General features: G+C 39.2%; 1 long non-coding RNA gene across 1 annotated transcript; it reads right to left on the reverse strand.

Annotated features, from left to right (window-relative positions):
• Nucleotides 1-21072: 21072 nt before the first annotated feature.
• Nucleotides 21073-35428, reverse strand: LOC121132900. Its single transcript, XR_005869601.1, has 2 exons — nucleotides 35351-35428; nucleotides 21073-21474 (listed from the first exon to the last, which is right to left on the reverse strand). It is a non-coding gene; the product is annotated as an uncharacterized LOC121132900 (long non-coding RNA).
• Between the last annotated feature and the right edge of the window lie 36661 nt (nucleotides 35429-72089).

A 72089-nucleotide genomic window follows, 5' to 3' on the forward strand; every position in this document is an offset into this window, starting at 1 on the left:
GGTGCCCTGCAGGGATAAGTAGGCTACAACTATCTATAGTATAGATACATATACTGAGAACAACACCACTGTCAAGAGCTGCACGTGTGTATGTGTCAGTGGGAAACATGGAAGCTGGCTCACTGCAGCACTTTTGTAACAGTCCAAGATCAGCTACAACCAAAATGACCAACCCTAGAACACAGGTTACACAAATTAGATCATAATCCAGTCAATAAAAATGCAGCTGTAATAGATATAGTTGATTCTCACAGGTTCATTTTACACACTATTAAATTTTCATTATGTACCTAAAGAAAATATGGCTCACTTCGGTTATGGATATCAAATCTATGCAGACTCTCATGTGAAATAAGGACAATTAAGGCATCTGATCGTCTTAAAATAGCAAGTAATCCATGTTACTTGCCTTGCCTTTTTTTATTTCCACAGTTCATGTATGTTAAGTTTTTTTTTAACATTTTAAAAACATTTCTGTGTTTATGTATAAGCATCTGCATGTATGTGTGTACACATGAGTGTGGTGCCATTGGAGTCCAGAAGAGGGCAGTGTATCCCCAGAACTAGAGTTAATAGACAACTGTGTGCTTCCTGACATGGGGACTAGGAACTGAATTCTTGTCCTCTGTAAGAGCAGCAAATGCTCCCAACCATTAAGCCATTTCTCTAAGCCTTAGATTTTTTTATGTAAGTATTTTTTAAGTACACTATTACTATAACACATTGAAGGTGTGTTTATTTACAACACAGTCAACAAATCCTTGTCCCTCCCCTATACGTCCATTATGCCTTTACACCTCAAAGATCATATAAAGGATATAAAGACCAACTAACTACTCTGACAGCTAAATATTATAAGTATTTATAAATTTGACCTAGCATCCAAAACAATAGTTTTATGGGTATTGGGAAGCTGTGAAGAGGACATGGGAGTGACAGAACTGTGTAGAAGGGCTGGGACTCAATGATAGAGCACTTGTCTACCATGCATTGAAGTCCTGGGCTCCCTTGCCAGTACTCACCGACTTCCCCTCACCTCTTAAAAGTCCTCCATCAATACTGAATTGCAAGGGAACAAAACTGAGATGTCAATCAAGAGAGGTAGGGAGGAAAAAAAGAAGAATGAAAGAAAAAACTAAAGAACGGGAGAAATTTAAGGGGTCTTTTCTCTTGAATGTCCCCAGAGGCTATGTGTTGAAGGCTTAGTACCAACTTGGTGCAACTGGGCATGGTTATAACTTTATGAAATGGAAGCCCAGCAAGAGGTCTCTACATCCCTGATCATGCCTTCTGAGAACATTTCTTTACTTGCTTTATCTTCTCATCCTACAGGTTGAGTAGGTTTGTTCTGCTGTGTGTTCCACACCGTTGCCGTTGGCAACCCCCAGGAAAGACCTAAAAGCCTGTCTGGTCCTGAACTAGAAGCTTCTAAAGTCAAAAGGCAAAAGAAACGTATTTTTACTTTTTTCCTTTTTTGTTCAGGGGTGAGGGAGAGGCGTCAGGATTTTATAAGGTCTTCATGCAGCGATAGGAAACTAACACAGAGAACATTAACTACAGATCTTTTGTTTAGAAGCAAGCAAAATGATCTGGACTTAACCGAAAGGAAATATGGACCTAACACTGAAAAGTTTAAAAGATACCTCCACAGGTTAGATCTAAGATCACAAAAGGATGTCATTGCAACTTCAGTCTTCTGGCTGCTTCACACTTCCACTCGCTGTCGCCATTCACTTTCCTCTTACTCCTACATCGCAGCCCGCTTCCTCTAGATTGATTCCGTTCGCCATCTAACTCAACTGCACCTAGATTGATTCCGTTTGCCATCTGACTCAACTGCACCTGAGGGAGCATGAGCCACTCTGTAAATCTAATGTTTCTTCCTACTGCTCATTGTTTGGAAGTGAATTTCCATTACATTTTATCTTGATATCTTGGTGCCACATGCTTGCAGAGAGAAAATAAAACCCAGTGAAATTCTACAAAGCACTGCTACAAGGAAAAGAATATGTTAGGAGAAGATGATTTTTCATTAAAATAAAGTGACAGGGAAGAGGTCACTTTAAAAGCAAAGCTCATTTTTCTCTAGTAAACTTTACAAACTCTCAACTTCCAAATGGCATGCTAGTTCTTACCTTTCTACCTCATCTGTTCAGGGCACCAACTGCCACCAAGAGGAAGGTGGGGGAGAAAAGCAGATGATATGGACTTTGTCAGTTCACAAGAGCATCTCTTTTGGTCTTTCTTTCTATTTTTTCCTTCACTGTGTCAATAAATAAATAAATAAATAGAATTACTAGTCTGGAAGCCAAGTTGGAATACGTGTAGGAAATGAATTCCTACATTATCTTAATTTAAAAGCAAGTAGAAACTATTTATGTATAATGACCTGATTGTGAAAACTTGATGATCCTTCTACTACAGTTATTTACAGTGAATCTTGCCTCCAGTCCCCAGTCTCACTGATCTGTGTATGAATCAAAGTTGGATCTCAGGCAGCTCAGAAGAGATGCTAATTCTCTACAATCTCTGGACAGAGATGAAGAATTCTAGAAGAGAATCATTATAAAATGAAAGGAACAAGATTTCTGGATCCTCCAAAACCCAACTTGCAGTAGATTATGGCATGAACAAGAAAATACTTGTTCTCTCGTTAATGTTTTATCAAAACTTAAGGATTCTGAGACGGGCGGTAGTGAGACACACCTGTAATCCCAGCACTTGGGAGACACAGGCAGGTGAATCTCTCTGAGTTCAAGTCCACCCTGGTTTACAGAGTGAGTTTCAGGACAGCTGTATTTGTTACACAAGAAACCCTGTCTCAAAAAAAAACAAAGAAAAATTGCTCCAATTATGCTGAGCCAACCCTGACCCTCAGGGGCACCAGTATAACTTTCCCTGGACCCTACCTCTCCAGATAGGTCTGAGCACTGGTCCCCAAAGGAAAGACGGCCCCACCCCTCACCACAGGAGTGGAGATACTAAGCAATGAAAATAGAAAAATTGTAAAGGCACTATGCATTTTAACATTTATAACATTTATTACTTTTGTACATAATTTATTAGATTTTATGTGGGTGGAATTTAAATTTTAGCTTAGGTTTAGTATCTATAAGTAAGAACTGGCATCTAACATGCTGCCTAGAAGCTGTGGTGTCCTGTGTTCTACAGTCTGAACTACTCGCTGGGTTTACTACTACGACTTCAATTAGCTATAGTCAACTGCACATTATTCCATTATATTACTCATGGGGTAGGGCACAGGTTGTCACACCCCCACAATAGGAGAAATGAGCTGTGTTGAAACTCTGGAACCTTACACAGATGACTTCACTTTTCCAATCCTTATTTCCTCCACCTTTACAATTGACGTTTAGAGCTAAAATAAAAATAAGTTCACAAAATATTTAAATTAAAATAATTCACAAATAACCTGATACAATGATGATTGCATCCTACAAATTCAGTAAATTTACAAGACGACTCTGCTATGATTCTTACTTCTGCTTCCTGTCCTTCTTGGTCCTCATACTACTTATTGGGGGGGGGCAGGGTAAGTAACCAAGAATCCAATTTCTTTGGAGCCTAATAAAGATCAAGTCTTTGAGCCAAGTAAGCATACCCAGATTGCATCTTTGTGTGTTTTCATCTTTCTTAGCTTTACTGCCACAGAAAGTCACTAGCATGAACCAGACATGAAGCTGGTCAGGACAGTCCCTATTTATGTGACGCAGCCCCAAGTCTGTGGGCAGACAAGAAACAACGTACCTTGAGTCATTTTAAAGGAGTAAGTCTTGAATTTAGGTCAAGGATGTTATGTCTGCATTACAAATATGTATAAGAAGAAAGACCCTTGAAAATGCTAACACTAAAAGAAAACCCAGTGGCTGCCACAGTGACTCAGTGTAGGTAATGGCACTTGCGAATAAGCCTGGTGACCCCACTGCAGTTCCTGTGACCCACATGTTGCAAGGAGAGCACTCTCTCTAGTACACTGTCCTCTAACCTACACACAACACATGCACACACACACACAAAAACACAAACACACACATACATGCACATACATAATGCATGTACATACACATATAATGCACACATACATATACAGTACACAAACATACATACAAACACATTAATATAAACATGCAATACACATATATGTGTACACACTCATAAACACACTTTCATATACACAGAGATGCACACACATATGCACACACACATGCATATACACACATACCTATGCATACACATATGCAACACATACAGGTACACACATAATATATACACATACACACACAATGCACACATATATGTAATATATGTATAATACGCACAGACACACATACATACATATAAACACTCATTCATACACATATACACAGAGATATGCACAAAACATGCATATACATACATATACATATACACAGCACACATGCACAATACACACAGACATACATATACAGATTCATACACACACATTCATATACATATACACAGAGATACACACAAAACATGCATATACATATATATACACATATACAAAGCACACATGCACAATACACACACATATAAATACACATGCACAAACAATACATACGTATCACACATACACACAATATACACATACATATACAGTACACACAGTACATACACACATGCACACACAAGTAAATACAATAAATAATTTTTTAGAAAATGTAATCCAGGACTCAGTCTGAAAAAATCTTTTTCAACCTTCATTAATTTCAAATATGAGATTAATATATACAAATCATGTATTAATTTGTTACAGATTAATTATCCACATATAAAAATTTCTAAGAAAAAATAATGTGAGTGTATGCATTGTATAAAAATAACTATTAATTCATGTTAGCTACCTTATTCTTCATTTTTAAAGAGCAATTTTAAATTAAGTCATTTAGCTAGAATTAAATCAGGAGGGTCATGCATTGACAGCTACTGCACCAACTGCTCAAATATTGTTAAGAATGTCTATTTAAAGAAAACCTCAGATGAGTCAGTTTTACCCTTAGCCACAAAAATGTGGTTAAAGAATGAAAATGCTCTTTACATCTGACAGTTTTGCCTTTCGTTTTCTGTAACCAACTAAATGACATCAACAAGTCCACATCAGGAAGCTACCCGGAAGCATGTTGCAGGCCACTTAGTTCTGTTCATCCTTAAGGATATACAACCTCACAAACCCTAGTACGTAAAAACGGCATTAACCTGAACTAAATGGCCCAAGGGTTATTACTGCTTTTGCTCTGAGCTGAGGCATCATGGTTTCCCCATTGTGTCCTCCAGCTGGGGAACTGAACCATGATCACCCTGGGTATAATAGTGGTTATAGTCAGCACACTAAGCCTAAAAATGTAGCTACATTTCAAACTGGGGATACAGTTCAGTAGCAGAGAACTTGCCTGTCATGACTGAGCTTGCATATGATCATCTGAACTGCAAGGATGAAGGAAAGTATGAAGAGAGCAAAAGGAAGAAGGGAGGGAGCAAAAGAGAAAGAAGGGAGAAGATGAGAGGAGAGCAAAGGAGAAGAGAGGAAGGGAGGGGAGAAAGGGAAGGAGGAAGGGAGATATCCTTACGTTGAGTTGTAAATACAAAAGCCACATCAGACTTAAAGACCTGATGCAGACATTATGTAGAGGGCATCACCAAACCTGTCTATTGGTACATTTTGTTGCTATTAACACAACATCATAGTCTGGATACGTTTAAAGAAAGAAGTTGAATTTGTGCTCACAGATCTGGTTATCTAAGGTTGAACAGTCAAATTTGGTGATGGCTTTCTCACTGCTAGATAGGAAGGTGATCCAAAGGCATTACATGATGAGATACAGGGATTGTATGTATGTGAACTTATAAGGGGTGTGCATGTGTGGTGTGTGTGTGTGTGTGTGTGTGTGTGTGTGTGTGTGTGTGTGTAAGAGGGGATGTGTGTGTTTCTGTGTGTGTGTGTCTGTATCAGAGGGGAAGTGTGTGTCTATGTGTGTGCTCTTTGGTCTTTCCCTCTCTTTTTACAAAGCCACCATCTCCTAGGTATCGGAATAGCATCATAAAGCCTTTTCTTATGTCAATCTCCTCCCATGGGCCTATAAACACTATCCTTGGGTTAATGTCCAGTCTATTACTTGACTATGCAGATTAAATTTCAACATAGGACTTAGAGGGGGCAACTACATTCAAACCATGGTAGCCTCATTGATGATTTATTATAAGTACATGTGTGAATGATAATAAAATATTAAATTAAGCTCACCTGTTCCTTTTTACTTTTAAAAAGTGTTTGCATGAAATTATTAAATTCATAATCATTCCTGGTAGTCTAGTGGTTAGGATTCGGTGCTCTCATAAATTCATATACATTTCTTATTTCTATTGGATAGTGCTGGTGAAGTAAACTTTTCTTAAATGCTGCATTAAACAAAATCTGACAGACAAACTATCCCTCTTCTAATGCAAAATTGTGATATGTCTGTCAAATTAACTGATAATTCCCTTCTGTTGGGTTTTTGAAAGTAGTACTTGTAGTTCACATGAGTATTAAATGACATGTTGGTGTTTCTAGGTGAAAGGACTCAAATTATTAAAATGAATGATAAGAACAAAACCCTGAGAATGACAAATGACAAAATGAGACCAGAAATGGGGGTAAAGCAGGCAGGAAGGAGAAAAGAGATTGAGAAACCAGGGTCTGAGTTCTACCTGCTGCTCTTCGGGCCTTGGTGAGCAATGTCCCCTCTGGCTTCACTGGATTCAGTAACAAAATAGTGACTAAGCTAACCCCACCCAATACCCAAGACTTAGTGCAAAATTTTCATGAAACAAAGAGTGTCACTGGATTCATAAATCACGATGACTCTTGACTATGTGCAAGAGAGAGAATTCTGTAAGGGTTGGGGGTGGATATTTACATGTGCTCCCCAAACAAAAACGTTTTAGGGGAAATAGATCAGGCATCTTAAGGTTGTTATGTGAGTGAAAGGTTGAAATGTGCCTGACTGAGGAATCAAAATTTGCCTTCAAAGTCGGTATTTCTTTATCTCTCAGGTTTTACTCCTCCAGAAAGCTCTGGGCAATCTCCACCAACACATTTTTACAAGAGACAGACGCTACTGCAGCTAGAAGATAGACAGCAGAGAAGCTTCTCAATTAGCAACCCCCACTACACAACCCCTAAGCCTTCACTGGCCAGAATGTCAATGTCATGGCTGAGAAACCTGGCAGCAGGGGATAAGAAGCAAGTCCAGGCTAGTGACTGGGCTGGTGGCTTTTCTTACTTTCTGTCCTCAGCTGTGCGTGTTATCCATGCACCTTAATCAAGAGATCTTAATGATCTGCGCTCTGCTTCCCGACTTTTGCATAGTCCCATGGTTGCAGACATGTTCATTTTAAAGAAACATAATCATTATGGTGCCAAGAAATCTATATAACTCATGTGTTTCAAGTTGATGTTCTAGGAAATTTAGTTAGCCTTGGAAAGAGAACACCAATTACCAGGATGGACCGACCAGTTCTGATACATAGACTGTTAATTTAGAAGTGACCTGAAGGTGAACCCTTATGAAAGTCAAGAATGTGTTTGCACTAATTTGAGATGTTATTTTCAGTTTCTCTCAGAGATGCTGAAATAGTCAGAACCAAAAATTATTCTCATTGAATTTCTACCTGGAATTAAAAGGGATGGAAATGCAGGAGTAATGCCATCTAATTTTTCAAATTCAAGAAAAGAAGTGAAAAGTGAACTATTGTTTTTGGAACTCCAGGAACATATTTGATTTTAACTAAACATGATTTTTCTTTTCTCTTGTGTGAATATTCTGAAAATAGCTAAGACTCTCGAGGAAGACACATCTTGCAGTATTTTGGCTTTCCAAAACTAGACTCAGGGTCCATGAGAAGGCTCAGAGGGTAAACATGTGTGTCATCAATCTGAATGGTTTGAATTCTATCCCTGGTACTTACATGATAGGAAAAAAAGAGAGAACTAACACCTGCCTGCAAGTTATCCTTTCTACACACACACACACACACACACACACACACACACACACACACACACACGTTAAAAGTAGGGTTAACAATGACTAGAATATCAAGAAATAGCCAGGGGTCATATTGCTTAGGTACTAACCAAACTGAATTGTTATCCCCCTACTTCTCTGGCAGCTTCCATGTCTTAATTGATGGACTTTCTATCTATCTAATTGTTCAGCTCACAAATCCTTCTCTGTACTAAAAGAAAACAACCTTATTCTTGCTACCTCACTACCATCCTTTTCACGCTGAAATAACCCTCTTCTCCATCACATTACTGTTACCATGGAAATGGGCTCTGTCTACATCCTCACCTTTGTATCCATCTTCATCCTAGACAGCAGGTTAATCCTTTTAGTCAGGTTAGCTACCAACCCTCCATTTTACTAAAGGTAAAATTTAAAGTCTGTGAAATACCCTTGAATGGCTAACATCAGGAAACTCCAACTTCTTTGTAGATGTTCAAAAAGTAATGTTTTAGGCTTTGTAGGCAACTCTCTGTGTTTCAACTACTTACAGCATCTAACTAAAAAATGTGAATGATCATGGTTGTACCCCATAAACCAAGCTGTGAGCATATGTAGCTACTTGGTCTTTGTTTAACTTGGCCCAATCAGTATCATCAGATATATTGCTTACTACATATTTATTTCATGTCTTCCACCTTTAGGCTATATGCTATGTAAAGGAAGACACAGTGTCTGCTTGGTTTATATAGTATCTCTGTCACATACTGGGCACTTGGTAAATATTTGTTGAATGAAATGATAGGGATAAAGATACATCATGGAGATCTGCTGATGTGCCATCCCATTGGCCATGCTAGCAATTTCTGATACTATCCATTTGTGTACATGGACACATCTACCCTTTACATCGGGAAAACATTTTTTCTTTTTTAATTATATATTTTTAAGTTTAAATTTAGATTAGAAAAAAAGTTGCTTCACAAGTCAGTTCCAGGTCCCTCTCCCTTTCCCTCCCCTCCTCCCATGTCCTCCCCCAACCCCCCCATTATCCCCTCATTTCCCCAGGGAGGGTGAGGTCCTCCATGGGGGTGTCCATAGTCTGTCATTTCATCCAGGGCAGGGCCTAGGCCCTCCCACAAGAGTCCAGGCTGAGACAGCATCCCTCGTTGTGGGATGGGCACTCAAAGTCTATTTGCATGCCAGGAATAAATATTACCCAAGACCCCATAGATTACCTAGGCCTCCTCACTGACACCCACATTCAGAGGTTCTGGGTCAGTCCCATGCTTTCCACACAGCCATCAATCTAGGGTCCAAGAGCTCTCCTTTGTTCAGGTCAACTGTTTCTGTGGGCTAAACAAGCCCAGTCTTACCTCCTTTGATCATCAATTCTCCCTTTCTGTCACTGGATTCCAGGAGTTCAGTTCAGTATTTAGCCGGGGGTGTCTGCCTCTGCTTCCATCAGTCGCTAGATGAAGGTTCTGTTTCCCAGACTCTCTGGCAGTGGTATTGTAGGCTGGCACTCCCCTGATTCATGTCTAAAATCCATTTATGAGTGAGTACATACCATGTTTCTGTTTTTGTGACTGGGTTACCTTGCTCAGGATGGTTTCTTCTAGTGTCATCCATTTGCCTGCAAATCTCAGGATTCCATTGTTTTTTTCTGCTGAATAGTACTCCATTGTGTAAATATACCACATTTTCTCTATCCACTCTTCAGTTGAGGGGCATCTAGGTTGCTTCCAAGTTCTGGCTATTACAAATAATGCTGCTATGAACATAGTGGAACAGACATCCTTGTTGTATGAATGGGAATCTTTTGGATATATGCCTAAGAGTGGAGTTGCTGGGTCTTGTGGTAGGTTTATTCCCATTTTTCTGAGGAATCTCCATACTGATTTCCAAAGTGGCTGAACAAGATGGCACTCCCACCAGCAATGGAGAAGTGTTGCCCTTTCACCACATCCTCTCCAGCATAAACTGTCATTGGTGTTTTTGATTTTAGCCATTCTGACAGGAGTGAGATGGTATCTCAGAGTTGTTTTGATTTGCATTTCCCGGTGGCTAAGGATGTTGAGCATTTTCTCAAGTGCCTCTCAGCCATTTTAGACTCCTCTATTGAAAATTCTCTATTTAGTTCTGCACCCCACTTTTTAATTGGATCCTTTGGTATTTTGGAGACTTGCTTCTTGAATTCTTTGTAAATTTTGGAGATCAACCCTCTGTCAGATGTGGGATTAGTGAATATTTTTCCCATTCATTTCTAAGTACATGCTTTAGACTTTTTTGTCATCAGGGGTAACCATTTACTGGTATAATCTAGTGGAATTTATTGTTTTGGCAACACTCTTTTCCACAGTCACTCTGTACCTATTATCTTATTCCATCATGATAGTAGTCCTATAAGAAACCAGGAAAAGTTATTGATATTTAAAAATTACAAAAGGTAAAATGAAGAGTTTAGAAGACTGTATAAGTGTCTTGAATTACTGAGTCCTTCCCACAGCGAAGTCAGAAAGCCCCTGAGCAATCATTTTGCCCAGTAAGATTTCTCCTCTCTCTCTCTCTCTCTCTCTCTCTCTCTCTCTCTCTCTCTCTCTCTCTCTCTCTCTCTCTCTCTCTCCCTCTCTCTCTCAGTATATTTGATTCTCAGCAGTTAAGGCTTTATGTCTCACAATAAAAGGGGGATATATTCAGGAGGGAATGAGGAGAACTGTGTACCCTGACATACTTTGCAAAGTTGTGGGAGAGAGCAAGGCAATTAAATTCACCCATCCCTGAAAATAATAACTCTCTAGACTTTAATAAGAGAATTATTGGATGCTAAATGACAATTTGCTAGTAAGAATGAAAAATTAAAGCAGTGTTTACTAGGAAGGTAGTAAAACTTTAAAAAATAATCAAACTTTTAAACTTCTATGACCTCAGTTTGTGTAAAGACTTTCCCTTGGGTTTTGGTGAAGTCCATTCACAGCCTGAAAAATTCTTCCACAAATCCTTTCAGCTTCTTTCTTAATCTTAGGTTTAGACCAGTGTCTGTTTTCTTAGTGGCAAGGGGCAGACTTCTGTGCTCCTGCATCTTAGGCCTATCCTATCCTCAGGGATGGCAGTGTGCAGCAGTGGGTGGTTTAACAGTCTGATTCATGGCATGTGGTATACTGTCGCTTTGTTCCCTTTAGAGATAGAATCAACACAGATCCAATACAATTGCTCTCTTCGGATCTTCCAAAGTAACAGCTGAAACATGTTGTCTTTTACCACCTGAAATGTCATTTTCATGGAAAAGTAAGTTTTAACAGCTCCTGGCATCCACGTTTGAGATCTCCCGTCTATTGTTTCCAGATACACAATCGAACAAATCTTTATAACTCACAGTCTACCAGCCAAGACTTTCAATGCTATCTCAGAGAATAAACTCCCGATTTCAAGTGGCTCATCTAAGCAATGGATTGAGGAAAAAAAGAACTCAAAACTGTACCTGAACCCCACAGAAACAAATTAAATGGTGTAATCCTGGAACAGGAAGGAGAGTCACAGAACCATACCTGGCCATTCTTGAAGCTCTGTCGTGTATCCATGATCTTCTTATTCTCAACCCCCACATAGCCTGGCCCTCTAGTGCTATCCAAGACATTGTGGGCTCCCTCTTTTCTAGATGGCTGTTATTAAAATGTAGTCATTCCAGTGGCATGAACCCTGCTTAAGTTCAACCCTCTTTCTGGGCACTCAGCCTCTGTGTTCAATATTCAATGTACACCTTGATTTTTCATCACTTTTACTTTCTGGCACGTTTGTATCCATGTATGACCATCTTTTATTGTTTAACTCCTACAGAAGTTTTAGGATTCAAATTTATTTGACTCTTTCATAGCATATTTCCCATAATGAAGAGCTAAACATACAAGGTACACAAAAGAAGTCACCTGTAACTTCTTCGATGTTTTCACAGTCTTCCTATTCTTTGTGACTGTAGCTGCCAATAAATAAATAAATAAATAAAACCTAAACTTTCATGGTAACATGAAAATCCCTTTTTGTTGTGGATCCCCTTTACCCTTACAGACTCTTTCTGCACTTTTCAACATTGCCTGTACATTTCATTTATACACAAAAAGCATATGCATCTCTGAGGTCAGAGCAATATATCTTGTTTTTACTATATGTATAATTGTTTTCTTCCTTTTCAACCTAAAATTCAGATTTCATATAGTATTCCATAGTTTCTGTATTTTTTTCTGACTGATGATGACGAACCTTCAATGTCCATGGTTCATCATTATCTGTCAGGAAAAAAATTGTAACTATGGAGCATCATATGAAATCTGAATTTTAAAAGATAAATGCAGAAACTAGAATTTAAGAATTATTTAGGTGAGTTTGATATCTGTACGCTGACATATTTATGTGGTTTTTTTTACTTATCAAGATCATCTCAGGAGATAATTAAGAAAAGCACAAAGAATTTTAACTAGTAAAGGTTTACTAAAAGGACTAATAGAAAAACTTAAGCAACTAATAAAGATAACAGCAATACCCCCCCTCAAAAGAGAAGGGAAGAAAAGGAACAAAACAGCTGCTCCCGCTAGACTCAAGGGAAGGGGGTAAAGAGACAGAAGACTGGGGACACTTCAGACAGGTTCTCCCTATGACAGTCAAGGCACTCACAGTTTTGGCCTAGTGCTGCTACCTCAGAGAAAGCCAGCTCAAGATGCCCAACTGCTGCCCCCTCTGCAGCAGGGCCAGCTGGAGCGGGGAGATGTCCACACTGAATTAATGCCTGCAAGTCTCAGGTTAGGAAGGGCAGGGTCTGCCTTGGTACACTTCCCAGTGTCCCTGTTGACAGAGGTTCAATTCCTGCCAGGTATCAAAGCAGAAATTTTTACAGGTTCCAGCTCCATTAAGGAAAACCAATAAGGAAGAGTATAGTTAGAGCTAAAAAAAAAAAATAGTGAAAAACTGACACAAGTTTAACGCAAGTTGTTCAAACAAGGGAAAATGGCTTGCTGGTTACCCATGCAAGACATAAATATGATTGTTGCTTTATGGACTAAGTTAAACCATTATATTCTGTTCTTTAAAATAGAAATGCTTTGTTACCTTTCATAGGCCAGAATATTGACATATGAAACTAAAAAAGAAACGATAATTGCTTGGGTTAAATTAATTGTAAGTGTTTATATGTAAGAATTTAAATATATGATTGTATTAAAATATAAATAGGTCACTACCCTACATCCTTTTCTTTCTTCAAACTCCTCTTATGCCCACCATCCTCTCTCCATCTCACATTTCTCTTATTTTATACATTTAAATACACATACATACATACATACATACGTACATACATACTGCTGATTTTGATCAGAGTTGTCTACATGTACATGCTTCTAGGTATAGTGGAAAAGAACGTTTATTGTAGATAAAAGGGAGAGCATAGCCAAAGACAGACACGTCTGAGAAAGTCCAAAGTGGCCATGACACTGAGCCATATAGGAAGAGATAGAGAGGGAAGGAGAGGGCACATAGGGGAACCAGGTGCAGCAGCCAAAGACACAAAAGGGACCAATAACCAAAATGGTTGGATTATATAGGGAAGAGTCTCTGTGAGAAGGGCAGTCCAGCCCAGCCCCTTGACTTCAGAGTTCAAGGGTAGAGGCACAGGTATGCCAGCCATACCTTGTACCAAGTAGGGACTGAGAGATACTAGGAGAACCTGGCAGTCAGGTCCAGTTTGATATGTTAAAGAGGCATCTCAGACATTTGTCCCAAGTTTGCTACTTAACATGGGCAACTTGGTATTAGACAACCAACCAGGGGCTCTTTCCTAGGGGAAGACTAATTCTCCCTGCTCTCATCATTCCTTAGTTGCTTACAGTTTGTTGTCTATGGGTAGGTTCCTGTAAGATTTTCCCCTTCCACATCAGCATTTGTATTAGTGTTGTCCTTGTTTTAGGAAACAATATTGTTGAGGTATCATGAATGAAGTTTCCCTGTCATTTCTAGGAAACGTAATTTCACAACACATAATTGGTTTTGGAATCTTCCAATCCTCCTGCCCCCTCCTCTATGATGTCTCCTGAGTCATAGGTGCAAGGGCTGAGCTGGGTGCCATTTTCAGTTGTCCTCTGCCTTTCTACAAGTTCTGGCTTCTGTAATAGTCTGTGTATTGCAAAGAGAAGCTTCTTTGGTGAGGATCGGGGGTTACACTATCCATCAGTACAAGGGTGAGCAATTAGAATGCAATTAGGAATTATATTGGTTTAATCAAGTGGCAATAAGAGATTCCCTCCAAGATCCATGACCTCATTAGCCCTGCATAGTTGACTAGATTTACATTAGCAGGGTTGATTTCCGTTGAGAGGCCTTAAGTTCAATTAGATAGCTTTTGGCTACCATCAAGATATGAGTACTACTATTTTATTATACATTTTCATATATAACACAAAATGATGAATTAGTTGTAACTAAAATATCAAAATTGTTGTAGCCTATGTTAATGAGAATCAACGATAAAAAATTTTATAAAATAGTTATTCTACATTAGAGAAGAAATTAGTAAGAGATGGGAATTTTTAAATAACAATGAGGGTTGATAAGATGGCTCAGTAGATAAAGGTTATTGCAATCAAGATTGATGGCCTCTTTTCAATCTCTGGGACACACATGGTGGAAAGAGAGAACCAACTTCTAAGAGTTGTCCTCTGATCTCCACACATCTTGATTGGAACACTCAAGCACAAATACACAGTAAATAAATAAATGCAATAAAAATTAAAACATGAAAATGGAAGAAGAGACATACCAACCTGTTGAACTATTGTTGTATAAGCAATAATTTCATTTAATATAATGAAGAATAAAATAAAATTATATTCTTAGATGGGAGTATGTAACCTACAGTAACATCGAAATGGGAAAATTCAAAAGGTATCATAGGGACAGAGGGCAGAAGGGGCTCTTAAGAGAGAAATAACAGGACACAAGTGTATCTTGAGGGAAATGGGAAGGAGCCTTTAACTGAGGGTAGGGAAGGTAATATAGAAGAGAGAGAATAAAAATAAATGACATTAGAGATGTTTGGAAATGCCATAAGGAATCATTGTATATTTATCTAAAATTACATAATATATACATATATATACACACACACATATATATAAATATACATTTGTACACACACATAGTTTGAATGATGTTCTATCTTTTAGGGTGATAAGCTATTGTCATTTTCCTTGGTAGCCTCACAGAATTTAAAATGTTGAGTTGAGGTAATGATCCAGTATTCATATATGTATTCTAAAATTTTTTAATAAAATCGTATCCTCAAGAAATAAGTCATACTTTCCTTAAGCACTGAGTAAGGTAAGAAGAACACAGTCTCCTTGGGTGTGTAGCCCTGAAATGGGCAGGGTGCAATGTGATATGCAGAATCTCTTCTGGTCTTTTCTGCACTGTTGGTTATCAACATGAGTTTCGATATGGTGAGCGTCACCAAGCTTATCGTGTCTGCCATTTTCAAGAGTCTACAAAATCTAGAAACAGAAAATCAATTATGACAATAATTGTTGCCTTCTCCAGTTCAGGAGTAGAGAATGAAGAAAAATCAGTAGAACTGATGAAATGGAAAAGCTTCTAGAGCCAACCCACACTAGAGTTGCCTAAACAAGAGAATCAAAATGGCCTGATTGATACATATTTCTACTCCACGTGGAAAAGTTGGAGACCGTTAAGGCAGTAGCTACCGTGGCTCTGACACAAGGAAAATTAACTTTTGGTGGCATTTTCCACAGAGGCTTTTCTGACAGGGGCCACAGCTCTCCGTGGCATGACTCAGCCTGCTCAGGTTTCTCTCCATTTCCAAATCAACAACACGTGTCCTCACGGTGCTCTTTTCTTTCTTATCTCCTTGGCATCAAGATTGCTTCTTTAATTTGCCTTGGATGACCTCCCGACACAGGCCACTGATTTTGGCTGAGGAATAGAACAAAGCCCATTAGAGATGCTTATTTTTCCTGGCGAAAAAGTCCCCATGATGCACTGCTTCTTCTCAGAGAGCTAACTAATCTCAGCGCATATGCCATGGGGCTTACTTTGAGAAGACAGCTTAGTGAACGGAAACTGTTCTTTCCTTGGGGGGAGCATCTGGGAGTAATATTCCCATGTGTCAATTCTGTTAGCTCCTGTCTCGCCCACTCCGGGACACCTGGCTGCCAGACACACAAGCTGGCATGTCAGAGCCTGTCAATTCACTGGCAGCACAGAGGGTCTTAGGACTAGGGTGGCCCTTGAGTGAATGCTTACCAGAGAAAATACAGCCTTCTCTTCTTTCTTGGGGACAAGGGTCATCAGAGAGCGGTGGTCAAACAACCCTTGCCAATTTCTTTAGTGTCTGGTACATACATACTCGTGATCCCTTTGTTAGAAAAGCAAGCTCGTTTGTGTTCCTGGAGACGGTACCAGACATTCTCAGGCACCTCTGTGTGTTTTTCTCAGAACCAGCAGAGGCAGCCTTTATTGTTCCCTGGGCATGAATATTCTTGTTGTTTTTGATAAGATTCGTGGCATGCCCTGGGAGAGATAGTTTATACGCTTGCATAATGTCCTGGAGATGTTTTAATGAGACTCAGGTACTTCAGCTGTTTCCCAGGAATGCACTTTAAATTCAAACCAGACTGAACTCATCAACACATGTTTCTTTGATGAATTATTATTTACGTGAGCTGACAAGGCCGCGTGATTTTTCCATCAGTCATTAAATCTGCCCTTTCACAGTTGGCAATAAATGTTGATTTTTTTTCCTCAGTAAAAATGATCTAAATATGCAGGCTACCTATTGTTTGTTATGATGGGGGGGGGGGGGGGCAATGACATAATAACAATCCTCTGGTTCTAACAGGATACAGCTCTTTGTTGGGTTCCAGACTTGGAAAGTCACCTTTCTTTCTGAAAATGTCCTCCGATGCTAAATATTCACCAAGCTCTTAATAATGTCTGATGGCTTTTTCTCAGCAGCTACTCAGGGTTCAAGCATACTAGAGGAAATGAAAGGAGATAAGAAAGTAGGAAACCTCTGCCAGTGATGGAAACAAGATGTAGCAGATCACCTCCCAGTGAACTCCACCGCAGGGAGACCTGAGGGATGATCAGGCAGATATGTCAGATAATCACTTTTGAAATGAGAAATTACTGTTTTCTGATAAAGTAAAAGTCTCAAGTCTATTTTTTTAATGGTTGTTCTTTAGTTTAATATTTTGAAATGAAAAGTTTTGCCTCATGCTACACTTCAGGGCTAATGTAATAGAAAGAAAATAAAATTATAGGGAACTTGTCCTCAAAGGCAAGTAAATGGAGAGCAGAGTATCTTAACCTCAGGTATCTTGGGTCAGATAATTTTTTTCTGTATGAAACTATTCTGTTCGTCGCAGGGTGTTTAGCATTAGCTCTGGATTCTTCCCAGTAAATGCAGGTAGTACCTCCACTCCACGAACAAAAGTGGCTCCAGAAACTGGCAAATATTCCCAGGAACAAAAACACTGTAGAACCCCCAATTTAGAGTAAGACCTCAGATCTGTAACAAATGGAAAAAGAATCTACACATCAGGTGTTTGGAAGTGACCATCCCCTGCCCAAGCTTGCCTGAGACGAGGAAGAAATGTCTCCCATTGTCTCGGGGATGCTATCCAGATGTGTCCACAGAGAACAAGAGAAGGGAAGGTGGTAATAGTAGGGGGTAACCCAATGAAGGGCTTGTTATTAAGCTAAATGCCTCAAACTGGAGGGATCTCAGTCATGCTTGGGCTACCATGTTCAAACACTCCTCAGAATTGCCCAATAAGGGCAAGGGAATCGTGGTAATTTTCCCTGGGTGGTTCTACAGAAGCCCTTAACTCTCTCACCTGTATGCCTTGCTCTGCCATAGGATAGGAAGCCTAGAAAGTAAATAAAGCTTCAGGTTATAGCTTTCTGGGTTATAGCTATATACAACTGATAGCATTTGCTGGCCTAGAAATGAAGACCTAGGGAACATGATGGGCACTATCCTGGCATATCTTGGGTGCAATTAGCTGTCTGGCTACTTCTCCCTATTTCATTCACCATTTATACCATGAATCCTTTTTGGAGATGATGCCATCCTAAGTAAAGAGTTTTATAGGAGCCAAAACAAAAAAATCCTGTATGGATAGATGATAGATAGATAGATAGATAGATAGATATCATATAAACATGTCATAGACTGATAATTTAACCCACTGAATAAAGGCATCCGAGAACCCACATAATAGAAGAAAAGAACCAATGCCCCAATTGTCCTCTGATGTGCAGATATGCACAAGAGTGTGCATGGGTACACACTAGATAGATAGATAGACAGACAGACAGACAGATAGATAGATAGATAGATAGATGATAAGATAAAAATAAAACTGTATGAGTTAGACTGAGAGATAACAATTAGGGAAAATGTCTTGAAAGGTATCTTAGTGGGCCAGTGATGAAGACTGAAGATCACTGCCATACTGCTCTCACACTGTAATTCTTACCAAACAGGTCACTACCACACTTTTCCTGATTCCAAAGCAGCATTTTCATTGGAGATGGTTTGGGTTTAAATTTACAAGCAAATGCAGTGACTCAGCACCTGATGCTTCCTTTGTTCTCAGTGCAGCCTATCTTTTGAACTTGATCTTTCTCAGTCATGCTCAAAATGTTCTAATTGATAAAAACTAAGCAACCTCTTTATTCTGTAGAGCCCCACTTTCCTGGTCTCTGGTTTCTCTGCCTGTCTACACAGTGCTTGCTCCTGGAAGTGCTTTCTTTTCATTCCCTCTTCCACTCTCTCTCCAAAGTTCATTGTCTTTCAAGACTCTGTTCTCATGGTATTTCCTGGGGAGCCCTTCTTGCCTTTGCTCTAAGGAATAACTACACCCAACCCTGACAGTGAATTACTGATGGACCACTCCTACTCACTCCATTCTTCCTTGTATAAAAACCATCTGCATTCACCAAATGAATCTTAGAGAAAAACTACTGAGTTATATATGCCACCAGGCCCTGCAGGTGTCCAACACAAGACACTGGACATATGTAACATTGGAATAAATATCAGTGTATCAGCTGATAGGAAGAGCTATTTTTGTCCTATAACTCCCTCTGGATTTTTATTACTTGGTTTTTAGAAGAAAATGTTGTATATTGTCACAATGAGATCCCTGAATCACTGTAGGAGTTTATCTAAATCCTTCCTTGAACTTTTGCTTCTTCAAAAGTAGTAACAGTCACTATCAACTTAAGTATATTCCACAGTTCACTCCAACCTCAAAGGATTTCACTTACCTTTAAATTGGAAAGACTCAACCATAAACCGTGTTGGGAGTGTAAAGTAATAGCTGTGTCTCTTGAAAGTTATAAAGGTTCGTCCCATTTCTGGGTGATTTGGGTGTCCCCTATCTTGTCTAGTGTCAGAATGGCTTGTGTTAAATCTGGGAAGACAGATATTTTAACAAATGCTACCTGGTTCTTCAATTCATGGATGATGACATTCTGGTGCTACTCTCTTAAGTCCTTTGCTGTCTAGTTTCAGCCTGGCCTATCAAGATTTGCAGCAGTGGATAAAACTTAGCACATCTGGAGATGTGGTCAATAATTCAGGAGACAGAAATCATTATTTTTGCTAACTAAAGAGTCTAAAGCTCTTGCAATGGGGAACATTTGAAAAGTACACTATCAAAATCATGTATTGAATGGCAATCCTGGAATGTGAATGTATGCCTGTCTAGTTGAGAGATGAACTTTGTTCATCTCCAGCAATACTGTCACCATTTTTTCACTCTTCTTGCGCAAAAGACATTCTTGTGGGTCAAATGTAAAACTATATACTTTGATAGAGGGAGAGATATGTAGGTTGTAGAAAGACCCCACTATTCAAAGAGAGGCAGTCATTAACACACACACACACACACACACACACACACATACCTAGTATAAATAATATCAATGCAGTGTTCCTCATTGATACTGCTTTGTTAATCCAAGCCATCAAGTGATGAAATGAGTTTCCAGGTTTTGAGGAGGATGAGGAATATGTGGAGTACCATACTTGGCTTCTGGTGCAAGGTTTATTGGTCCTCTGTGATCTGGGTTGCTTGAGAACAGAGCATCAACACAGAGGCCCTTCACTATCTTCTTTTGCTGGTTCTCCCATGGCTTAATCTCATTTTCAAATGATTAGTGACACCTATAATTATTTTCAATGCTTTTTACATCCTCAGCTTATTTAATTGGACTCTTTAATAAGTGTATATTAAAATATGTAAGCAACATGACACAAATGTGTTATCTACTCCACTCAATGTACAAGGTTCAACTTGTTTTTGATTTTTTTGTTTGTTTGTTTGTTTTTCTGTTACTGGTGCTAGGTATCATCTCCTTCCTATGTCATAGAATTGTCCTTTGGAAAAGATACGATGAATTATTTACCCCTAATGTCTTTTTCTCGAAGCTTCTATAAGTAGAAGTTTAAGACTGTGAGGGAATTGGAAGTTGCTAAAAGAAACTAACATTGATGTGCATGGGTTGCCCTAAACGATTTCATGTCTAAATGGCAACAAAACAGTGAGAGTAAAGATTTATATCTATGGAGACACCCACAGTTGTATTTGTTTATTTTAAGCAGTATACAACACACAGTGTGCATCTGGGCTTAGCATGTCCAACCTCTGATTGCTTAGAATTGAAACCAGAATGTCAAAGTTCAGACTGTGATATACTTTCCAGTGCTTTCTAATGATACTTGATGACCTGGAATGACTCCAAAACCCTGATTAGATTTCAGCATAAGATCTGCTTATAATATTATACTATAAGTGTACATAGATTTCAGCATAAGATTTGCTTAGAGTATATGCATATGTATATGTACATACATTTTGCACAAGATAGAAAATGTGTATCATATGTTATGTAATTTACATAGAGTATATGCATTTGCCTAGTAGTAAAGTATTTCTTTTTTGTTTGTTTGTTTGTTTTTTGATTCTTCAGCTGAGACAGAGAGAAAGATGGTTTATTGTACACGGGTTACACTTGGCCACAAAGGGAGAGAACAGAACGAGTTCAGAACACCGCAGGTCCGGGTCCGAGGGCCAGCAGGACTGTTTGGGTTGTAAGGAAGGCCGGCCAGTCTAGGAGGTGGTGTCTCTGCGAGTAGACGGTGAGGTTCCAGGTCCACTGAGACTTAGGACGACAGTAGCACACAGTCCAGCAGCTTGTACCAGCATCCCGTCCCGGCCTTCGGCATCCCTCACTTCTGTGCCTTGGCCTTGCTGGGTGGACTGGGGGTTTACCTGGACCTCTGCGTCATCTTTCTTCTCTTGCACTTCAGCCTGCGCCTTTGCTTCTTCCTCCGTTTCACTCTCATGGCACAGGAGTCCCAAGGAAGATGGAGCTAAGGCCGAGAGAGCGAGAAAGCAGAAATGATGACTCGATTTACTTGACCACATTAAAAAATAGAACTTGATTTCCAATAATTTTCTTCAAATGTGAGATTACAATGAAGTTTGTAGTAACCATCTCTCATCTGACCAGAAGAAAACCTGTAGATAATTCCGATTTCATTGAGCGTAACTTATAGAAGTCCCACATACAAAAGGGGGGGGGGGTGTTGGGAAATGTCTAGCTGGTTTGTGTGTCTGTCCTATGGCTTGGTTCTGTTTCATCTTTCTCCATAGAGAAATTGAAAGCACTTAATAATAAAAGCGAAAGTAAAAGAATCATGAGAGTGTAGTACTTGAAACATAACTGAGAATAGCTACTTAATGACAAATTGAAATAATTATCATAACTAGAGATCTCTAAGCATCTTTGAAGCTTCATGATCATCGCTTGATTGTTTTGTAGGTTTTGTTTTATTTTATTTTTGTTTGAGGCAGAGAAAGAAACAGAGGTGAAATGGGTTGCAGAATAACTGTATTTGCCAGTCCCTTGGTTCTAAAAGAACTTGCTATCTAAACATTAAAATAGTAACATTGATAACAATCAGTGTGATCTGTTGTTAGAGGTATTACTGAGAAAATATACTTACATAATATGGTGTGTGTGAGAATGTGTGCATATACACACTTCTTAAAGACTTTAAAATGTTTAAAACTTCAATTAATGACTTGAAATTCATTATAAAGATATTTATATCAATATGAATTCTTTATTAACCTGCTTTCTTTTACTGTAATGCAATACTTAAGGATGTATAGGTATAAAGAAAGCAGGTTTAGTTATCTCACTATCTTGGAAGCCCAAACAGAATGGCCTCAGATTAGTGAGACTCCCTGCTGACTCCACGACTTCATGGTGGATGGTGCCATGAATGGAAGGGGTGACTATGAAAAAGAAACCATTTGTTAATCTAGGAAGCCAGAACATACCGGGAGCCTCATCCTACTATTCCTGACCCAACTCCCCTGTGAGTACTTCCTCAAGTGCCTGTGCGAACTACCTTAATCCCTTCTGAGTGTGTGAACTGAAGAACCACCCAGTAGACGGTATGTGAACTGAAGAACCACCCAGTAGACGGCACTTCTTAAAGAGCCTGTTGCTTCTGGACACAAGCTTGGGGCTGATATATCAGTTTTAACCATAACCAAATGATAACAAACCCTAAGACAAACAACACCATTCTTCCTGGGAACTTTCATATGACCGGAAAGAGAGTGGTGATCCCACATCAAGTCAAAAAAAAAAAGACTAAAGTCACAGAAGTCAGGATGGTTTTTATCTAGCTAGCACCATTTGGAAAGAGAAAGAAAAAGGAGCGCTTCAGTTAAAAAGAACTTTCTGTTTTCCTGGTTGTGGTATTGCCCTGCTCTTGAAATGATTCAACTGGTTCTGCTTTTGATGGCTCCTCAGCAGTCTTTATGACAACAGAAAAAGCAGATTCCCAAAGAAAGAAACTGGGCTTCAAAATAAGAGTCTGACTGGTACACTGGGTAAGAATGAGTCAGTATCCCCACATCTGAACAACTGGTAACATGTGCAAACCTGTGAGAAAGCCAGAGGGAAGACACTGGTGTGATCCTTGAGGCCCCAACCAATTCCTTGCCTTCCACCAAAATTTCTATCATTAGATAGAAAAAAATTATTTAACAGTTTTATTCAATTCTTTTTTCCTTTAATGTTACTATTTTGAAAGAAATTTCCAAATGAGATTTTGCTCTGTATGTTCTGTTCTAAGTAGATAATGACACTTAGAAGTATGGAGGACAGCTGATTTTTATTGTCCCCCATAAAAACTGAGAATGCTCCTGTAGAGCCAGAGGAGAAGCAATTCTGAATGGGGCAAAGAAAAGAACACCCAAGTGATGCCATTCTTCAGTGATTGGCCTGAGGCATAGAAAACTTTAAATGCATGGGAAATTACCCTCCAGAAACCATTTGGGACCATTCCTTCTGATGGGCTTTGGGAAATCTGGCTAAAGACAAGCCAAGATATCTCTCCTTGGAGAGTCCAGAATCTGTTGAGAGAAGACAGAGTCTATGAAAAATCTGAAATTTGTACCCTGAGTGTGGGTTGCGGGAGCATCCTACACTTGGGCTCTGGAGTCTGACCCTTTACAAAAAAAGACAAGAGAAGACTCTTTTCTTGAAGAGAACTGCACAGCTTCTACAGAATATGATGAAAATAACTGATAGAAAAGTAAGCTCCCCCCACCTCCCACATCATTTTAGACACTGCTAGCTAATGGCTACCATAGCATCTGAGGATTGCTCCAAGATGACTTTCACCTGGACAACTGTCAGTCAGCTTTCTATCACTGCCACAAAACAGCTGAGAAACTCAAGTTATAAGGAAGAAAGGGCTCATGGTTTCAGTGTTTTCAATACCCGGTCACTCAACCCTGTTGTCTTTAGGCCTATGGTATACTTCACTGTGGGAGCGCATGGTAGAAGTAGCTGCTTACCTATCTCACTGCAGACAGAAAGCAAAAGAGAGAGAAAGAAGGGGCTACACCCCTAATGACTGGACTTTCTTCCCTAAGGCCTCACTCCTTATAGATCCCATCACCTTCCAACAATTCCAAAGGCTGGCCATCAAGCTTTTAGCTCATGCTCCTTTAGGACCCAACATTTTCAAAGCAGGTATTTTTCTGCATCTGTGGAGATGACCAGAAAATATGGTGATGGCTGTCAATCAATACTTTAGCTGAATAAAGGTGCTTAGCTGACAAATATTAACAATGGCTTCACATGGAAATCAGTCTGTATTAGGATTATGTTTTATTCACTGATTGTATCAGGTGTTCTCAATAGTTACTATGAATGAGTCAATTTGCAATACAAAGGCAGTGGACACTATAAATTAATACCTGATCCCTCTCAGTCTACAGCTCATAGTCCTTATCTGATACCCTTTGTCCAGCAGCAATAAAGTTATTCCTGTGGGATATAACAATACGATAAATGATTTTGTGGTACTAAGAAAGTCATTTAAAATATCACTCATGTTCTTACACAATTAACATATGTTCATTGTAAGTATTCACAAAATAAGGGTAAGAAAAAAGTTCCAAATCAACCATAATTATATCATCCACATATTTTTGGGTGCTATCATGCAGATTGCAAAGTGTATACACACACACGTGTTCACACACACACACACAGGTATGCATGAATGCACAAATGTAGTAAGTAATTCAAAGAGAAAATGATGGTTTATGCAGGTACAACAGCATCCCAAAGCTGACTGGGATACTTGCTAGCTAAGTGATTATGTTTCATCATTGCTTAACTCCTTCATGCTTAGGGCAAAGCATATTATCTGAACGTGATGATATCCCCAGATACCATTTTCACCAAGTTAATGTCTTCAGTAAAATGGATAAAGTGCCTCTGTCTTCTTATTTCTTCTCTCTACATTGGTTCTTACTCTACTTCATCCTTCGTTTTTCTTGTGGTTGTTTTGGTTTTTGTTCATTTTTGTTTTTTCTCTTGAATTGTTAAATTGATTGATCAATCAGTTAATTAAAACTATTTTCATTGTGTTTATTGGTACTGGAGCTTAAAACCAGGGTCTCGCAAATGCTAGGCAAACAATCTACCACCAGGCTCTACCCTCAACATTAAACCTACTCTTTTGACAATAATGTCTCAAAATAGTTTTGGAACACTGGGATATAATGTAAATTTTAGATTTCCCTTTTCAAGAAGAAAGTGAGTATTCTTTACTTGTAAGCAACTATTTGGATAACCTTTCCCACCATTCAAAGCCCTTATCCAAACCCCAACAAAGTTGGGAGCCCTGTCCTAGTCTTCCTTCCTTTCTCTGTTTTCTGAAATCTGATTTTGTTTTAGGGGGTGGGTCTGGCGTCACTCCCAGTAGCACTATGGAAACTTTCCTCCAGTCATTGTTGGAACAGACTTTCCATTTGCTTCTGTGGCTGAATTGGCTGCCCTGGCGCTAAGCAGTAGGACCAGGAAACTGAGTGAGTAGTGAATATAGCTTAGCAATGATTTCTTCCAAATTGCTGGGCCCACATATAATTGGTTTTGTTGACGTACCAGTTTGCATACACTCTAGGTCATCAACATGGCCAAAAAAAAATCTGTGAGTCTTGCATACAATGAGAGAGAGTACAATGAGTAGAGCAACTCATAGTAGGTTCAGGCTTCCAGATGCACCCAGCTCAAAGATGGAATTGCTGCATAATTCACAGGAGCTTGGGATACCAGAAAACATCCTAGCAGCATCACCTATAGATCTTCACAGACCAGCAAGATCCAGGAGCCTTGAGTTGGGGTGGCTTTTACTTTGTTCACAGAGCATCAGGATCCGTATGGGAGGGGTTAGAGGATGGAAGTGCATGGTTGGTTATGAACCGTATCTTGAGAGCATTAAATTCCTGCCATAGCATTAAGAAATAGCCTATGGTCTCGGGACTTGTGAATAGAGTTATGTTCCAGAGCATAAGGCCAGGGCAGATTATGATTTCCAAATTGTGTTTGAATTTCCTGATACGGATTTGCTTGGAAAAGAGCCTTATCATCATCGAAACTTTTAAAGAATTGCAGGAGTTATTCTCTTTCTGCAAATCCAATTTTGAAATAGGAAACTCTGGGATGGAATGCTTCAGTAGTATGACTTAAAAGTGCCAATGGTTCTTTGTGTACAAATCTTTCATACTTCAGTAACATACTTAAATACTGAAAAGGAAAAAAAGAACCATCAGTTTTGCAAGAGAGGTAAATAAAAAGATAAAAGATCTCCTGCCATGTGACAACCCATGACATTTTCCTCAGCTGTTAGTCACATTGTACGGCTGGCCATGCCCCAGAAACCACAGCCCTCAATTACATTTGCTCTCAGACATGTGGAAGAAACGCATGCTAAAACAATTAACCAAATTAGGACATTTACATTTTCCCCCAGACTGGAAGTGCCTGTGACTCTTCAGCCTACGATCCTACGAGAACCTGAACAATTATCATCAATCACGCTGACCACATGCATCGTTACCTAGGGCTTTGAAAATGTCAAAAAGTAAAATATAATGGTTTTTACATGAACTCAGCATACCCGGGTCTCTGTTTGGCACTCGAGACCCCATGTGATGATGTCATGAAGGCAAGCCTTACATCTCATCCCAAGGCCACTGAACTCCACAGGCAGCCAATTGCCCTGGGATGGCCCCTAGTTCTGAGCTGTGTCCTTTGTCCTGCATTTGCCACTCCTCTTTTGTGGCCAGGTTTTAGTGCTCACTCTATGGAACAGGCAGTCGGTCCCACCTGAAATTGGTGACTTCTAATTATAATGGAAAGTGGACAAAGAAAGTCAGATTTTTCTTAGTGTCAGGATCAGGAGTTTAGGAGCAGTAAAGGTAAGTAGATTCCCTCAACCCCACCCCTACCAACCTGTAGGGCACAGAGCATTCCTGAAAGCAGAGAGCAGTGTGCATGTGTGTATCTCCCTGTTGCACAGTATATTTGTCAGGCTTTGATAATAGTTTGCCATTGAGTACATAGATGTAAATTGCACAGACATTTGCTAATCACTTGCCATGGACTAAGTACCCATGTACCATGACTACAAAAGTGGATAAGATATAGCTCACTCTCGGGGGGGGGGGGGCTGTATGATAGCAGGAAAGACACATCAGGACCAGTACATAACGACATAACTAGAGAAATCTGTGACTAAATGCCAGCTAAACCCTCTGTGAAGCCACATGAGGAAGGCACAGACTTTATGAGTCACAGAGCCTATGGCCCGACACATCCCAGACACATGGCTTTGGTGACTGTGCTGGTTTACTTTTCCAGGTCTCTCTCCTTTCCCCCACCCCATTCTTGCCTCAGAAATATGACTTCTAATGACTTATCCAGCAGGTGCTTTTCCCTGTGACTATTGATAAGAAGGGTGGTGTACTAGCTTGGTTTCTGTTGCTGTGACATGACAAACACTATGACCACAAACAACTTGGAGAGGAAATTTATTTTGTCTTACAGTTTACAATCCATCACTAAGGGAAGTCACAGCGGTAACTCAAGTCAGGAATCTGAAGGCAGGAACTGAAGCAGAGGCCACGAGGGCATGATGCTTGATAGCTTATGTTCCATAGCTTGCTCGGGAACATTTGCTTAGGGGTTGCATCCTGCACTGTTAACTACATTCACCTGCATTTGTCATTAATCAAGAAAGTGTTCCATAGACTTGCCTACAGGCTAATCCAGTGAAGATAATTTTCACAGTTGATATTTCCTCATTCCAGATGACCCAGGCTTGTGTCAACTTGACAAATAATTAAGGAGCAAAGGTGATGATAAGAACTCAAGGCCCTCTACCTATTTTCCATGGGTTGGTAACAACTTTTACCCCAACTCACAATTCTGTCAGAGACCCTTTTCGAAAATTCCATTCCAGGTTCGCAACCCCACACCCCTCTTCTCTTTCCCTGTTCCGCCTAGAGAAATGACCCATTGTTCTTCCTTTGTAGACCCGGAATTTTGCTCATCTCTTTGTAAATTAACAAGAGCCTCTCTGGCTATCTAGCTGGAGAACACAGTCAGTTCTTGCCAGGACTCTGCTGTAGAAACTTTCTCAAGTGTTTGATCATATCAGCAATGTTGCTAAGAACCAACTCCGAATCACAAAACAGGGCTGTACCAATTACCAAGTAGGCCTTCCCTTGGTGGGATGCCCTTCCTAAAAATCCCAGTTCTAACAGAGCAGACTGTCACTCTAGAGGTGGTGGCTCACTGCAACAATCCTTCCATAGGCAAATTAAATCGGTGTTGGCACTTTGATTTAACTACTGCCAAATATCCACTCATTGTCCACATTTGAAGACATTAAAAAAGTAAAGCAGACACTAGTTAAAACTTCTTTTGCTTCTTTATTTGAAGCTTTTAAAATAGGTTACATAATCTAGATGACTTCCCCCCCAAAAAACAGTTCAAAGACCATCATCTTAGAGATAGTTGTTTTCATGTAATTCAAGAAATGCATATCTCAGCTTCTAATCTCAGTTACACCAGAAGAAATATGAACAAACAGGACATGTGAACTCCTGGTTTGATACCTTCAGGTCATATCTTTTGCCCTTCTGCCTACCATACATGATAGTTCATGAAAATAGAATTTTCCCAGTCCTTCACATTTCCATTTCTGAAGGCTCTAACATCCCATGAAATAAATATTTCATCCAATACATGTCCATTATGGATTTGCCTTTTGTGATTCCAGGAGCCTCTCTGAAGGAAAAGTCCGTGCTACCCAGGTGTAGGTAGAGTTCTAATAGGTTCCCACAGTTCCCAGCTCCTAACACCCACATTTTTCAACATTGTTAAATCCTATTTTAGTTAGGCTGTGAGGGAATTCTTCAGATGCAATTATGGCCCCAAGTCCATTGGTCCCTCCCTATATTAGGGACATTATCTGGTTGATTTGACCTCATGTTACAAACACATTAAAACAGAGGTTTTTGGGTTTTGGTTTCTTTGTTTGTTTTCCATCTAGTTGAGGAAAAGGAAGTCAGCTGACCTAGAAGAAAGCAAGTACCCTTGTTGAGTTGTCCTCTTAGAGGTCTCCAGGCAAGAAAATGAGTGTGGTTTGCTGTGATGACTGGAGATTCATAGGTAGCAATCAGCTAGAAAACAAGGCCTCAGTCAAATGACACAAGGAAATGGACTCCCCAGAGTTAATATCTTTGCAAGAAGACTTCAAAGGTGGACAAGAACAGAGCAGCTCAACCCAACACGTGAAACACTTAGCACAGAATCCAGTTATGCCAGGCCACGCCATGCCATGCCATGCCAAAGCCTTATCTGATAAGGACCACAAGATACTAGATTTGTGGGCATTTGAAAGCTGCCAAGATCATGGAAATTTGGAGGTGGCAATCAAGATTTAGACACAAGACACACTGTAACTTTTGGTTTGTTTATTGATATTTGGAAATGAGTTAACTCAAGTGTCATTTTTCAGAATTAAAAAATATGTTTTATACATAAACACTTGATGGATGTATATTATTCATTTATCTGCTTTATTAAACAGTACTTTGTACATTATTATGTATTTAAAGAACTTGATAGATATTTATTTAATGAAGTCAGCTTGGAATTATATAACTTTTCTTCCTTAATACTTAATTTTAAGAGTATCAGTTATTTCCTGAACTCTATAATCGTTTGTACTGCCAGTTACCAATATCCACAATCCTTTTCTTGGGCACAGAACTATGCTTTCAAGTTTTGACAAGATATTTATCAAATAAAAACAATTTATAAAAATAAAAAATTACGCTGGTCAGTAATGAGCAGACACTTCAAGAGTCCCTTAGTGCTTGTCCACCTCCAGTCTGCTTATCTCTCTAGTCACTAGTGGCTTATCAGGTGCAGGAAGCCCTACTTGAGGTGAGGATGGCAATGATGCAAAGCAGAGCTCCTCACCAAACAAGGAGCAGGCAGCATGACAGAAGCTGAACCAGTGCTGAGATACTGGAGTGCCTTGGTTCTAATCCATCAGCTACCGGTATAATCTCATTTAGACAACAGTTGTAGTGGTGTCTTTCTTTTTGCCTTTTTTCTTTTATCTTTCTTTCTTTTTTGTGTGTGGTTTTTCGTTTGTTTGTTTGTTTGTTTTTGGAAACAGGATTTCTCTATGTAACAATCCTAGCCTTCGTGAGGACCAGGTTGGCCTCGAACTCACAGAGATCTGTCTGCCTCTGCCTCCCGAGTGCTGGGGTCAAACCACCACTGTCCAAGCTGCACTGGTGTCTTTAAGTGATGTTAAGAGTGTAAAAGGATGCAATGTATTCAAAAGCAAGCAAGGAGAGATACATGGGAGGGTTTGGAAAAATGGAAGGGGGCAATGATGTGATTATTAAATCTCAGAATATAAAAGAAATAATTTTTAAATGTTTTTGTTTTAATTTAGATGTTAAAATATAGAAGCAGAGGACAGTTCTGTGGTTGCCAGGGAGACAAAGTGAAGGAAAACATAATAAGCTAATAAAACATACACAGTTATAATAATTATGAAGAGTGAATAAATCTAGAGCTCTAAACTATAATAAAAATAATGCTGTATCATATACTGGAAATTTGCTATGATAGAGTTCAGGTGTCCTTCATGAACACACACACACACACCAGGTAATGTTTCAAGGTAAGCATATGAATTTGCTTGTCTAGTAATTATATGTATGTATATATCAAAGCACTGTGTTGCTCACCTAAAAAATTATATATATATATATATATAAAAAAGACAAGGAAGTGGGAATCCACTTTTCCTTAGACTAGCTGTTGGGTGTGTATAGTTTCTGACCTTTTCCTGTGCCATCTCTAGCTGTTGGGTGTGTATAGTTTCTGACCTTTTCCTGTGTCATCTCTAAATGTGTCTTTTTGTGGTATGGGCCTCCTGAAGTGCTGTCTGACCTCAGATTTCCAAAGTCTCTGCCCAGCTAAAATATGTACCAGTTTTGTGAGAATTCTTTCCTGCTTGCAAATCCATGATCACATGTCAGGCCTTAAATGTACAGGGTGAATCACTCATTAAACCACACAGGGATCCAGTGTGATGACTCAGCTTGTCCTTCCAGAAGTAAGCAGGCAGAGACAGGAGGATGGCGGCAAGTGTGAGGGCAGTCTAGTGAACAAGTAAGCTCCAACCAGCTACTGAGTAAGATTCTGTGTCTTCAAATTTTGTCTTCAGACCAATTTGTCTATGTAAAAATCATAGGCAAAAAAATGCAAAGTAAGATTTTGGGTTAGAAGAGACTCTCAGGAAGCGATGCAGTCCATGTCCTTCGTGAAGAGCGTCTGTGGTCTAGGGATATCCCTGTCAGTCTGATCAAGAGCTGAGCCTCTGTCCTTCACCCTGAACTCTGATTGCTGACATCAGTGTGGGAGGCTGCTAGCTGTCCATCATCCTTCTTCTGCTGGATTGATGAGGAGGCTGTCTCACACCTGGGGACCTACTCTTCCACCAGTTGTTACAAAAAAAAATCAGACAAAATGTCCTTGCTGATGTTTGCATAATCTTGGAAGCTAAAATTTTACAGCTTGAAAATTTGTCAAGTTATGAAAAAAGGTAAAAGAAACCAAACTTAATGAGGCAAACAGCCATTAAAAATTCATTTTCTGCTCAATATTTTTAGCCATTAGGGAAATACAAATCAAAACTGCATTGAGATTTCAGCTCATTCCAGTCAGAATAGCTGTTATCAGATGATAACAAATGCTGGTGGGTGATAGAGGTGAAGAAAAGTTCATTCTCTTTTATAGTAGGAATTTAAATTAGCACATCTACCGTGGAAATCAGTACAATGGTCCCTCTACCATATAATCCAGCCATAACATTCCTAGGTTGTTTTACAAAGTAAATGCAGCCAGCATGCAAAGGTGTTGACTTCGTCCCCATGTTTATTGGCACTGTTCACAAAACCAAGATATGGAGGCAGACAAGGTAGACAAGGTACCCATAAACAAATGAGTCAATGAAGAAGATAGGATGTGTATACACAATGGAGTGTGTATTACACACACACAGATACACACACACACGCGAATGGAATTATATCATTTACAGGAAAATAGAAGGAACACATGGAGGACATCTGGTTAAGCAAAGTAAGCCAGACATAAAAAAGACAAGAATCACATGATACAGAGAAACCAAGCATTAAAAATAAGGATTGGGACTACGGCTCCATGGTAGACTGCTTGCCTACCATGTTCCAGTCCCTAGGTTCCATTCCTTGAGACTGGAAAATAAAATACAAGAAAAATTGAAAACTTGCTGGAAAGTAGAAGAGAGCATATTAATGAAGGGAACCAGGACAGCAGGAGGAGAGAGGGGGCATGAGAGGACAGAAAGGAAGGCGGCCATGTTAACAACATAGTACTGACCACATGGAAATGTTACAACACAGCCCATTAATTTGTAAGAATACACTATACTTATTTTGAAAGTACGTTTCAACAGGCAAATGGTGACTTATATATGCAGCCTTCATATAGCACCGAAACCAGGTTGCACTTGTTTTATGAAACATGTCCCAGCCAACACTGATGACTGTGTTCCTGCCTTTGTCACCCAAGCCTCCTCTAGCATGTTTCCAAGATAGTTTGGTTCTTTTTCTCTCTCAACACCCCTGTCAGACTTCATTTCTTTATTTTCTCCCATCTGGGACATGCCTCATGTTTCTCCATCATTGTTCAAAGTCTTTTATATCCTTACTTTGCAATGTCCAGCCTGTACTGCACCACTGCCTCCAGCTGCTACCCTTCCTCATTGGTCCCAACTGGTTCCATTGGCACCTTCAGATACCATAAAAAGCAGAGTGATTTGTGTCTACCCTGGACCAGCTACTGTGCCAGATGTTGGGGCTTAAAATACTAAAGGTATTTGGAAGAATGGGACAATATAAACTGTTAAAGGGCTTGGAGAAGGTAAGAGAAACATCAGTGTATTCTGTAAGTGTGAAACACAACAATTCTCAAAGCCTTGGGATAAGTTAGAGTTATTTGTGTCATTCATTGGAAAAGTGTTTACCAAAAAACACACATGATTACCTTTGACATGCAAAATTGATGATTTTCAAGGCAGTTATAAAAAGAATAATGTCAATAATTCAAAAGCTTTGTAAGGCAGGGAACTCTTGTCACATAATTTTGTGGCTTTACTAGCCACCCTCCAAGGGCACACAGCTTCATCCTAATGAAGGTTTGGACTGGGGGAGATGTACAGAAGACCTAGGTCTAAATATTACTGCGTCACATGCCAGTTTATTTCTCTGTACCTGAATTTCCTTCTCAGTGAAATGCATATGCACTTAGATCAGAGGCTTTTGAGAACATTGAGTGAGACAATGCATATAAAGTACCTTTCACAGTATCTAGCACATAGTAGGAAGTAGGTGTTAATACATTTTTATATTCTCTAAAATACCCATAATGCAAATGGCTCCTGCATCAGTCTAATGATAACAGTTTTACTGCTTCTCATGACTGAGAGGCAGGTTGGCCACTACAGGTTAACCTTGTTAACCCAGTAATTTTGCTAATAGCATTCCTTTGACATATCCTGGTTTTTATGAGTTGCGCAGTCGCTCTAGTTATAGAAACTGCTTTACCACTTCAAAGAACTGAACATAAGAGGAGGCATGAGTAGCACTCCAGGCCAGCTTTGATGCTCACTAGCCATGTGACCTGGCCAGTCTCTGAACTTGGCTGATTAGTAAATGCCAGTTCATTTGGGTTGTTGTACAAAACAAAACAAAACAAAACAAAACCAACAGCAACAAAAATCTATGGACAAGGTAGATTGAAAACATCAGAGATGTTATTTCCTAATAAATTAGTTTTAGGATCTCAGAAGTCCAAAATGAACATGATGGCAGATATGGATGATGCTGGTGAAATTCTGTTCCCTGCTTCAAAATGGTACCTTCCAACCATGTACTCACATAGTGGAAAGGATGTGTGATCCCCTGAATTCTCCTTAGAAGCATAACAAACCCATTCATAAGGGTCCCTCTTTCACCGCCTAATCATTGCCCAAAGTCTTTCACTTCCAACTGCCCCCAACACTGCCTGCAACTTCACAACACATGAAGGTTAGGAGAGTGCACTCATCCAGTCTGCAGCAGCAAAGCTTGCTCGAGGTTGAAATTGGATGATTGTTACTAGGGAATTTGGGGTTCCCTTTCGAGTTCTTAGTCTCATTAAGAAAATAATTTAAAAACCAATTCAGAGGAAGTTCAAAGACAATTTTATCAGAGTTTAAGAGAAAGAGGGCAGAGCAGAGCAAGCTATGCATCTCTGCAGCTGTTATGAAAAAGGAAATGAAAAGAAAAGAGAAAAACTGGTGTCTTTTTGAGTCAGTATTCAAGAAAGGCAGCGTGCTCAGCAAAGGAAGCCAGCAAACAAACAGCTGTGAGAAGGAAGTAGAGGAAGCTATTGGAGAAGAAGTGAGAGAGCCCAGAGTCTCAAAGAAAGCATCCTGGGGCTTTTGTTCAGTACCTGAAAATGGGGTAAACATAAAGGAAAGGAAAACACGCTTAGTGCCCACATTAATTATTTTTCTGATGCTGTGGTAAAACACCATGACCCAAAACAAGTAGAGAACAGCCCGTTTTCAACTTGTGGGTCACGACCTTATTAGGAGTTCATATCAGATTTCATGCATTTCAACTGTTTACATTTTTGATTCATAACAATAGCAAGACTACAGTTATGATGTAGTAATGAAATAATTTTATAGATCGGGGTTGTCACATCATGACAAAATGTATCAGAGAGTTTTAGCATTAGGAAGGTTGAGAAACACTGGTATAGAAGGAAGGGTTTATTTGAGCTTGTAATTCCAGAAGGAAAGTTCATAATGGTCAGGGAGGATTGGTGGCTGGTGGTAGGCCACTCTGAGTGAAGTATATTCTCCAGCGAGGCTGTGTCACCTCCCCAAACAGCTCTACCAACTTCAGACCAAGTATTAAAATAAGTGAGCCTAAGGGGGTATTTCTTGTTTAAACCATCAGAGTGCAAGGCCACAGAGCTGAATTCAGAGAGCACCCTATTCCAGGCTCCTGTGTTTAAGGATGAGGGATAATACCAGAGATACTTTTTTAGAAGTAGTAATAGAGAGTGTATTAAGGAAGTAGATATTAGGGTTTCTGCAGTGATGGGAGAGCCAAGGAATGCCACAGACATCTCTTTATACAACAGATCTCACCCAAAAGCTTTGTGGGGGAAAAAAGAGAGAGGCTGTGTTGGCATGGGCTTCATAAAGGGTATAGCACATGCACATAAGGAGAATACGCTACCTGTGGAAATGTGTCACATTTGGCAGTTAGTGATGACTTGGCTGCTGGCATTGAGTTACTGAAAGCGGTTGCAGGGAGCACCTGGTTCTAGAATGTGGGTGGTTCTCAATTGACCAATTGGAGAAGCATTCCAGAGACTAGGAGTGGGCCAGTCACAGAGGAAAAAATGCCTATAAAACTCTGAACCACTGGGAGCCTGGGTCTGTGTAGGGCATTCACATACATCTGCTTTTCTTGCCATGTTTGTGCTGCTTGGACTTTTCTGGGCAGACTGTGTTGGTGACATTAAGCCCAGGTGAGGAAGGCCTTCCAGTCTTTCTCTGCCAACTGGCTCCTTTCATAGGTTAATCTTGATGTTCTGGTCTCCAGCCCCTACTCTCTCACCACACAATAATGCCAACCGACTTCACCCTACTTCACATGGCTGTTAAAGTAACTGCATGAATACACAGACCCTGGGACAAAGGACTGTATACAGGGGTGTAGCTCATTGCTCTTCCCTGGCACCTGGCATGGGTGAAGAGAAGACAAACCCGATCAATACGGGCTTTTCTGAGGAGCTGCCTACAAAATGAGAGGCCTGCCACCCTTGCTGCGAGGCCAGCTTCTGCTAGCAAGAAGGTAAAGAGTCCTCTGGCGCTGTGTCCCAGAGCACTCAGGAGAGAGGGACCCTACAGTTCCTGATTACAGTTCTTAGCTGTAATCATCCAATTACACCCTTTTATGTTCTATTTTACTACATCTGAAAGGGCCAGGGGTATCTAGATATCTAATAGCTACTTTAGCCTGAAGGAAAGCTGCTAAAAATAGCCACTCTATCTGTGGGCGGGGTTCCAGGAAATGCCTGGCTTCTGAGCAGTGTGGTGCTTTGCTAATCAAGCTCTTGTCTCAATCACTTGACCACGTTCTTTGCGGAGATCCCAGCGCTTGCATCTTGTTTGTACCAAGTGCCACAAAAGCACAGGATCTTAAAGGAATTAAGGCAAACAAAGCAGACTTGAAGATGGATCCTGGGTGTGCAAGGGGAATTTTAAATTAAGTTAAAAATTGGGAACTAGTATTTCACACCATACCATGACCACAAAGAACCTTGTTTCCCTGTGAATGAGATTGCTTCTAGACTCCCCTGCCCTTAAAGGAGATGTAGGTAAACTAAAAGGTAAATCTGGTGGAAGTCTCCAGTAGAGACACGGGTGTTCTTGACGGTGTTGCAGAATGCCAGCACAGAAGATGGCTCTGAGACTTGTGTGTGTATTACAAAGGGCATAGACAAAGGTTGCTGAGGATGAATTTTCACTGTCAGAATTTTGAATCTGGCATTTTCCTTGAGTCTAAATGTTATATTAATAAATGGTAACTATAATTTAGTGCCACTGCTAGTTTTTAATTTAAATTGAAGTCAGTTATTAAAAGGTCAAACATTACCAATGCTTCATAGGGAAGCATACTATAGAGATGAAATTCGATGTATATGTCTTCCAAAATTTTGTACCCATCTTTAGTTAGCAATAAGGAATAAAGGATTAAAATCCACAGCTGAATTACTAATTTCCTTTGAACTTTATTGGAATAAATGAAAATATAACTCTGCCTAGCATAAAGATAAGGGCTTAATTATTCACCTGCTAGACACATAAATGAGGTGTGTGTGTGTGTGTGTGCGTGTGTGTGTTTTAATCTAATTGAACTATTAATGCAATATTCACTAGAGACATTTTAGAAAGTTTTTTTTTCATGCTTCACTTTTGACAGAACAAGTTGTGAATTTAATTAAGAGCATACTTATGGAAGTAAATCCATAGCAAATGTTTTGTCATGAAGAAATAAATACCTTTACATGTAGTAGACAGGACTATTTTGAAGAGGGAATTGATTCCACTTGTGCTTGAGTTTTGTTTCAAATTGTTTATTTCTCTAAAGATGGGGGTGGGATCCTGACAAAAATCTTCCAGTGGGATGTTAATGAATCACTTGTGGTCAGGTTCACAGACAAAAGCCCTTTATTAGCCTGAGCTGGGTCCGGTTTCCAGACTTTCTCTACCCTTTCTCATTTCACAAAGACCAAACAAGTCAGAGGTGGGGTTTTTCCAGGCCACACAGCACTGTAAGGTCTCCGAGTAGGAGGCTGCAATCAAGAAAGTTGCTTTAAGACTGGATCTGTTTCCTGGCTCACTATGACTCTTGTGACACTCGAATCCAATCTTTATTTGTTTAGGGCACACCACTCTCACCTTGTTTTAATGTCCTCCTTGAGCAGAAAACCAAGCCACCAGTCCTGGGCGGCCGAACTGGTGTCTGTTGTTGTAGTTCTGATCTCAACAGCCATGTGACAGGCAACATCCTCCAACCCTCATTTCTGGAGAATGCTTATTGTAGAGGCCGTTATCTACTGCCTATTATGTCTATGGATGCCCCTACCCACCCCTGTGTGTGTGTGTGTGTGTGTGTGTGTGTGTGTGCTTTAGACTGAGTTGACATATTATTAAAGTGGATTCCAAGAGATGATTAAATGTCAGATGTCAAGCATTTGCCTGAGTCTTTTATGTTCCTTATATACCTATTGCTCCTCCATAAAACTGAAATGTGACTACTCAAGTTGTTAAAGCAGAATTTTGAGCTTGCTGTTCTGTGAAAGTGTTGCTAAGAAGTCCAGGAGAAATTCAAAATTTCTTTTACATATTTACTTCTTAAATAAGATTGTTTTTCTTTCATCCTGTACAGAAATAGTTCACTTAGCAATAATAAAATTTTATATATGTAGGCAGCTGCATGCATGTATATAAATACATAAAATGGCATATGTAGCACTAGCATATAGTTCCATGCAATTACTTTTAAATGTTTGAAGTAGGAATATCGCTACAAACCCTTTTGAGATGAGGCATTGCTATGGAAGGGGTCGAAGCAGCCAAGCCTGTCATAACTTTAATTTTGAATTTTAAGTTATTCCAAAAGAAAAACAAATCCAGACACTAATACACTAATATTCGCACACTTTAAAGATCAGCCTAAGACCCTTGGTGGGATCCATCATGATTCTGATTGGGACCGGCAGGTGGTGGCCTGGCTTCCAGAGCCAGGGTGGCCTCTTTGTGCTCTGACACTGACTGTGCCTCTGAAGATATGACTTTGTCTCACTTTCCCTGGTTTCTGATCACTACATCTGTAAAATGCAAATAAACAAACCTTTGGAAACAGAGAACATGATCAAAAGTCAGTTCCTCTCACATCTGGCCCTAAGAGCCAGCGAATGTGTCAACTTGTGACTAGGCTGCATTAAATATTTCATTCCTAAGGAAAAGAAAATAAAAAAATAAATAACAAAAACCACCAAAGCAGCCACCAGCAACACAAAGGGGCTATGGCTGCCACTTACATCCTTCTCCCATATGACTCCTACTGAAAAGAGCTAGGATTGTAGCACTCCTAGAGCATCTTAATCCCTATTGTCATTTTGACTGCATGCCAAAACACCAAGATTGTAGTGGGACACTTCTGGGTGTGTTATGAGGATACTTCCAGAGAGGACTAAGAGAGAAGAGAAGGGTTATCTAAGCAACATGAGCCCAAACAATAAAAGAGGTTGATGGAGAAAGCCTGGGAGTACCATCTTTTAATTTCTCTGCATCCTGCATAGTTATGACATGAACAGTAATCCTTTCCCAAGACCGCTCAATGGCATGGTGCTCTGCCCAAGCATTTGGTGACAAGAAACCACTAACTGAACTATCTGAAATGCTGAGATCAAATAATTCCCCCTTAAGTTGACCATAGCAATCATTTATTCACAGTGATGAAAAAAATCACAAATCACTTTATATTCTGTCTCAAATCTTGTAAAATTCAGAGTGACTTGGGTCTGCCAAGTCTTCCCTAATCCAGCTTCATTTTTTCCTTTTCAACTCTTAAATCCCTATTCCTTTACCAACAGACGTTTTTGACTTCAAACAATATTCTCTATACTCTTAGATTTCAAGCTATCACATCCAGTAGATGCAACATTTTTCAAATCTTTCTCATTCTCACAGTCCTTTGTGTGTAGTGAGCTGGAGAAATCCTCTCTAGCTGATGCACCCTTATCTTGAATGTCAGGCACACATAGTATTGTCACTATAAAGTCCCTTTCTCTTTCCTCTGGGTTGTCTCCTGAATATTGTCTTTATTATTCAGCTTTTTAATTAATCATTTTGCTGTCCTTGGGCTTATGTTTCCTTCCCAAACTCATCTGTAAAGTTGTAACATGCAGCTCTTCTCTGCCAAAAAAAAGGCTCACAGATGCTATATTAATTATGAAACTGTTGGCCATTGGCTTGAGCTTCTTACTGGCTAGCTCTGACTTAATTATTAACCCATAACTACTATTCTATGTATTTCCACGTAGTCTTGGCTTACCAGACCTGCAGCTCCTTTGCCTGCTACATCATGACTGCTCAATGCCTTTGCAGAGAAAAGAGTGATTTCCTGTTTGTTCTTACTTATACACTGTTACTGCCCATTTAGGTCACTTCCTGCTGGTGGGTACAGACCTCCAGACCTCTATGGTTAGCCACTGGCAAGCTCCATTCTCTGACCCCCAGACAGGCGTTATTTATGCTAGAAGGATATCACTACATAAAGTCCTTTGAAGGGTTGCCTGTTTTGGGAGTCTTGTTTGTACAGCCATCCCACTGTGCCAATAAGGCCATCTTAAATCAAAGGATGGAGTCAGTCATTGGCTGACTGGGATTAGCTATAGAATTCTTGGAGGACTGAGGAGGCCAGCTAGAGAGAATAGAAATAGAGAAGAGAGGATTTCCAGGGCTGATGGTTGGGGAAAAACATGGAAAGAGGGTCAGCTAATGAACTCTGCTGTTTTTGGGTATATGCAGTCTTTATCTCAATTTCTAACTCCCAAGTTTTTTGTTACACCAGAACAATTTAGATACTCCATACAAGTGACTCTAAATGTTGCCTTTATCTCCTATCACTTGCTCAAGACTTGCTTAGGGCTTCCAAAGCGATATAAAAATCAACATAAAAATCTCGTGATTTTTATGTTGATATTTAAAAGCAAGTTGCCTAGCAATTTCAGTATTCCTTGTTTTCTTCCCACAGTTGCCGCCACATAAAATATGTGTATGAAATGTGTAGAAATTCACAATCCTTTCACTGTCTATTCTTAGATATCAACAGTCTTCCACATATTTTAGAAAAAAATTAATGGTCAATGATAAGCAAATATATTAAAGTATCATTAATTTACTTAAAAATATCGAATAGAATTTCAGTCTTTAGGCAGAGCACTTATAATAATCATTTAAACACCAAATGCTTAAGCATCTCTATTTCCATTTGCTCTCTCTGTAGCCAGTGTTTTAATTTTAAGATTATGTCACAGGGCTGGAGAGGTGGTTCAGAGGTTAAGAGCTCTTACTACTCTTGTGGAAGACCTGAGTTCAGTTGCCAAAAACCACATTGTGGTTCACGACCATCAGTAATCCCAGTTTCAGGGGACCAGACATCCTCTCCTGACCTCTGTGGGTACCAAGCATGTACATGGTACCCACAGATACATGAATACATAGCACTCATACACATAAAATGGGAAAAATAAATCTTAAAATTTTAAGTTTATATCACAGCCAGAATGTCTTTCCTTGTGATTCAAAAGAAAAAGTCATTTTCAAAATTTTGTAACTCTAATTTCTAGGGAAAGCAATAAAAACATAAGGGGTTTTAAGAAGGATATTAGGTTAGGTATGCCTGATGGAAATAGTTACAATTTAAGTCTAATCTTTGTATTATTGGGCATTTTTCACATAATAGAAGAGCAGTTTTAAGGACATCTAAGAGGTATCAACATGTGGGAATTAGTTCTACAACGAGATTATGCTTGGATATATTTCATTTTGCTCATTCATTAACATTTATGACCCATGAGGGGGAAAATAGAAAACTATAGTGATTGAAAACTAGAGAAATTGAAAAATGTGTGTGATTTTCCTGACTTTTCCTCCAGTGGATTTACAGTTGGGCACTTGGGACCTTCAAAACGATCTTCCTCTGAAGTGTCTAATGAAGAGGATACCTCAGCTTCTATTGAGGGTCCTGGTTTTACTTACTAGTTTCTTCAAACTCAGTTGTGTTTATTGCCCTCAGAGATGTAGAAAGAAGATACCTGCAGAATTCTTTCTTGGGAGTGGGAGGGGGGACCAGTTAAAGATTCCCTGTAGTGGGAGGGAATTCGTTCCCTCCAATAGTTTCAGAATCTTAGGGTTCTGTCCACTCCTCCTTTTCCTTGTAAGGATCAAGTCTGCATACAGAAGTCATACCCTAAGACACCGAAACTATTGGCAGAAATAAATTCCCACCACAATTCTCTTTGGATGATTTCTTCAATGTTTCCTGATTATCTTTGCTTCTACATTAATTTTAAAACATTTTTGAAACTTGCTTATTTTTATTTTATGTGTGTAGGCTTTTGTCTGCTTGCATGTCTATACATCACATGCTTTCAGTCCCACAAAGGCCAGGAGAGGGTGTATGATTCCCTTGGAAATGGAGTTACAGACAGTTTTTAGCTGCCATGTGGTGCTGGGAATCAGATTGGGATCCTGGAAGAGCAGTGCTCATTTTTAACTGCTGATCCTCCAACCCTGATGCATTCCTTTCTTTTTTTAATTGTGGACTTTTAAAATGAACTTTTAAAAGTTCTCTTCCTTTGGTACCTGCAGCTATGCTTGGAGATTTCTCTACAGATAAGTCTTAAACCAAGCCAAAAAGACAGCACTTGTGGAAAAGTCTTTCTGGCTAACCACCAAGAAGAATGTGGAAACTGCACACCTCATTCTTGAGTTTGTAAATATCCGCATAGAGCATTGGTAATGTTGATGGCTTCTAAGATGAGAACTGGCTTTGGTGAAGAGAGAGAATTTCTAAATCTGACTACTTAGCATCCTACTAATTCCTCTCTTCTGAAATCACTGTCTGCGGACGTCCTCTGCAATCCTCAGTGGTTCCTAAATCACCTAAGAAGCAGACAGACAGTAAGTTCTTCCAGCTAGTTTATTAAGTTTCAGTTTAAAAAGCTTGTTTTACTAAATGTTCTTACAAATGCAGAACTCATGTATTAGAGGCATTTATTCTAGATAAGATTTTAGAAGCCATTTAGCTTAGAACTAAATCACATCAAGACAGCCATGAAGCAGCCTGCTGCTGTTTATTTAGCTGGTGACTTCAGTGGGAAAAAATATGGATTTTTCTGCTACTTGTCTGATCCTTTAATCCATCCAGACAAGTCACCCTTAATCAGTGACCCTCCAATAAACCAGCCCAAGTCTTTCAAAGTGGTTTCACTCAACCTAGAAATGACAACACAGAGAAAACAGAATATGGCTGAGCTGTGTTGTCTCTCTGACAAATTCACAGAACTGATTAGCTTAAAGAGATCTTGAAGATCACAGTGGTGTGAAATTGTTCAGTGAAGGAGTGTTTCCTATGGTCTGACTTCAGTTTCATTCAGAAAAACTGATACTCTTTAAGACACTTGGTAAATGTTAGGGCAATCATGTGGCTTTGCAAAAAATAATAATAAACAATTTTTCAAGATTAAGTTTGACTGAAACACACAGTCCAGTCGACTTTTTTTTTGCTTAGATTGTGGATTACCTTTCCAGTCTTCCCAATTCTCAACTGAGTAGTACTTTTTAGCACACATTTTTTTACAAGAGCAAACTACTTAGGTAAAAGGAAGCCCACAAGATTTACCCATGTATCTATATTTTTGGTCATAGCTTATAGTTCTTCTTTAAGCCAAATCCTTATTAATCCTTGCATTGTTTATTTATCCAGTAAGAAACTGGACAGAACCCTCAAGGACTGGGATTAGGTCCCAATCCTGTGTTTGGAGGGAGAAATCACAGAAAACCTTGTCCTTCTTTTCTGGCTTCTTGTTCTCCTCAAGCTTGATGATATTTCCATTCCAGATGAGCCTCCTGACACTCAGCCTGCTTTTCTAGGTCATCAGAATCTAATCACTAGCCTAATTGATGTGCCAGGATAGTATCCATACACAACAGAGGGTTTATTAGCAGAAAGAATACAGGATGGAGGGGCAGGACCCAAACACACTAAGGACACCCATGTGATGTTGAGCACAAAGACCTATGAAATGCTAGTTTCATTCAGTTATGGTACATAAATGTAAGGGCACACAGTGAAAATAGCATCAATCTATCTCATAACATCAAAGAAGAGAAAGGTCATAATAGAGACATCGGGCAATAGACTATGACTTAGAAGGATGGAATCATTGGGGAAAGGGCACCTCCATGTAGGTGGAAAATGAACACCTAAGAGTAATCACCAGAGTCTGGGGAAGCAGGAAGCAGAAGCATGCCTTATCCAGAGGCTGTGAAAAGATAGTTTTGTGTTTCCAAGATAACAACAAGCTTACACATAAATCCCTTATAAAAAGGAATAAGTTGTAAACACTAGAATTGCCAATAACTATTTGGTGCTTTTTTATTTTTAAGGATGCTTTCCATTCATTGCCTCATTCATTCTTCCACATCCCTCAGAATCTGCACTAATTCATTTTAAGTGATCCAGTGGAGGCTTCAGTTCAGTAACCTAAACTGTTCCCTCATGCATGTTCATTTCGGTCTCTTCCCCTGCCCAGCAAAGCATCATGGGTCCCAATCTTCTTAAGGAAATTTGACTCTTGTGCCTGGAAAAGCCACATGCATCCCTGGTCAGAATCTATGCACCAATTTTCCCCTCATAAGGTATAATTTCCATTTCACAGTTGAGAGGCCCAGAGTTCAGAGACATTTGATTTTTCTCTCTCTCGAAGTAACACATTTCCAAATACAGCCAGAGGTTTGGGTAAGTCTACGACTATCATCTGTCCCTTGTCGAACTTTGTGCATCTATGAGTTCAACACAAATAGCTAGTGTAAGGTTTTCCTTAATCCTTATGACTACTTGTAAAGTATGTGCAAAGCTAGTTCAAATGAAGTGAGAATCTCTGTCACTTTTTAGGTCTCTACTGGAGGGAACTCTAAAAAGAAATGAGGATGTCCTTCAGAGCCTAAAATTGGTGAGAAGCTTCCGTCAACTCTAACAGGGAGATCCCCTCATTCACTGTCCTGTGAATATGCAGAAGTCAGACTAGAGCTGAAGTCATATTCCACATCTGGCCTTCCTATGAACCTCATACCGAAGAAGACCCAGAAAAACCCTTCCTGGGTACTTCTGAGGTTTGAGGTCCCATGTTAGATATGCCACAGATGGCTTGTGGGTTATAGGGCCTTCCTTCTTCATGCCCTTATATCCATAGCCAAGATAACACTCATTTTCCACAGTGCCAACTGTGTTCCTTAAACAGTCTCCACACATAAGCACTTCCAATCATATGAGAGCACACAATGGTCCCACAGTGTGAAGTTACCCCACCTCATATCATGTCACACTGTCAGTGCAAATCACTTTACCCATCTGGATTTCTCATGTTTTCATATGGACCATCTGGCATCATTGACATCTTTGCTCTAACACACCTGTCCATGTGTTTGAACTACAGGGATACTAGAGGAAAGTGCTACCACATAAAAATAAGCCCATAAGCCAAATAAATCAACATTAAAATCATCTTGGGTCTAACCCTAAAAATTCAAGGATTGTCCCAGTTTCTACTGAGTCTAACCTGGAGTTCTTGGTAATTAGAAACACAATGGTAAGCGGCTTAAAGTTCTCCAAGTTCCTTGGGCTTGAATTGGTAATGGAGTGTCAATCTCCTCACTGTTCCACTTGAAACTTGACTTTGATGTCATTCTAAGGATACTTGACTAGAAATATGAATCTTGTTCCCAGGTAGACATTTCCTGTGGAAATGGTTCTCACTTCTTTTCAACATATCTAACACTCCATCAGAACTTGTAAGAATTAGAGTGTGCTAGGTAGATGACATTCTTATTTTTAACAACGAGGATAATAAAATAAAGGACCCTGTGGCTATTGGAAGTTTTGTAGGTAGAAAAGAACACAGGTCTTAGAATCGCTGAGACCGACATGAAATCTAGTTCTGTGGTGCTTGTTGTTTTCTGAGTCTTAGAGTTCCCCGATCCAGCTAAGAATTCTGTGTGCTTTATAGACTGTTTATGCTTTCTAGTATCAAAGGAAAGATTGTGAGAACTGTCGCAATGAAAAATGTGTGTAATACAAGCCTGCTTACTCTCACCAGTAATTAAAGAAACACTGATCCTAAGACTTTAAATATTTGAATACTAAAATTCCTGAACTCCAGAAATAATAAAGACACCCCTGTATCTCTAATCGAATGTATCTGTCACTTTGTATGGACCCCTGAGCCAAAAGATTGTGATACATGGGAATATGATGATGCTCTCAAACTTTTCTTTCCATCTTCTTTCTACTGGGTTACTGATGTGAGTTGACACGGAAATAGGTTGGTCCTGCATTCAAGGTTAATTCATGGCAATCTAAGATTAACAAGCAAAGTTTCAAATGAACAGTTTTTTTACAATCTAAATTGAAGTTTCCCTCAATTTTGCCATTATAGGATAAAGAAAATGTTATTGGCTCATGTAGTTGGTTTTGTATGCACAACATACATATTCCTACACACAACTATGTGTGTATATATAGGAAGTTATAGTTCTTAAAGTAGAAAATCCAATAGCAATCTATCTGCTTATTTTGAGCTTTACTAGAAAGCGAAAGGTTCTTCAAAGAGACAGGTTTGCCACTCACAGGCCCACAGCTCATCCTAATCTCATGCCTGTAGACCAGTGGACAGAGCCCAACTCAAATTCATTGGTGTTTCAGGAGATACCCAGAGCACAGGCAATGAAATTCACCAGAAAACTTCAAATCTCCCTTAGACCACTAGTGTGAAATTGTCAAGTTTTACTAAAGATGGAGAACTTTAAGTAAAACCCCACAGCCAAAACAGAATATCCTTCTAAAAAGGAGACTCCAAGAAACCATCCCTTTTTAGCACAGCAAGCTCTGAGTACTGGAGACAATGCAAATAGACACTGAGATGTGAGGATGATTTCCTTATCAACCTTTTATTTTCTAGTACAGTAAACAGCATATCCCTTAGTCCATTATTCCTCACATCAAAGACTACAATACTTACATTCTTTGAAGCTTAATTGAACATGGCTTCTCTTTGGAACTCACAGCACTTGAAAAAGAAAAGATTTAGTTCCAGCCTATTGCAAAAGATCTTTTGTTCCAGCCTTGACACAACCCTGTGGTTTTCCATATCTTGATAAAATGTGGGCAAAAACTCCTCCAATCACTTTCACTCACAGCCATCAGCATCATTGTCACTTATAGCTAGTAAATATTTTCCTTACAATATTTCATTTTCTGACCAGAACGTACTCTGTGTGTGTGTGTGTGTGTGTGTGAGAGAGAGAGAGAGAGAGAGAGAGAGAGAGCTTGAAATTGCCAAAGAATAAATTAAGAAAAAATTATTTTCTTTGTGGATGGGTCATGAGTTTCCAGTTACAAGTTCTTCACAATTAGAGACAGCTGCCCAAAATATATAGACCTAAGTACACTGTAGAGACTGTGTGGGGATGGGTGGAGTGGTGTGAGGGTGTGTGTGCAGAACATATAAAATATGTAAATGTGCTAAGACTACTTTCCAAGTGCATCTCATTTCAAAGCCCCTGAAAGAATGCCAGCCTGCCTAGAACTCCTGGGCATGGGCTGGGTCGGGCTGGTGAACCCCATACAGAAGCCCATTAGATGCTGGATGTGGATCTTAAATGTACTTCTTCTTTCATCTTGCTGCTCACCACCTCCAGTAGCACAATGACACTCTGAATCCATGTCTCCTCACACCGGCTCCTTCCTATGTACTGTGATGTGGTGGTAGGTGACGCCACAGGTGAGGGGATGCAGGAGAATCTGAAGCCAACACACTCTTCTCTTACGATGTGCACTGATTTACATATCAACAGGACCATCAATTGCTTATCATTAAAGGAAGAGGTCATGGGTTAGGCTGAAAATGTGAACACTAACTCATCCGACACAGGAGTCCAACCATGAACTTACCACTGACCGATCAAACTTTCCAGACTACTGAGAAAAGCAATACAGTCAAGGTTCCATTTTGCAATTATCTCCCAGTCTAGTAGGCAGAGATGTGCATGGCAGAAAATGGGCAATAAACAGAAGTAGTTTTAAAACAATGAAGGGAAACTGAGGAGGAAGAGCTAGGCAGGAGAGGGGACACGCGGGTGGAAAGCTGGGAAGAGTAGAGGGAGAGAAAGCTGTGGTCTGGATATAATGCTTGAAGGAATTTTTTAAAAATTAACAATGTGCCCACACTGTGCTGCAAGTGTGGAGAACCAAACAACATCTCTACACTTTCAGAGTTCTTGAATAACAAATTTACAAGGTGCAGCAAAGGTGCAACCATTCTCTCTCTCTCTCTCTCTCTCTCTCTCTCTCTCTCTCTCTTTCTTTCTTTCTATTTTTTTGAGACAGGGTTTCTTGCTTCTCTGTGAAGCCCTGGATGTTCTGGAACTCACTCTGCAGGCCTTTAACTCAGAGTTTTGCCTCCGTCTCCCAAGTGCTGGCTGAGTTGCAGCAATAGCAATGCCAACAATTTGCTAATTCCACCTGCCTTGGTAACCTGCTAAAACAAATATGAGTTCTTTAATTTCAATCTCTTTTTAAAAACTAATTTATTTAAATTTATTGTATGTGTCTTGACATGAAGGTGTCAGATCCCCTGTAACTGGAGTTACAGACAGTTGTGAGCTGCCACGTGGGTGCTGGAAATTGAACCTAGGTCCTCTGGAAGATCAACCAGTGCTCTCAATCGCTAAGCCCTCTCTCTAGCTGCATTTTATTCCCATCTCAATTACTAGTATTCTGTGGTTTACAGAATACATAGAAGTCAAAAAGGCTACATCAGAGTTCAATAGGTTCCAAAGTGACTGAGAGAAATTCAAATAGAGCCTGTATTCATAAGATAACAAACCAGGACCCATGAAGACAGTGTTGTTGGAGAGACCAGGGGATGAGAGAATCAGTTTCAGAATGAAGATGCCGTCAGCTGCAGTGATGTTAAGGGCAGATACAAGTCAGAACAGGAAACAGTGGCTTCAGATCTAGTTGGGCAAGAAGGCACAGAAGCAGAAGGGGAAGCTGAGCAACAGTGATGGCGTGAGCTAAGCTGAAACTCAAAGGCAGGCAGGGGTTCTCTGCTTGTCAATCTTTGGCACACACATCACGTATGAGATGATATATTGGTATGGGACCATTGCCATTTCAGTGTCATGTGTCCATTATTTTATAAGATCCATGCAAAGACATTATATCATTTCCATGAACTGGTATGACTCATAAATTCTTAGACAAAGTTTCTTTGATATGATTTTTAATATATCCATATGTTCCTGCAGTCTCAATTTACCCCATACATTTATACTCTTTCAACCATCAGGAATAAGCAACTGAGAAGTCTGAGCTTTTGGTCGATGCCAGAGAGATGGTCCCTTGTCCATACAGGAACTCATCATCTCCCATTCTCAAAGTGGAGTTAAAAGTTGCTTCTGTAATAGACTCTTCCAGCTAAAGAGGTGGTCCAGTGGTAAAAGACACTTATCAATATTTTTCAAAAGACCATGTTTGGTTGCCAGCATACACATGGCAGCTCACAACCACCTGTAACTCCAGGTCCAGGAAACCCTGTTCCCTTTTCCAACATCGCCAGGCGCTTGTATGCACACAGAGCACATACATAGCCTCAGTCACACACACCTACATACAATAAATAAATTTTAAAAATAAAATGGAGCCTCTTGGGGCAGGGTACAGCAACAGAAACATAGCAATGTTCACTTGTACAATCAGTAGAACATCTGGAGGTGGGGGAGTGGGGGAGGACAGGCCTGACTCTAGCTGAATGTATGACAGACTAGGTTTTTGAGGATTGTTCCAATGGATCCTAAAAGAAGCCTCAGGAGTCTTGAGAGGAAGTGACTGAGCAAACTCAGGTTAAGGTCAATCTTTGATAGCTCCTGGCTAAGTTACCCTGCTCTTCTGCAAAACACTCTGCCCTCCCACTTAGCTTCCTTTGCCTCAAAATCTATCCTCTCTTATATAATGTGTTTTAAAAGATTGCAAAAGGATATTGCAATTCTTTCCCAATGGGAAGTACCTTAGTTGTGTCAACATTTAGTGAAGTAGAAAACATTCTGTGTTAGTATCGTTGGACCATACTTCTTCCATTGACTTCCAGGTTTCCTATTTTAGGGCACTTCAAACTCTCTTCAAGGTCAAATACTGAAGCATAGCTCTAAATCAGTTGTAGTGGCTTTCGACACAATGTTAATACTATTTACTTTGAACATTGAGTGTCAAAGACAACATGATCCAAGGTGCTTAGGTGTTCAAAGCACTCTGGAATTGGTGAGATAACATTCTGTACATGAATTCTTTATTGAAAGGGTGATTCATGAGTACTGAGAAAAGAGAGTGTTGAAAACTATTACAATGACTTTATTAGTGGAAAATGATTTTAAAGTCTCATGCTTTTCATAACAAAGTCTTTTTTATACTTTAATTCGTATTAACTGCAGCTATTACAACATGTGAAGTCAAGAATTTGTGAAGAAATATTAGGGTAGGCTTTAGAAAATTCACACAAGATAATAAGCAAAAACATGTATGCATATATAAATGTAAACATGTGTGTATACATGAACACACACACACACACCACTTAAACACATGCCACACTGTGGACAGTATTTACTTCTAAATAGTTAAGTCCAGTGGGCCATATCAGATATATAAGTTAGTGTAAATTTCAATAAAAGGTATTTACTTAGGAAAATGTGGTCTTTATGGACAGGACATTGGTTGGTTATTGGAAAACCTTAGTACACCTTACAACCTCCCTGCTGGGACTATTCTGAACGCTAACTCCTTTTACGGGATGACTCTCCTTGGAGCACCACAGACTGACAGACCCAGAAAGAAGCACAGAGATCAGCCAGACTGGCCGTCATGTTCACCCATAACATACACTCATTTTAAGAGTAGGCCGTTGCTGTGGCTCACTGAGTGAGCTGGGCTCTAAGGCTGTGCGCCCTCTGGGAAGGGCTCCAAGTGAGTCCAAACAAAATCCAACCCGAAGGAAACCATCCTTCTCTAGGCTTTACTCTACGGGAGATGTGGGCTCTGTCGCTGACAGCGGGGGGAACCAGACGGGGTTGATTTTAAAGGGCAAACACGGCTGGCTGTTCTTTCTCTCTATCAGAGAACCTCACTCTTCATTTATTTCCCAGAATCTGCCCGTCAGTTCATGGCGCAAAGGCATCTGCTCTCATTTAAAACTGACTTACACAGTATTAGAGTCAGCTTTTAAACAGAAAGAAGGAAGAAAAACCTTTGTGTGTGGGGGGGTGTGCTTTTGTTTAATCAGATCAAGTCTGTGTCACAGGCTGAAAGATGCCAGGAAATTCCAAGCGAAATGCAGATACTTCATCCGCAACTCCTTCCACCAGACTTACTCCGTTCTTTCATCTGTCTGCAAACAGTGGATAAACACCAGAAAAAGACTTGAGTTTTTTCTTTTGGTCATGTCAGTTCTTGTCATAACCTTGGCATTGCTCTCCCTTTTAATTTAATAAGAATATGAGATTTAACTAACCCTGCTCTCCTATTTCTCATTGGCGCTGAACAAGCACTTTTGGCACTCACAATTCAAATCACTGGCATGTTGCTCTGTGCCTTCGTATGCTTGGCTAGGAAGGAAAGTGTCTTGACCTGCCATCTATCTTTGAAGCTTGGGAAAGAAATCATTTCAACATTCTTGCTCTTAGCCCGTGTATATAAATCTACACTAAATGACCCATCTGCTGCTCTGAAGTTAACACAGCCCCATGAGGAACAAAAGGGGGCTGGAGGAAAGGAAAAAAAATAACAAAGGCCCACAAGAAGAAAGGTGCTAAATCTCCCGCTTTGTGGTCAGCCGTGGGTGCTGGGTTTTGTAAGTGAGATGAAGAATGTCTATAGCTCCCCTTTGAATGTGCGAAGTGTTCATTTTTCAGTCTGAGTGCTCTGAATTTCTGTACATTTTTAGAGTTGTACATAATAAAAACATGGCGCCTGCCCCAGACAGCACAGTTCATCTCATCGGAAACTTGGGAAAAAGAAAAAGAAAAAGAAAAATGATCACTTTGACCAGCTGAGAACAAAGGGAGGAAAGATGAAACTAACAGGGAGATACTCTTTCCCTGGTATGATGGTCCATCACTACCAAAGAACAGTGCTGCCAGAGAATTACAGCCTTAATGAGATAGAGCACCCTCTGTAACTGACCCCACCTCAAGATCAGCTTTCTGTCTACCAGTAAAGACTTACTGAGGACCAATGTACTTCACCTACTACAAAGGTAACTGATAGAAGCTGTTTTCAGTGTTTCACCACCTCATTTTAATACTTCTTCAAAGGATACAGAATGTGAGATAGTACCAAAGAAGCCATTAGGACTTAGAAATCTTCAGCATAGAAACTGGTCAAAGTAATTCAACATCCATTCCTGATGTGGACACATCCATATCTGAGTCATACACAATTGGCTTTGAATTTCACCTTACTTGGTTTTTCGATAGTATTTCCCAAATGCCCATCCCATGTCTGTCTCTGTGGTTGACACAGGTGATGAAGCAGAAGGGATTGGGAAAGAGAGCTCTTATGAAATCCGCCGGATAGTATGTGACATGTTAACTACCACACAGGTATGCAACCCCACAGTGTCATAACATTGAGGGAATCATACATAGTTGCTGTATATGGGTATGGTTGAAACATGTCCCCTAAAATTTCATGTTCTGTAGCGTTTGGCTCCTAGTTTGGTGGCACAGAGTTAGTACAGAACTTTTAAGAGATGGATCCTGGTAGGAGATCTTGAGCTCAATGAGTTGTGCCCTGAGTAGAGATTGTATTTTGAGATATCATTGCTCTCTCTTACATGTGGCTCTTGCCACCCCCCATAAGGCTCTTTTAAGATCCAGACTTCATGTTTTTTTTTCTGGACTTGCTGCCTCCAAAATAGTAAGCCAGGCAACCATAATGAATAATATTGGATATCCACTCAGCAGGACCTAGGATCCCTAAAGAGGTCACTTCTAAGCCTCCCTGTGAGGGATGACCTAGGTTAGATTAAATGAGGAGGGAGAGACCCACTTGTGATATGAGTGGAACCATCCCCTAAATTTTATTCCTAGATGGCATGAGAAGGAGAACATGGGCTGAGAATTGGCATCTGTCACTCTCTGTGTCCTGATTGCAGGTTCAGTATGACACTGCCTCATGCAGCCATGATTTCCCAATAGGATAGGCTGGACATTGAACTGTGAGCCAAAATAAACCCTTTCTTTCTCAAGTTCCTTCACTCAGAATATAATCACAGAAAATAATAAAATGAACTAATGCAGTAAGTAAATCTATTTTCTTCATAAATGTAGCATGTCTTGAGTATTGTGTTACAGTAATAGAAGTGAATTAATACAAAGGTGATGAAGATGGTCTAACAAAGACCAAATTGGAGCAACAAACAGAACATCTGCAGGGAGGAAGGGGGAAATGTCATCAGACCCCTTAGATAAGTGGTTCTCAATTTTCTGAATTCTGAGACAATTTATACAGTTACCCATGTTGTGGGGACCCCCAAACATATAATTTTTCTGTTGTTATTTCATAACTGTAATTTTGTTGATGTTATGAATTATAATGCATATATTTTTGGAGATAAAGGTTTGTCAGAGGCATCACAACTCATAGATTGAGAACTGATGTGTTAGATGATCATGGGGCACAATGATCTATGACTTACACACCTGCTTCCCTCACCACAAAAGAACAACATACAGGATTGATAGTGTCTTGATCAGACTCTTTGGGATCTCCTGGCCTGGGGACTAACTACAATCAGGTCAACTTGCCCAAGTCAGACAAAGGAATCCAGAGTTGGCCGATATCCCTGTGCTAGTCCCACCCACACACAGGGGAGAGGTGAGCAAGGGCCCCTATCTCAGGCCCAATTTCTGCTTGCAGTCTTTGGTCTTTGGGATCTCCTGGCCTGGGGACTGCAGGCAAGTTGACTTGACCCCAGTAAAACAAGCAATCCAGACTCTGTTGACATGCCTGTGCTAGTCATGCCCCCACTCAGGGGAGAGGTCGACTCGCCCCAGCTGAAACAAGCCATCCTGAATCTACTGACATTGACATGCTAATCCTGCCTCCACTCTCCAGGAGAGGGCATGTCTCAGACCTGCCTGCACCAATCATGAGACTCATCACAGTATTGGTCTTGCTCATATCCACCAGAAGAGAGCCTTGAACCTTAAACACCAGGACAGGAAGAGACTCCTCCTGCACTCACTGGAAGAATGGATGGGAAACAAAAATATAAGAACACAATCAACAACAGAAAAACCAATATAACACCACCAGAGTCTAGAGACTTTGCAACAGCAAGACCTGAACATCCCAACACAGATGAATCAGAAGAGAACAAACTTAAAAACAACTTCATAAAGTTGATAAAGACCCATATAGAGGAAATGAGAAAATCCTTTAAAGAAAGGGAAAATAAAACAAACAAAAAATGCAAGAAATGGAGGAAAACACAAACCAAAAATTACAAGAAACAATTCAAACAGTGTAAGGTTTAAAGCTGAAATAGAGACAATAAAAATTAATACAGTATGAAGGAATGCTGAAATAAGAAAAGCTAGGTAAATGATCAGGAACTACAGATGCAAGCATAACCAACAGAATACAAGAGATGGAAGAGAGAATCATAGACACTGAAGAAACATCAGGAAAAATAGATTCATAGACCAAAGAAAATCTTAAGTCCAAAAAAATCCCTAACACAAAATAGTCAGTAAATATGGGACACTGTTAAAAGGCCAAACATAAGAATAATAGGTATAGAGGAAGGTGAAGAAACCCAAATTAAAGGTACAGAAAACATATTCAAGAAAATCATAGAAGAAAACTTTCCCAACCAAAATAAAGACATGTCAAATGAAAGTACAAGAAGTTTACAGTGGAACAGATGTCCTTGTTGTATGAATACGCATCTTTTGGGTATATACCTAAGAGTAGAATTGCTGGGTCTTGTGGTAGGCTGATTGCCATTTTCCTGAGGAATCTTTATACTGATTTCCATAGTGGTTGTAGGAATTGGCACTCCCACCAGTAGTGGAGGAATGTTCCCCTTTCTCCACATCCCCTCCAGCATAAACTGTCATTGATGTTTTTGATTTAAGCCATTCTGACAGGAGTAAGATGGTATCTCAGAGTTGTTTTGATTTGCATTTCCCTGATGGCTAGGGATGTTGAGTACTTTCTTAAGTGTCTCTCAGCCATATTAGACTCCTCTATTGAGAATACTCTATTTAGTTCTGTAGCACACTTTGTAATTGGATCCTTTGGTGTTTTGGAGACTTGCTTCTTGAGTCCTTTGTAAATTTTGGACATCAGCCCTCTGTCAAATGTGGGGTTAGTGATATCTTTTCCCATTCTGTAGGCTGTCTTTTTGTCTTGTTGACTGTGTCCTATGCCTTACAGAAGCTTCTCAGTTCAGGAGGTTCCATTTAATTGTTTTCCTCAGTGTCTGTGCTACTGGTGTTATGTTCAGGAAGCTGTCTCCTGTACCAATTCCTTCAAGGGTACCGCCCACTTTCTCTTCTAGCAGGTTCAATGTGGCTGGATTTATATTGAAGTTTTTGATCCATTTGGACCTCAGATTTGTGCATGGTGATAGACATGGATCGATCCACATTATTCTACATGCCAGCATCCAGTTATGCCAGCACCATTTGTTGAAGATGCTTTCTATTTTCCATGGCATATTTTTAGATTCTTTGTCTAAGATCAGGTGTTCATACATGTATAGGTTAATATCAGGGTATTCAGTTCGATTCCATTAATCTACCTGTCTATTTTTGTTCCAATACTAAGCTGTTTTTTAGGACTATAGCTCTATAATAGAGCTTGAAATAAGGGATGGTGATGCCTCGAGACATTGCTTTGTTGAATAGGGATGTTTTGGCTATCCTGGGTCTTTTGTGTTTCCATATAAAGTTGATTGTTTTTCTTTCAAGGTCTGTGAAGAATTGTGCTGGTATTTTAATGGGGATTGCACTGAATCTGTAGATTGCTGTTGGCAAGATTGTCATTTTTACTACATTGATCCTACCTATCCAATAGCATGGGAGATCTTTCTATTTCTTTGTTTCTTTTTTAATTTCTTTCTTTAAAGACTTAAAGTTCTTATGATACAGGTCTTTCACTTGTTTGGTTAGTGTTACCCCCAAGGTATTTTATGTTGTTTCTGGCAATTGTAAAGGGTGATGTTTCTCTGATTTCTTTCTCAGCCCACTTATTGTCTTTATATAGTAGGGCTACTGATTTTCATGAGTTGATCTTGTATACTGACACTTTGTTGAAAGTATTTATCAGCTGTAGGAGTTCCCTGGTAGAGTTTTTTGGGTCACTTATGTAAACTATCATATCATCTGCAAATAGTGAAAGTTTGACCTCTTCCTTTCCAATTTGTATCCCCTTGATCTCCTTTTGATGTAGTATTGCTCTATCTAGAACTTCAAGTACAATATTGAAGAGATATGAAGACAGCCTTGTGTTGTTCCTGACTTTAGAGGAATTGTGTTGAGTTTCTGTCCATTTAGTTTGATGTTGGCTGTTGGTTTGCTTTATATAACTTTTATTATGTTTAGGTATGTTCCTGTTATCCCTGATCTCTCCAAGACCTTTATCATAAAGGGGTGTTGGATTTTGGCAAAGGATTTTTCAGCATCTAGTGAGTAATCATGTGATTTTTGTTTCTCAGCTTGTTTATATGGTTGATTACATTGATGGATTTTCATATGTTGAACCATCCCTGCATCCCTGGAATGAAGCCTACTTGATCATGGTGGATGAGTTTTCTGATGTGTTCTTGGATCTGATTTGCCAGTATTTTATTGAGTATTTTTGCATCAATGTTCATGAGGGATATTGGTCTGAAGTTTTCTTTCTTAGTTGTGTCTTTGTGTGGCTTGAGTATCAAGGTTATTGTAGCCTCTTAAAAAGAGTTTGGCAAAGACCCTTCTGCTTCTATCCTTGGAATACTTTGAGAAGAATTGGTATAAGCTGTTATTTGAATTTCTGGTAGAATTCTGCACTGGACCTGGGTTTTCTTTGGTTGGGAGACTTTTGATGACTGCTTCTATTTTATTAGGGGTTATAGGTCTGTTTAAATTGCTTATCTGCTCTTGATTTAATTTTGGCAAGTGGTAGCTATCCAGAAAATTGTCCATTTCCTTTAAATTTTAGACTTTTGTAGAGTACAGGTTTTCAAAGTATGACCAGATGCCCCTCAACTGAAGAGTGAATAGAGAAAATGTGGTACATTTACACAATGGAGTACTACTCAGCGGAAAAAAAGTGGAATTTTGAAATTTGCAGGCAAATGGACAGCAGTAGAAGAAACCATCTTGACTGAGGTAACCCAGTCACAAAAAGACAAACTTGGTATGTGCTCACTCATATATGGATTTTAGACATGAGTCAGGGGACTGCCAGCATACTGCCAGAGAGTCTGGGAAACACAACCTTCAACCAGTGACTGATAGAAGCAGAGACAGACATCTCCAGGTAAAAACTGGGCTGAATTCGAGGAACCCAGTGAAAGAGAGGGAGGACTGATGAGCATAGGGGTCAATACTGGGCTTATTTAACCCACAGAAACAGCTGGTTTGAACAAGAGGGAGCTCTTGAACCCCAGACTGATGGTTGGGAATCCAGCATGGGACTGATCCAGACCCCACGAATGTGTATGTCAGTGAGGAGGCCTAGGTAATCTAAGAGGCCTTGGGGAGTAGATCAGTATTTATTCCTGGCATACAAATGTGAAGCAACTTTGTTTCTAATTTAAATTTAAAAATGAAAAAAGACAAAAAGAAGTTTACAGAACACCAGAGTGGACCACACACACACAAAAAAAATTCCCTTGCCACAAAATAATTAAAAAACCAAACACACTGAATCAAGAAAGCATATTAAGAGCAGCAAAGTAACATATACAGGCAAACCTATCAGAATTACACCTGATTTTTCCATGGATAATCTGAAAGCCAGAAGGTCCTGGATAGATATTCTATAAACACTAAGAGACCACGGATGCCAGCTCAAATACTATACCCAGCAAAGTTTTCAATCACTATAGATGGAGAAAACGAGATATTCCATGACAAAACCAGATTTAAACAATACATATCCACTAATACAGAAAGTACTGGAAGGAAAACTCCAACCTCACGAAGCTAACTATACTCACAAAAACATAGTAAATAGATAACCCCACTTAATTACCAAAAGCCAAAAGAAAAAAGGGGGTAAATCTACACATAATACCACCACCACCGACAAATCCAAAACAAACAAAAATTAACAATAAATGGTCCTTAATCTCCTTCAATATTAATGGTCTTAATTTTCCTATAAAAAGATACAGACTAACAGAATGGATATGAAGACAGAATACATCCTTCTGCTACATACAAGAAACACACCTCAACTTCAAAGACAGACATAACTGCAGAATAAAGGGTTGGGATAACATTTTCCAATCAAATGGACCAAAGAATCAAGCTGATGTAGCTATCTGAATATATAATAAATTAGACTTCAAACTAAAATCAATCAAAAGAGATGAAGAAGATAATTTTAGATTCATCACAGGAAAAAAATCCACCAGAATGAAGTCTAAATTCTGAACATCTATGCCCCAAATACAAAGGTACTTATGTTTGTAAAAGAAACATAAATAAAACTCAAATCAAGTATAAAACCTCACACACTTTGTTGGGGGAAGTCCTGTGCATTTGTCAATAAAGTACTGTCTGGCCAATAGGAAATCTAGATAGGAGGGACTAGGAGTCCAGGAGGACTCTGGGTAGGAGAAAACACAGGAGAGTCAACATGTAACCGCCATGGGGGTAGGAGCCCAGAACTATTCTCCGGTAAGAGACATACTTAGATTAACAATTATGGGGTAATTACTTAAAGCAGAGCTAGCCAGTAAGAGACAAGCAAGGCCAACAGCTTCATAATTAATATAGCCTCCTGTGTGTTTATTTGGGACTGATGCGAATCTAGAACCAGGCGGGCGGAATGGTTTCTCACAAGGAAAAGCTTCTCGTAACAACACTTATAATGGGAGATTTTAATATCCCACTCTTACCACTAAACAGGACCACCAGACAGAAACTTAACAAAGAAACAAAATAACTAACAGAAGATATCACTCTATTGGGTTTAACAGACATCTATAGAACATTCCATCCAAACATAAAAGAATATACCTTCTTATCAGCACCACATGGAACCATACTCAGCAGCACAGCAAACCTCAACAGATACAAAAAAAAAATTGTACTATCCCCCTGTATCTTATCAGATCACTGTGTTTTAAAGTTAGAATTCAACAACAACACAAATTGCAGAAACCCCAAAAATTCATGAAAATTGCACAATGCACAATTGCACCATTCTTGGGTCAAGAAAGAAAAAGAAAAGAAATTAAAAACTTATACAAATCAATGAGAATGAAGATACAGCATACCCAAAATTATGGGACACTTTGAAAGTGGTACTAAGAGGAAAATTCATAGCACTAAGTGCTTATATGAAGAAGCTGGAGAACAGTTACACTAAAAAAACTAACAGTACAACTGAAAACTCTAGAGCAAAAAGAAGCAAACTCACGATGGAAGAGTAAATGCCAGGAAATAATCAAATTGTAGGCTGAAATCAATAAAGTCAAAACAAAGAAGACAATAAAAAGACTCCACGAAACAAAGAGTTGGTTCTTTGAGAAAATTCACGAGAGACACAAAACTTTATCCAAACTAACCAAAAGGCAGAGAGAGAACATGCAAATTAACAAAATCAGAAACGAAAAGGGGAACATAACAACAGACACTGACGAAATGCACAGAAAATTCAGGTCACACTTTGAAAACCTGTACTCCACAAAACTCAAAAGTTTAAAGGAAATGGACATTATCTGGATAGACATCACTTACCAAAATTAAATCAAGAGTAGATAAACATTTTAAACAGACCTATAACCCCTAATAAAATAAAAGCAGTCATCAAAAGTCTCCCAACCAAAAACAGGCCAAGGTCAGATGGTTTCAGTACAGAATTCTACCAGAAATTCAAAGAAGAGCTAATACCAATACTCCTCAAATTGTTCCACACAATAGAAGCAGAAAGTTCATTGTCAAACTCTTTTGAGGAGGCAATAATTACCTTGGTACCCAAGCCACACAAAGACACAACTAAGAAAGAGACTGCAGACCAATATCCCTCATGAACATTGATGCAAAAATACTTAATAAAACACTGGCAAATTGAATTCAAGAACACATCAGAAATATACAACATGATCAAGTAGGCTTCATCCTCAGGATGCAGGGGATGGTTCAACATACAAAAATCTATCAATGTAACCCACCATATAAACAAACTGCAAAAGAAAAATCACATGATCATCTCACTAGATGCTGAAAAAGTCTTTGACAAAATCCAACACCTTCATGATAAAGGTCTTGGAGAGATCAGGGATAACAGGAACATACCTAAACATAATAGAAGCAATATAGAGCAAACCAACAGCCAACATCAAACTAAATGGACAGAAACTCAAGGATATTCTTCTAAAATCAGAAACAACACAAGGCTGTCTACATATCTCTTCAATATTGTACTTGAAGTTCTAGATAGAGCAATACTACATCAAAAGGAGATCAAGGGGATACAAATTGGAAAGGAAGAGGTCAAACTTTCACTATTTGCAGATGATATGATAGTTTACATAAGTGACCCAAAAAACTCTACCAGGGAACTCCTACAGCTGATAAATACTTTCAACAAAGTGTCAGTATACAAGATCAACTTATGAAAATCAATAGCATTACTATATAAAGACAGTAAGTGGGCTGAGAAAGAAATCAGAAAAACATCACCCTTTACAATAGCCACAAAAAAAACCCATAAACTATCTTGGGATAACATTGACCAAACAAGTGAAAGACCTGTATAGTAAGTCTTTAAAGAAAGAAATTAAATAAGATATCAGAAAATGGAAAGATCTCCCGTGTTCTTTGATAGGTAGGATCAATGTAGTAAAAATGGCAATCTTTCCAAAAGCAATCCTCTGATTCAATGCAATCCCCATCAAAATAATGGACTTTGGGAGCCCATTCCTCATAGAGGGACACTCTCCTAGCCTAGACACATCGGGGAGGGCCTATGCCCTGCTCCATAGGGCAAGACAGACTTTGAAGATCCCACATGGATGGCCTCACCCTCCCTGGGGAGCAGACAGGGGATGGGATAGGGGCTTGGTGGGTGGCAGGGGATGAGGGGAAGGAGAAGGAACTAGGATTGACATGTAAAACTAGCTTGTTTCTAATTTTAAAAAATTAGGCTTGACAAGACATGAGGAGCAAGCCAGTAAGCAGCACTCCTCCGTGACCTCTGCATCAGCTTCTGCCTCCAGCCTTCTGCCCTTCTTTAGTTTCTATCTTGACTTCCTTTGATGATAAACAGCAATGTGAAAATACAAGTTGAATAAACCCTTTTCTCCCCAAGTTGTTTTGGTCATTGTATTTCATCACAACAATAGTAACCTTCACTCCTCACTAAGACTGCTAAGTCATGCACTTTCAACTCATGATGACATACAAAAGAGAGGAATGGGAGGATGCAAAGAAAGGATCAGTCCACAAGACCGCAACAGAGACAGGCAGCTGCTGTGTGAATAAAAAACAAAAAAACAAAAACAATAAAGAAAAGAAGGTGTCTTGACTAGTTATCAACCTTGTCAAGTTCAGTCTTCTCATTAACAGTAATTAGCATGAATTTGTATTAGAAAATAGGCTCCTCACATGTTTTCCCACCTATCAGATTGTCCTGAGAAATTTCCAGTAACCATCCAATCCCATCTTCTGAAGAACAATGTAAGCACAACAGAGAGAAATGCACCACATATTTACAATGACATGATAGGAAACACTAAGGGGACAAGATGATGGTTGCCTGGAAGATGATAAATAGTGAAGTCCTTGAGGGTCAACATCTTTCTGTGTTTAAATTAAACACACTATTAGATGTACAAGGCAGTATGTTCAAAAGTTCATATGGCTAAATACACAAATGAGCTTGTTTGTTTTGGATCATTCAGTGTCCGGGAGGGAATTATTCATTCAAGTCTTAATAAATGAGAATTCTTCTTTTTGGCAACTGAGAAATTTTTCTTAAGGAAATAAAAGAGATATCTACTCAGTTTGGATTTGGTTCATGCATTTTTTTTCAAAGCTGGCTTAAAACTTGAATCTCCAAGAATAAAAGAAAGCTTAAGTTCTTTACTAATGTGTGTCTTTTACTTTGTTTCTAGTATGTGTAAAAACCAATCCTGAGATGCTGGGAAAATAAGCATGAAAAGAACAAGAATTTACCTGCAGACTCTAGCCAAGTTAAGACAAACCATGAGATTTTCTTCTATTGCAAAATACCTTTTAATGTCATGACAACCAATTCCTTTCAAAACGTCACTTCTGTATAGATTTTTCTCTCACAAAACATTTATATTTTTTCCTTTTGTATTCTCTTCAGAACTGTTTCCAATAACTTCAAAATTCTGAAAAAAATGAAAGTTTTACCCTATTCTTATATAGAAACAAAACAAAAATTTCCAGTTAGGAACCCCTCACTGTGTGCATGTATGTGTGTGTGAGAGAGAGACTGCAAGAGAGATAAGATTCATTCAAATTAGAACCTTTCTTAATCAAAACAAAGCAAAAAACAAAACAAACAAAAAACCAAATGGTTAGTCATTTACCTCCTGCATTCCCCCTAGTCACTCTTGTCCTGCTTACTTCTGGATCATCAAGATTTCTCTTCAAAAGTATGCATTTTAAATTTAATGTGTTCCACACTCCTTGAAGGGTTTATTTCAAAGTAAAAGAAATAGCTGTGATTTCCTTGTTCACTTGATGAATGTAGTTCATGCTCTGCATGAAGTTTCACAACTCCACCACAGGCAACATTTCCTGAGCCTATTGCTACTGACTTTTCTTAGCACAGGCTTTCTTTTAATGAGCATCAACTAATGCATTTATTTGTAATTATAATTCCTCAATTCCACAAGGGAAGAAAATCATAAAACCCAACCTCCAGCATCCTCAGAGCTATTTCCAATCTTGTGTTCTCTACAGCTTAAGAGAAACCAGTATCTTCTTCCTAAAATAGGGGCTTTAGACACAGCATGTTCAAACCCTGGTGTGTTATGGGCACTTGAAATGTGAATTCCATTCCTTTCATCCATTTGTGTTTCTTGCTGCATTACTAATGAATTGTTGGTGTAAGACTTAGTCATTCTAGTTTAGAACAGCTACAAGTGATTTCCTGATTAAAGTATGGTAAGTATATTTTGGTGAGTACAGATTGTATATTTGAATTAATTCCCACTCAGGTTTTTACATTTGTGTTGTCAGGGTCTAGTTTTCTGAGTATGCTTTTGTTCATCTAAAATTCTAATTACCCAAACATTTTGTATCTATTTGAACATAAAGCAACAAATGTCTTTAACTCATACCAACTAATGTGAAGAGAATTCTGAGGTGCAGGGATGAGATAATTGTAATGAAAAGTATACTGGGAGCATCAATTTCACCTTAAAGATAAAACAACTGAGTCTAGGTAAGGGGAAATTGCTTAGAGCTTTCTGACAATAGATATACAATAATAAAAAGACAGCTCCATGATCCCAATCAGAACGCATCTCACCATTACAGATGCAGTAAAGACACGATGAGCTCCCAAAATATGACACTGATTTTTCCCTTGGGCTTATGGCAATAAAGTCAGGATTATGGGAAGTGGATGTTATTTATATCTACTTTGCTTGTCATCACTGTAACAAATGCCTGGGAGGAATACTTTAAAAAGAGGGAAGGTTTGTGTTAGCTCATAGTGAAAGAGTTCTCATCCACAGTCTTTGGTATCATGTCTGCATTTGTTTTAAGTACATCTTTATAGTAAAGATGTTCTACTCATTGGATTTACTTAGTTCTCTGTAAATTGTGTTGAGGAAACAGAGGATGAAACAAAGAAGCCTAGGACATGATGCATACTGTATACTCAATGATATATGCCCAATGACCTACTATATTCAACTTGACATTATCTCTGGATGTTTCCACCCCCTGCCTAAGGAACACCGTTAAATTATGGATCCATCATTGGATTTATCCATAGACTAGGTCAGAATAGTTTTAGGCTCTCCCAGACATTTTCAGGATTGTACCATGAACTACATTTTATACATGAAGAGCTGACTCTTTAAAGTGGAGATGCATTATTTACTTTTGACATTCCTGTGAACACAGATGTGCAGTGCTCTAAGTTAATCACAGCAGCAGACTTCCACAGGGAAGTACGGTTGCTCTTACACTCATCTCCTTTTTCCTTGTACTCACCTTGGCTTCTAGAGGCTAAAGCAGCCCCATGTAAGAACATAGTGGGTGTGTGACACTTCACTCACATGGAGTAGGCAAGGGTAAGCCCAAACCAGCCACATTCATTTATCATCTAAACCCTTAGCTTGATGAATACTATGAAATTTGAGACATCAGAGACACTGAAGGGTGCATCACACCCCTTCTTGCCTGTCACATAGCTCACAACTGGGTCCTTTGTCCTTTCCCTCACCTTGAAGCAACTGCTCCCTTAGGTTGTTTCATGGAACCAAAGAAATTCATAAAAGGCAACTCATCAGATTTTACTATAACTTCTCTGCGAATTAAGTAAGATCAATTGCCCTCATCAAACTTTTTTGCCCATTAGTTTTTTAACTAGTATATATTTAATGACTACTACTGATTAGGCATCTCATTATTGGTGATTATATAAATGATTTGAAATGTTATCTTTTCCCAAACTCTACGGATGTTAACAAGAATATCATCATTATTGGCAATGAACATTATTGGATATTGACAAATGTGTTAGCAGTAAATGTTGAGACAGAAGCTCTCCCTGGAGGAGTGCTTCTACCTTCAAGTAATTAAAGTCCTGAGAATGTACCTGGTCACTCACTCATGTCTTCTCAAGAATGAATTTTTGCATTGAGAACACCCTCCTCAGACTGTCTGAATAGGCTTGCCATAAGGTGTGTGCCTCGAGTATATTAATATTTTCTATAAGGAGACATTCTCAGAATCAAAATTCCAGGAGCTTATTTTCCCCCAAAGCACGCTATGCATTACCTTCACATAACCTGTTGGAGGAGTGAGGTCAAGGAAGGAGAGTGGGCGAAAAGGTAAAATGGTTCTTTCCATCAGAGAGTCCTTGTATTGAGGAAGAAGCAGCTTCTAACAGGCTTGGGCATTCACAAAGGTGGCAAACAAAGTGGGAGTTCAGAGCAGTGCCGGGATAAATTAGGGACGTAAATGTCCCACCACCCAGGACCAGATGGGTCCTACGTGAAGCCACTCTCTTCACCTCTTTCACTAGTGTTCTGTCGATTGAGAACCCTCCAGTTCTGTGTTACTGTTGGGGGAGTTAGGTGAGGACCTTCAGAGACCACATGACTAAGAATTATCTCACTTGTTTGCTTGCTGCTACACTTCAAACACAAAGGGTCACTTGGGATCCAAAACCAGCCTTTTAGCAGGCTCTCTTGGGAAAATTTTTGCTAACTGCTCTAAGAAGGAGGCAGTGGCCTGGAAATCCCAAAGTCCCGACTTTCCACCTCTCTAAAATGAAGAGATGGATCTGACAATGACACATACCCCATGATGCCACACTAAGTGGATTTTGCTAAAGGGCTTTCTTTCAGATGCACTTTTTCAATCCTTTCCACTGTCCAAGTCTTTAAGTCTTTTATTCTCCCCCATGTCTCTCCATGTGTGCATATATGAAACAGACTAGGTTTCATTTTTTATGCTGGAACGACCATATACGAAAGGGAATTAAGGAGAGGGGAAGCACAGATGTGATGTACAAGTTCGTCTTGAAAAATTCACCTGGCTAAGATGAAAGATCATCCATTTTAAATGGGAATCAGGAAGGGGTTATGCTCAAGCTCTGTCAACATTGACGCAACCCTCTAGGGCACATACTTTATTTGCCTTTTATCTAAAATGTAGATGTTAAGCATTTAATTAATAAATAAGAGATGTACTCAGAACAGGTATTTGAAGATGTCTAATTAGAATTAGTGGTGACCTTGTTAAGCTGCAAGCCCAAACATTCCACCAGACAGGATACTCAACCTAAACGATTGAAGGTTTCCTGAGTGAGTGTGTATTAATTGAGCCATAGCACTATCCCTTTTCATTTCTCTTGTCAAATGTACTGAGGATGCAAAGCAGAACCACTTGGCAGGTGGCCACCCTGTGAAGCAGCAGGATGCCTTTGGCAGATTTCTTCTGCACATTGCCAGACTTTTGCCATTTGGTTAGCCAGCGTGCTTCTCTCTCAGTTCTTCCCTTTTATAAAAATATGGCTTATTCTCAGAAGAATTATGATGCACAGCTATAGTTAGCATCATGTTAGTAATTGATAATTATATTGAAACATGAATTTATACAATATTTTTTCAAACACATGGAATATTTTCAGAAGATCTCATCACATACAGTCATCTAATGGGAAGGAGACAGATTGGTATTTATCTGTATTTATTGCCGGTGTGTATGCTGTAAATCACATATGTCTGCAAAACATGTAAATAATATTTTATGTAAGGACAAATTACATAACATACTACAAAACAGATGAAAATGTCTTTTCTTACTCTAAAATAATTGAATTTAAGTCAGATATTTTCTATCATGAAAACATGCTTTCACTAGTAGAACTCTATGATAAATTCCCAACTGAATTCTTAAGCCTTTTTTTAATAAAAAAAATCATGTGTATTTTAAAAATTTAACATCCTGCTCTGAGACCCGAGCAAGAAAGCGCTTTCCATGAGGCCAGTATTCTGAACAACCTGGATATGATGTGACAGCAAAAGAATAATTCATTAAGGAAAACAGGAAGCTGTGCTGCTTAAGGCACAGCGCTGAGGGTGGGGACCCGAGTGGTCTCTGAAGCCACAGCTGCCTCTCTCCCAGCATTTCCTACTCTGTCCTGTGTCCTCAAGACAAAGATAAGAACTGGGATGTGTTTCAGTGGTAGAGCATTTGCTTGGCATTCATGAGGTCTCCAATTTTAAAGAAAAGCAATCATGGTTTGTTATTCATTTGGCAACTAGCTGGTGGCACTTTGTCGGAGGCTGTGGAACCTATTGGTTTACCAGGCAGAGAGTAGGGCCACTGGTCTGAGCTAGGAACATCATTGCTAGGCAGGTTCTATCCTGAGGTCTCTTTGTCCTGGCTGCCTAAGAAGTGTAATGAACTGTTTAATACTCCAGCCATCATAGAACTATCTCACCATGAACCCGGTCTTTCCACCATTCCTACCCCAGAAAAATTAACTCAGTCTCTACCAAAAAGATAATAAACTTCTCCTCCCTAAGTTGCTTTCTGTCCATTAATTGATCACAAGAAAAGTTAATGAACAGCAACCGAGCTAATACGCTGTGGGTGTGCCATTGACTAATCTGCTGCTACAATGCTGCCGATGGGATAATTCCATGTTTCTTCACTGTTGTGACAGCATGGAATCCCAATGTCAAGACAGTAGTATTTGGTGCACAGTGAGGGTTACTTTATGGTACCTTGAGGGAGGTTATGCCATTTCTTCACAAGAGAGAGGGCAAAAGAGCAAGTAACACAAGAAATAGGAGCTACTTTTCTACGTCTTCAACCTTAATATCATTTGGGAGCTGGAAACCCATAGTCTTGTCAATGCTTTTAAAATGTCTTCATAAGTATTCTTTATTTTCTTTCATGCGTATGAATGTTTAACTTGCATGTATGTATAGCACCATATACATGACAGTGCCCACAGAGTTACAGATGATTGTAAGCTACAATGTGGTCCTCTTCAAGAGCAGCAAATGTTCTTAACCATTGAGACATCTCTCCAGCCCTATCTCAGGTCTTAGAATGGGAATTTAAGAGTTTTTATAGTAAGCGCATTTTTAAAGAAGGCTTAAGCAATCAGTTTGGGAACTGGAAGGCCCCATTTCACCATCTTTAATGTCATAGCTGTGCTCTGAAGCACAGTACTAGTGCTGTGGTGTTGGGTTTTGTTTTTGTTGTTGTTCCTTTGTTTGATTTGGTTACTTGAAATACAACAAAACTTTATTTTTACCTTATTCAGAACAAAAAGCTTCATAATTAAAATCCGAACCACGTGGATCTCGTCATAGCTAACCAAAATGGAAGCTTTCTTTCTTTCATTCTTTTAGGGATTTATATCATTTTCTTTTTTTAATTAAAACATGTTTGCATACAATATATTTTGATCATGTTTCCTTTTTCCCAACTCCTCCCAAATCTCCCCACCTCTATAATCACTCAACTATATGTTCTCTCTCTGTTTCTCTCTCTCAAAACAAAACAGAAAACAAACAAACAAAAAATCCACAAAAAAACCAAGAAACAAACAACCAAAAAAATCTCCCCCCAAAAAAAACAGAAAAAGGAAAATCAAAACAGGTGAATTATCAACAAGACAAAAACAACAACAACAACAAAAACTGCCAAAACAAAATGAAACAAAAAAGTCACCAGAATATCACTGAATTTTTTTCTGACACTGGATATGTATAAACACTGCTTCAAAATAAAAGAGCCCTGTGAGGCAAATCCACTCAGCAACAAGATAAACAATTTGTCAAATCATTCCTCGGATAGCAGAAATCCAGAGGAAATTTTACATAATGAAATATGGTTTCCTGGAAATAGAACATTCATTTTCTATGTGCATGGGTGCTTCACTTGCATGTATATATATGCACTGCATTCATGTCTGTTATTCTTGGAAGTCAGAAGTTTTCAGATTCTATGGAACTAGAGCTGCAACTACTGTGAACCACCAAGTGAGTGCTGGGACTCGAACCTGGGTCTTCTCAGAGAATAAGTGTTCTTAACCACTGAGCCATCTCTCCAGCCCTCCATATATATTTTAAAGAAGCATTTAAATTATGCGTATGTCTTTGTATGAGTGTGGGATTCACACATGAGTACAGCACAGCTCCAGTGGAGGCTGACAGAAGATGTCAGGTTTACTAGAGGAGCAGGTACAGGTGATGCAGATACTGGGAAATAACTGTGGTCCTGAGCACAAGCATCAAATCCCACTTAATTGCTGAGCTGTATCTCCAGGCCCAGACAGAGTTCAATTCTTTTTTCTACATTTGTAATTCTAAAGCTAGAAAGACATTGCCATTTTAAACTCAAAAGTTGTATGCTGGACAGTAAATAGTCTTAAAGTATTACTAGATTTCTTTTTAATATTCAATAATAGTTGGTCCAATTTATTTCCTTAATATAATGTGTATGGTTTAGCACATAGTAAGGTCATGAAATCTGCATGTAGATCTAAGATCTATTCTCTCAGAATTTTTATATATTTTATCTATTCTGTTACCTCTGGTACCACATTCAGAAATGTAACAAGCATCCATTAACTAGTGAATGAAACTCACATTGGCATGTTCAAACTGTGAAGGGAATATTATTTCCATGTATTATGATTTACTTTATTTATACATGGGGATATTCTCCTCAGCTTTCTTTTTCATAGCAGTTATAAGGCATAGGGCTAGTAGGAATGGAGATTTGAAGGTCAGATTGACAAGAGTCAAAATACAGCATTACCACATAGTGAAATGTTTACAATGATGTTCCACTGTTTCCTTTAAAAAGAAGAGAGTGGACCTGCAATGACAAAATCCAATAACACATCTCAACAGAGAAAAATCAGTAGAGGCTCAACTATCTGGACTAAACCACACCAAGTAAATACAAAGTAAATTCTTGAAGAAAAATAGAAATTTCTATGAAGGACATTTCAATATTAATCATGATGATAGTTACCTAAAAAGAGAGACATGATTATCTTAGCAACATGATAAAAACACACAGATACACATATATGAAACAGGTGGAGAACAGTTTATTACACAAAAATGCAAGAATGATTCACTATGGTTATTCAGTTAGTCCAAGAATTTCTTTTCCTTGGATACTGTGACATCAAAAGGTAACGTGAATGGTAATACTTCTGGACTTCATATGTCTATATACTACTTAATTAGTCTTTGTACACATTTGCAACTCTCTGTCTTTGAGCCTCCTTTATTTCAGCGCACCTTGTAGAGACCTCTGACAACAACCCAAAGTGGGTTTTTATCTCTTCTATGTTTGCCACTCTGCCTATTCCCTAATTTCCAGTGACTCTGGAGCACCTGGTTGCCAGAAAACAATAATCAAATTTTATTGACATAATTTTGGAAGAGCAAACAATTGTGTAGAGGAACAGTATGGTTCGTTTTGGAATAAATAAAACTTCAAATGACATTTGGTAATAACTGGTAGAATACCATATTCACCTTGGAAACTTCAATGTCTTATACCATTCAGTGAATGTCCTGGTGTGCTTACAGCACAAAGAACACTACTAGAATCTTTCTGTCATTATCATTAATTATTTATTCTCATCATATCATGGTTTTAAAATATCCATCAAATGACAGTAAATAATTTCTGTAAGTGAAGTATTTTTAAGTGCTTATACAAAGCATCTTGCTATGGCCGTGCTCAGCTCCCCAGTCTCTGTGAACACTGTCAAAGGAGTTCAAAAGAGACGCAGTGCACAGTATAGGAATCAGGGAGGATTTATTACAGAATAGCATAAGGCACTCTCAAGAGTGAGAGTACACAACAACTTAAGGGGCCATGGCAGAGCAAATTGCTCTTGTGGTTATAGTGGCTCTGAGATCACAGTGAAGAAAAATGCACTCACAAAGAGAGTGACCAAAGGCCAGAGAGACTTCTGGTTGATCCACGTGTAGAGCAGGCTTTACGGTGCATCCTAAAGTCACAGTAAAGACTACTCTACAGCCTTGAGGCTGTTTTTCTGCCCAAGTCTTGAAAGTCCCAGTTGAATTAACTCTTAGGGAGGGGACAGTGGTATACCATTCTTCTTCACCAGAAAACCTCTGTTGGGTAGTGATCCCACAATCTATAATGTCAGTTTCTATCCAGGGCCACAGATAGGACTCAGTTCCCATTCTTTTGACCAAAACTATACAACATAGAAAAATCACAGATTTTTAAAATACAAGTAAAATTTAGTCTATAAAAATAGCCATTTGGGGAGTGATGAGATGTCTCAGAGCCAAAGACACTTGAACCGAGCCTGACAACTTAAGTTCAGTCCTCGACAGTCATATGGGAAAAGGAAAGCGAGCCAATACAAGCTGTCCTCCGAACACCACACATCATAGCACGTCCACCCCTTCACATAATTAATTAACTAATCAGTTGATCAATAAGTAAAATGCATGATAATTATTTTCATAATATAGCTATGCTTTGATAGGAGAAACTTGCCTTCCCATAAAGGTCTTCAACAGGACTCTGTACCTCTGCCTCCCTCCTTTTGAAGTGGTTTTAAGGAGGGTTAATAGGATGCTTCCTCCCTTCTTTCATTGTTCACTGTTTTTCATTTGCAAAATTGGTGCATCACCAGGGACATAGGCAATGGGACTGGAAGAGCATTATAAGGAAAAGATCTCCAGTGACCTTCAGTGAGCTTCAACTTGCGAATTTCCCACTAGCTATCTAATACGACCATGGATTTCTAAAGTATAATCTATCCTCAAGTTTGCTTTGTTGGAAATTAGTATGATGTCCTACAATTTACTAATAGTATCATTTAGTTACATCTCTGATATACACAAGTGGGTAGGAGGCTCTTTAGAAAAGATGATCAAAAAGAAAAACATTTTAACTTACCTTCATAATATCAAAAACTTTTCCCCTCAAATATTCATATTTACAATCTTAAGTAAAACCTGATATTTATTCATAGAGATTGCCATCTCAGTTTTCTTTCTACAATACATGCTATTTCAAAGCAGTGTGAAGGTAGAATTACAGAGATGTATTTTACAGAAAAAGATGAAATACAGAAACTGGGATAATGACACTATCTGAAAGAATTGGAATGATGCTGTATTTGAGTTAGTTTTATATGTGCTGCTGTTTCTTTGTTCATATATTAATCTATGGCATATAGATGATCTGCTTATATTGCAATGAATATTGTGTCTGCAATCAGAAAACACCATTCTTTAAGCTATCAATTTGCAGATTTGGTAGAGACCAACTTTTCTTTTGAAAGCCTGAATCATTTAATTTATTTTTGTGTTTAATTGAACCTAGTAAATATGGGAATAGCACAGCCTAAAAACTATCTAGAATGTATACATATTTGTGTTGTTTTGACATCACAGTCACATCTATACTCACCAGATGATACACTGGCCATAAAGAAATCAAATCGAACACAATGTATGACGACCAGATTTCTAAGAGAAAGGAATGTAATCTGTTTTAGCTTTGATTCCTATGAAATCACTATCATTACCCTCATCCATTCATTTATATATGCATATTTGAAGAGAACCCCCAAACAGCACATCTAGAGAAGC

The sequence above is a fragment of the Mesocricetus auratus genome, unplaced genomic scaffold, assembly GCF_017639785.1.
Source record: "Mesocricetus auratus isolate SY011 unplaced genomic scaffold, BCM_Maur_2.0 Super-Scaffold_100018, whole genome shotgun sequence".
In the NCBI taxonomy this organism is placed as follows: domain Eukaryota; kingdom Metazoa; phylum Chordata; class Mammalia; order Rodentia; family Cricetidae; genus Mesocricetus; species Mesocricetus auratus.